The 69,963-nt window shown below is 42.3% G+C and overlaps 6 protein-coding genes across 7 annotated transcripts in view; 3 read left to right on the top strand and 3 right to left on the bottom strand.

The window, feature by feature from the left end:
- LOC310963007 (chloride anion exchanger-like) overlaps positions 1-2,713 on the bottom strand; it is a 35,086-nt gene extending 32,373 nt beyond the window's left edge. The window contains exon 1 of the mRNA XM_083935637.1: positions 2,613-2,713. The gene's annotated coding sequence lies outside the window, so the exon portion shown is untranslated. The remainder of the gene's footprint in view (positions 1-2,612) is intronic.
- A 13,321-nt stretch (positions 2,714-16,034) lies between these two features.
- Positions 16,035-36,653, top strand: slc26a5 (solute carrier family 26 member 5). Of its 2 annotated transcripts, XM_083935596.1 has the most exons (18): positions 16,035-16,170; positions 18,357-18,660; positions 19,653-19,792; positions 20,295-20,405; positions 25,650-25,831; positions 26,137-26,301; positions 26,478-26,713; positions 27,353-27,500; positions 30,393-30,506; positions 30,609-30,686; positions 30,938-31,033; positions 32,837-32,943; positions 33,129-33,198; positions 33,306-33,398; positions 34,174-34,272; positions 35,219-35,419; positions 35,623-35,677; positions 35,846-36,652. In XM_083935596.1, exons 2-18 carry the CDS (start codon positions 18,503-18,505, stop codon positions 35,992-35,994), a joined length of 2,202 nt encoding a protein of 733 aa, XP_083791722.1. In that variant the 5' UTR covers positions 16,035-16,170; positions 18,357-18,502; the 3' UTR covers positions 35,995-36,652. The 2 variants fall into 2 exon arrangements, with proteins under 2 accessions (XP_083791722.1, XP_083791723.1); XM_083935597.1 differs by lacking the exon at positions 16,035-16,170 and having other exon boundaries at positions 18,527-18,660; positions 20,295-20,401; positions 35,846-36,653.
- On the bottom strand, positions 36,651-41,900 carry psmc2 (proteasome 26S subunit, ATPase 2). The gene is made up of 12 exons (XM_083935599.1): positions 41,745-41,900; positions 41,422-41,459; positions 41,222-41,303; positions 40,962-41,061; positions 40,043-40,174; positions 39,866-39,938; positions 39,569-39,664; positions 39,172-39,336; positions 38,973-39,060; positions 38,408-38,610; positions 38,121-38,217; positions 36,651-36,898 (listed from the first exon to the last, which is right to left on the bottom strand). Exons 1-12 carry the CDS (start codon positions 41,812-41,814, stop codon positions 36,741-36,743), a joined length of 1,302 nt encoding a protein of 433 aa, XP_083791725.1. The 5' UTR covers positions 41,815-41,900; the 3' UTR covers positions 36,651-36,740.
- Positions 41,901-42,200: 300 nt separating this feature from the next.
- dnajc2 (DnaJ (Hsp40) homolog, subfamily C, member 2) lies at positions 42,201-51,334 on the top strand. Its single transcript, XM_083935093.1, has 16 exons — positions 42,201-42,363; positions 43,480-43,670; positions 43,775-43,850; positions 43,944-44,042; positions 44,136-44,358; positions 44,492-44,557; positions 44,653-44,744; positions 44,932-45,053; positions 46,625-46,774; positions 46,886-46,974; positions 48,138-48,207; positions 48,749-48,930; positions 49,507-49,607; positions 49,860-49,970; positions 50,876-51,027; positions 51,192-51,334. The coding sequence occupies exons 1-16, from the start codon at positions 42,306-42,308 to the stop codon at positions 51,258-51,260; spliced, it is 1,851 nt and encodes a 616-aa protein (XP_083791219.1). The 5' UTR covers positions 42,201-42,305; the 3' UTR covers positions 51,261-51,334.
- pmpcb (peptidase, mitochondrial processing subunit beta) lies at positions 51,285-59,504 on the bottom strand. Its single transcript, XM_083935094.1, has 13 exons — positions 59,413-59,504; positions 58,921-59,058; positions 58,543-58,629; positions 58,180-58,309; positions 56,764-56,962; positions 56,491-56,570; positions 55,058-55,170; positions 54,599-54,742; positions 53,457-53,617; positions 53,229-53,314; positions 53,053-53,141; positions 52,174-52,249; positions 51,285-51,489 (listed from the first exon to the last, which is right to left on the bottom strand). The coding sequence occupies exons 1-13, from the start codon at positions 59,494-59,496 to the stop codon at positions 51,425-51,427; spliced, it is 1,452 nt and encodes a 483-aa protein (XP_083791220.1). The 5' UTR covers positions 59,497-59,504; the 3' UTR covers positions 51,285-51,424.
- Positions 59,505-60,108: 604 nt separating this feature from the next.
- On the top strand, positions 60,109-62,113 carry phax (phosphorylated adaptor for RNA export). Its single transcript, XM_083934736.1, has one exon. It carries the CDS (start codon positions 60,408-60,410, stop codon positions 61,632-61,634), a length of 1,227 nt encoding a protein of 408 aa, XP_083790862.1. The 5' UTR covers positions 60,109-60,407; the 3' UTR covers positions 61,635-62,113.
- The last annotated feature ends 7,850 nt before the right edge of the window (positions 62,114-69,963 follow it).

Genomic DNA, 69,963 nt, shown 5'->3' with positions numbered 1-69,963 from the left:
ATAATGATAAAAATAAAAAAATAAATGGATTTGGTAAACGGGCCAGGTATCATGCACAAGGTCCCATAGTTTAGTAATTAATGTTAATGTTTTACTGCAAGAATCAAGGACGAAACATGAGATGCTACTTTACTGAGGACTGTATTAAGTTGGAAAAGAGTCTCTGATTAGTGCTGTTAACTGGACATTTCCTCCAGATTATTGACTGATAACCGAGCAGTGGCTGAACTGAACTAAACTGAACTGAAGAAAGAGGTGAAAAGTTACTAAGGGCGCACTCACACTGTCCATCCGCACCGTGCCCAAATAGGTTTCATGACTAAAGTCTAGTTTGTTTGACCAGTGTTAGTGCAACCGTACCACGCCTAGCTGCAGCACACTTGCCGATCACGGACGGTTAGGGAGAGGTGGGCTTTTGTAAAGCACGTTTGCACATGTACGAGCATGAGTGTGCGCCCGTGTACGAGCACGAGGCCTACGGTGGTTCTGACGTCATTTTATGTGCGCCTGTTCGGACATAGAAAAAAGAAGGACGGACCATGCGCAGACATTTAAAACAATGGCGGCGAAAGGTTCACGTTGGTGTGATGCGGAGGTGGAGTGTTTACTGCAGATTTCAGTCGACAAGACGCACAAAAACTCTGAGGTCTACGGAAAGATTTGTAAACAAAGCGACGCATCGGGATGACGTCATCAATGCGTGTGACGTGTTACAGCGTGATGACGTATAGGCAGCAAGAAGCATTTGCGCGAGGCCCAAGTAGTGTGAGTACAAACGGACCTGGCCAGCGGGGAGAGAGGGAGAGGGGGACAAGTTCCCTGAAGCACAGGGCACGGTACGGATGGACAGTGTGAGTGCGCCCTAAAACCACTTAATGTCAACTTTTTCTACTCTACTCGCCTTTTTTCGCTTTACAGGTCCAGATCAATACAAAATATCATCAAATAAATTAAATTAATAATTGATAAATCATCATTTATCATTATGGATAAAGAATATTAAGTAGACACAAAATAATTCAAATGAATTTGCCTGACGTTTGCTGACATAAAGTTTTGAATGAATGCTTTCATTGTTGTGACTCTTACATTCCATTCTGAGGAAACGGATATTTCTCACCAGACATTGTTTCACAGTTTCACTCCCTCTATCATTGTGTCTGTAACCCAACCTTTAACTATCCTCCCTTTGGCTGTTTTCTCTGTCTCATCCGTCTGTTCTCACGTCACAGGGAAAAAAGTAACTACAATTAAGTAAATATGCACTGGAGTACAAGTTCAATATTTTCAGGCGGTTTTCAGCACAGTTGTTTCCTGTTTTATTGTATTTCCGGGTCAAAAACCACTGCCACGAAGTGGGGAGGGGCAGTTAGGACTTAGGGAACATGTACAGACGTTTGACCTGACCATACTCCGGGCACCCTGAATACTCGGATTACTGAAAGAGTTATCTAAGTCTGTTAACGCGGGTATGAGAACTGGAAATGGCGTTTGAGAAACCGGAGTATTGGCTTAAGCCGAATATAATCGATTTCTAATCTGCATGTAAACGCACCGAATGTTGAGCTGCGTATGTTTTGGGCAAAACACACATACAAGTTCTGTGAGGAGGCCGCCAACATTCCTCAGCAAGCGCCATCCGCAGAAGCTGAGTGAAGCTTCAGTGCCCTCAGGGGGCTAAAGACGTGGCTTCAGTCCACGTTAGGACAGGGTCGACTGATCCATGCAGCTTTATGTCTAAACTTGACCTCGTGGATCATACAAAGATCTCTGGAGTACAATGCTTTCAGAGACGCGCAAAAAGGGTCTTATGGATATGGTCATGGGAGCAAGGGATTGAACCACCGATCTTTTGAATGGAAGATGACCCACTCTACTACTGAGCCACATGTAAAGTTCAAATACAGTTACTCCAGTAACTGCCTAACAATACTTTTCAACAGTACTTTGCGATCTCACAGTGTTATATTGAACTACTTTCATCATTGTAATTCATTTTATATTCAAACATTTCAACAGCATATATTGTGGTTACCATATTTGCACGAGTGATACAGATCTGAGAGGAACACACTGACACAACAATCTACTTTCAAAAGCAAAGTATGAGACCTGTAATAGCAGCTTAATCTCTTATGTGAAAAATAAAGATGTGATTTTGACTGGCATGTCTTTTATGTAGATTTAAACTTTTGAGCCAATGGCTTTAACGAGGTCTCATTCTGTAAAAAAAAAAAATCCCGAAATGTTGTGTTTTGAACATGCAGAAAGTTTTGAACAACACAGGAGAATAATTAATAATAAAAATTTATAATAATAACAATAATAATTTCCTTTACATAAACAAAGTAATATTTGCACTATACATTGATACAGTGATGCAAAAATTGTTGCATAAAAATTTACCAGAATGCGGAAAATGAAGTGTTTGGGTGCGGCCAGCCACCCCGGTTATAATATGTGTGGCCCCCAATGTTGAAACAAATCCTAAGCCCTTGAGTAGAAGTACAACACAAGTACCTCTAAAGTACACACATGTGCATTAGAATTAGGCAACATTTTGATTTAACAATGTCTATGAAATGAAAGTTTAAACAATCATCATATCTTACCTTAGCACAGATTCAGAACCCAGTGATGAGATGTTCAGGTGATCCTTTATCTTGGCGGTATGCAGCACTTGTCTCTTGTTCTTATTTATATACTGTATGCAATGTAACACGGATGTGACCTGGATGATTCAAATTATGTTTAAGGTGTGGTCAGATGGCTGGGTTTTCAGCATTTATGGCTTACTATAAATAATAAATGGAACGATTCAGACGTGGAGCAGTGCAACCGGTTCTAATTGTGAGAAGGAAGGTTTATCACTTTTGGCTGCAGTACTGCAATGCTAACTGTGGTCTAATGACTTATTAGACCTGGGTGGGCCTAGACACACTGGGGCGCGGCTGGGCTGAGTAAAGCAGGTGGATCGGCCCATTGTTTTTTTTTTTTGTTTTTTTTTGACACTCAGCTTAAACAGAAGCCCTGAAAGGCAAGGTGATTTTTTTTGGGGGGCATTGTTGGCCAAAACCAAAGTTGTCTCCGTATCTCTCTGGTACATAGGGCGGAAGTTCCACCTCCTGCGGTCATGGTTCGTTTACATTTAGTCTTGAAAGTAGGTGTAACAAAGGTTATCACTCTGTTTAGAAACAGATCCAAAAGAGATCATTGGTATGTTAAAGTGGCTTTGTAGTACATGCCTCAGGCCTGTTTATACAGCCATGGATCAGAAACAAAACTTTATTTACTCCTTCGACCTTGACAAAGGCAGCACAAACAGATCCACTTTCACAATAAAAGTCTGCCACATAGTTAAAGTAGAATTTCTGGGCAAAATCATCCCATGGACTTTTTCGGCACTTACATACATCAAATAAGCCATCGAGACAGTTTTTTTCGTGTGACAACTATTGACAGAGAAATCCAGTAGGGTCGCTAACAGTCGGACGTTGCTAACAGTGATTAGCTCGGGGCAGTACGGTGAAGGCATTAAAACATCTTTTTTAACCACTAATACTGCTCAAAATAACACCAAACCTCTGCAGCAGCACGAGAAGAGTCCCTACACAGAAAACAAAGCGCCAATGGGCTCCTTCCTTTTGGATTGACTTTGGTAATCCACTTGAATGGACTTTACTATGAGAGGAGCTGGTACAGGGGCCAGGAAACAGGGGCCTAGGAAAATCTTTCAAAACACTCTTTTAATAAATTCTGGGTTCACTAACTATGTTGTTGGTGCTTTGTTTTCTGTGTCTGGACTCTTCTCATGCTGCTGCAGAGGTTTGGTGTTATTTTCAGCAGTATTAGTGGTTAAAAAAGATGTTTAAATGCCCAGAGTGAGCGACTCTCCTGGATTTCTCCGTTAATGGTTTATACACGAAAAAAACTGTCTCGATGGCTTATTTGATGTATGTAAGTGCCAAAAAAGACCATGGGAAGATTTTTCCGCCGGAATTACACTTTAACTGTTTACCGAAGGGAAATCAAGTTCACCCTGAGCATTTCACTGAAAGGGAACAGTGTTCGATTTTCCTACTTCGGCTTCCCGACTATTGATGGAAACACAGGGGGAGACACTATTTTGTCCCCTGGCCGAAGTCTATAGTCTCTCCGTCACTCCAATCAGCAGCCGAGGAAACAACACACTGCACTCTTCCACTGGTCTGGAGGAGTTGATGCATTTATTTGTGCTCAAACTTTAGCGCTCCTCTGCTGTGATTGCTCTCTCTCTGTCATCTCCAGTAAAGGCTCATTCATGCTTCCATTTCATGCGTAAATAGAGATGTACGTTAACAACTGCCTTCATGTTTAAATGTGTCCTTTACGTTGGAATGGACGATGAGCAAAACATCCTCTAGAGGGGGCGTTCAGATTCAAAAGTAACTCCAATAAAGTTTAAAAAATAAACTTTATGACAACAAACATAGTGACGATGGAGAAGATAACGATCCTGCGTCTGCTGAGAAGGAGGCAAAATGTCGGGCAGCGTTGTAGATGGTGGTGAACTGTGAGACACTAAAGACATCCCAGAGTGTGGACGGAGAATTCCAGACATTGGTTTTACAGATGAGAGAAACTGACGAAGAAAGTAGCTTTCAGTATTTCAGGATGTCCGTCGCTCGCTCCTGCTATTCACAGCACTCTGTGTGTGCAGTGCCTGACACTGCCTCCGCGGTTTAGTCTGTATCGGTACACATCCGCAACAGGTCCCCAGGACAGGGGCTATCATCGTATGCCACCATGGGCTTAGCATCCAAGCGTGGTACTGCAGCACTCACCTGTTTGTGTGGCGGTCCTGGGCCCAGAAGCACATTCGCCCATTTACTCCCACACATGCGGGGAAGAGGAGATCACCTCGGAAAAATACCGATCAAAAGGCTCATATTATCTTCAGACCCTCTGCTAAAAAAATGTGTGTGGGAATATTATTTTAGACCTGACCAAATCAAGTTATGGGCAGGAGGAGGAGGGTGCGCGGCTAAAAAGAGCCGTAGTGAAACACATTCAGCGGTTTAGGTCCCGTCTCCGAAGAGTCCGGTTCAAGGCTCCGGCAGTGACACAACTCTGCCCAAACTTTTGTGCATTATGAACGATGCTTTTTCAGTTGTTCTTGTTGTTTTTTGTGTTGTTTCGTGCTTGGTGCTTGGGCATGGACTCATGGACTAAAATAACGGCGGCATTAAGGGAACCCGCGCCACTGAGCAGCTTTCCAACAATGAATGGGCGCCATTTTCCCGCCAGCTGTTCATTCTTATCAACAGATGAATTAGAATGACAAACAAAACTAGTTTTAGAGCTGAACACTGTTGTGCACCATCTATGTCACAACACTCCCGTGACTATTGGAGCAGGGTTCTTGTTGTGAAGGGGACATGGCTTTAATACATACAGGTGTGCTCATTGCATATCATGGCCAGGTGAGAAGTGATGGGGAGGGAAACAAGCAAACTGGGGAGAATAAAGTCACACTTGGTGCTGTAATCCATGTTTCTTAGTCGTTTGTCGTGATAGCCGGTCCGACTAAACGTTCATGTGAGTGCATATCACTGCCTTGTGCGTTTGTATCAGATGCTGAGGACTGTGCTGAGGGCCGGAGCAAATCGTGGCCATTGGAGTCAATGCTTGTGATCCCACCAGGCACGCTCAGCACCCACACCCGTTTGTAATTCTGCATTGGTGTCAGTACTTGAGAACGACACGATGAGAGCTCTGTGGAGACAATCCCGCCCCAATACTGCGGGTAAAGCCCATTTTAAACTACAACAATGCATTCTTTAAGATCATCACGTTTGTGGTGTTTCTGTCCTTTTGAGAACAACAACTTTTCATGTTTTCCATGAGACTTTAACCAAATAAGTAGGAGAGTTTTCTCATCCCATAAAGGTTTATTTTATCCTTCAGTTTATCACTAACATTCAAAATGTACTCATCTGGAGATACATGGTTTTCACTGAACCGGAAGGATGAAAACTGGAACATGAAAAGAGCTGTCAGACGACTAAAAGGAACAATATTTAACTCTGAGATGTAGTGGAGTAGAAGTATAAAGTTAGATTAAATGAAAGACTGCCGCCCTGAGTAAAAGTCCTTATATTTCACTGCAAATGTGCACATTCTTTATCACACAGACATACAGATACAATATATGAAAAAGACAAAAAGTGGCTCAGTGTTGCAGTGGGTTGTCCTCCATTCCAGAGATCGATGGTTTGATCCCCCAGTCCACATGCCGAAGTGTCCTTGGGCATGACACTGAACCCCGAATTGCTACACATCTGAACGTCCCCATAAATGTAAAGAGTATCACTGCATGTAACAAACTACGTAACTGGAATGTTACTGGGTGAGTTTGTAGAAATGGTTTCATATATTTCAGTTGAGCAGGTTGTCCTAGTGATCACTCTGCTCTTTCATCTTGTTTTGCTGTCATAAATCTTTCCTCCTCCACACATTTATTACAGCCTGAAAAATGATCCTCAGATGACACTCCTTCATGACGAGCTTGCTTTTTCATACGGAGGTGTTAATTATACCCTGAAACGATCTGTAATGGTTGCCAAAGACAACTTTACAGGCAAAGCGTACAACGTGCACAGATGTGGTGAGAGAAGTATTTAGTGTGACATATAAACTTGTACTTCAGGTCAGTCTTCAATTAGATGAACAAAAAAATAACTCAACGAGCCTCAGTTGTCCTTAACACAGATGTGACTGTCACACCAAACATGTCATAGTTATGTGCAATCACGCACCTTGGAGGAAACAAGCGAGAGCCCGTGCAGTTATGTCCAATATGGAATCCTGTCTGTTTTTAATGCCGTGCTGCCGTGAACATCCCCAACATCCAACGTTGGTATTCTTCAGATTCACTGAATCTTTTAATGATACTATGTACTGTGGACGATGAAATCCCCAAATTCTTTGCAATTTCACATTTAGAAACATTATTCGGAAATTGTTGCTGTAGTATACTCACCTGACTCCTCCAGATGGATTGATTCTCATTTGCTCAGCATATCCATCAGGGAACTTTTGGGAAGGGGCGAAAATACTAGTTACTGATTGGATAAACCATCTGTCTATCACCAACATACGGGCCAAATCAACCAATCAGGTCAACGAAGCGTGCTATCAGCGTCGAGGCAAAGCTCAGAAAGTAAACGACATGTCTGTAAAGGATATTTGCCGTTTGTGTAACGTGAAGTTATGGATCAAAGGCACAATTTCAAGAGCCTGTCCATATTCAACAGAAGGATCACAGAGAAGCGGCAAAAAGCGTTGGCGAGTGTCTTGCTCAATAGCTGCGCTCATCTCATCCGAGGAAGTTGCCATGGTGTTTAGACTGAACAGTCGCTTTTTGTTTCGTCACTTAAATCCGCCTAAAAACCAACTGTGATTAGTTAGGTGGCCTGGCAAACTTCTCCAAACCACAACACGTACCAATTCATTGTAGAGAAGTATGGTTGCCAGGTCAGACAGTCACTTCAGCAAACTATGCATGACTCAGGGGGCCCCTGGTGGCTGCAGGGCCCTAAGCAGCAGCGTGGTTGCCTTATAGGAGGGGCTCTGGCTGCATAAAGATCTTTTATAATAACTATAACTTGTGCAGGCACAGTGAGGCAGCTGTTGTTACAATACTCACGCTGACTCTTGTGCTGAAAGACATAGAATATTTTTGGTGATGGAGGCACAGTTGTAGTAAAACAACACTGATGTACTGTGGGTTTATCAGTAAGATCACTGACACTATCCAGCAAACAGCCTGCCATTTTTACCTATTGACCAAGATGGAAGCAGGTACAGTAGCAGTTTTTTTTCAGATCAACACTCTTCAGCAGCAGTGCAAAGTAACTTAATATATTTTTTCAAGTTCTCTGTTTTACTACATTGAGGTGCTTACAGTAGTTCCATTTCCTGCTACTGTATACCCTACTAATTACAGAGGAAACTACTTATTTGACAGCTAAATAACTTTACAGATTCAGGTTTTACATATAAAAACAAGCTGAAAAAAAATATAACACATTGTTAAAGATCAGAAAAAAAGCGTAGTTGTTCTCTAAACTTCCCACAGTTTCATTCAAGCGCTCAAGGCCCAAAGACAAATCCAGTGTAGCCAATACATCACAAAAACAGCTAAAGTAAAAATATGTTCCGCAGTGTTACTTTTCTCATCTTTCCTCTCCCATCTGCAAAAAAACACTGTAGATGTTAAGAAGGCACAGTATTGACTACACTACACATCGGACCAGATCTTCAGAGGGACATTGACGCTGTGCAGGAAACCATCGGCTGCTCTCTCTGGAAGACGTCTCCGTGTCCTGTGGCCTCTGGAGAGCCAATAACATGCACCATTAAAGCACTTACCTCTATGAACAGAGTCTGCATGTAGATGTGGTCTGGTTTCCGTTTGTAAACAAAGTATTGATCAATCATTTTGAGCATTCTCAAAAGCTTGTTTACAGGTATACAGTACGTGTGGAGAAGTGTGAAAGTGTAAAAACAGTTTTGGGGCCATAAGCACAATGAGCTGACATGTGACATGACGACTGTCCTTCATAGGCAACCTACTAGTTCTTGTTCAATAATTACATTTATTGAAGTACAATACATTATACATTCATAACAGCAAAATGTTTACATTTACCTACTGTAACAAACTCTTATTCTAGTGCAAAATGTCCTTGTATTCATTTATTTTACTTACTATGTTTGAACCTGCGTTGTCAGCTGTGGATGTTTGATGGCTTACATTGTTTTTGACCTTGTGATGTATTCCTGTGTCTTGATAAGGAGTTGCAATCATTGTATTCTATACAATGACAATAAAGGCTTTCTATGCATCTGTTTTAATAATCATCTCACAATCCTGCAGATGTATCTGGGGACTGGGGACCCTTTGGAGGGGCCCGACCCATAGGTTGAGCACCACTGGACTAAAGTCTGACTTATTTACTTACATTGATGCATCTGTATTAACAATCTAATTATGTCATAATAATTAGTCACTGATCATTTTTCTGCAGGATGAGTACTTTTACTTTTGATACTTTAAAGGTGCTGTTCAAGAAATACTGAACAAAAGTTGGCTGAGATTGCTTCCACACGGCTCTCACAAACCGTTCTCATGTATTTCTCATATATATATACATATATATATATGTATATATATATATATAAATATATTACTACAGCTAAAATCTGCAAAAACATCCATCCATCCATCTCCAACCGCTTGTCCCTTGCAGGGGGGCTGGAGCCGATCCCAGCTGACATCGGGCGTGAGGTGGGGTACACCCTGGACAGGACGCCAGTCTATCGCAGGGCACATAGAGACAAACAGTGACAGACAACCATACACACTCACACTCACACCTACGGGCAATCTAGAGTCATCAATGAACCTAACACCTGCATGTCTTTGGACTGTGGGAGGAAGCCGGAGAACCCGGAGAAAACCAACGCAGACACGGGGAGAACATGCAAACACAGAAGGGCCTCAGCCGGGATTTGAACCAGGAAACCTCTTGCTGTGAGGTGACAGTGCTAACCACATGGCTTGTTGTATTATGATTAAATTCTACAGTCTCTCTTTCAGTAAAGTTTGACTGTAATTGCCCCCAAATGGAAACAAACCTTTAAAACAGAAAGACAGAGCATCAGTGCCTCTATAACAGCCTGTATATTAGCACAAGCCATGAAGCAAATAGGACTTTTCTAAATAATTGTTTGGTGTGGTGTAGGAATTGACAGATATGGATTTTTTTAGGGCAAATTTTTATTTTTTATTTTTTCCATCACCTTGTTTAATCATATTCACTGAAGTTCACTATGCTCCGATAGAACAACATAAATTAATCTGGTTTTAGAAAAAAAAAGCGCTCCTCTACGTGCACGTAGAGCCTGTTTGTTTTGCAAAATCTGCTGACTCTCAGTTCACAGTTCGTGCACACGCCACAGATCCCCCCCTCCCCGCTAGCACATGTTACAATATCACAGGCACACGCTAATTGACGTTAGCAGTTGCTATCTATGAGTAAGTTTGCAAGCCTACCTCCATGTTTACTCCATGCTGTTTAACAATGAGAGAGGAGACAGACTCGCTCACAGGAATCTGGTGCACGCGCACTGACGAGCACTCAATTGGAGAGGGCGGAGGAGCTCGTTGGTAGAGGGGGAGGGGCGTGAGAGTTCAAAATCTGATAAAGTGCCCTCGATCAACTGGACTTACCGACTGCAGCTTTATAAAAGGTGTCTCCAGCAACTCGGAGCTACCTGTGGACGCTTGTTTGTAAATAATGCTGGGAAAAACGATCTGCAAACGCAGCAGCCCGTATCAGCCGATACGATACACCTTAAAAATACAAATATCGGCCGGCTGATGTCGGCCTATCACTAGTGTGGTGACACTTCTGAGTAATTAACTACAGATGGTTTATAACAAAGCACAGCAACCTATCCAAGTGAATATCAAATCTAAAACCCCTACGCAAGTGCATGAGCAACATGTAGGATATAGGGATGGGAAGATTAACCGATACGCATCGATACACGGACACGTGCAGGTGAGATGCGAGTGCATTGGTAGAACAGCTGTGAATAGATGCAATTTTGGAAAAAAAATCGAGATGCATCGATTATTAAAAGTTTGCATCGGTAAAACTCGATATTTTAATCATTGAGTGGTTTCTGCATTTTTTTGTACATGTAACAAACCAAATAAGATGTTATTTTTGGACATTTTTACTCTGACTAAACAGGATCTATGATACGTTAACGTGCACCGCGGATGTATACTATACTATGCGCCTGGGACGTTTTGATGGACGTGCGCATGCAGTTCAAAACAAACATGACGCAGGCGGAGAAAATCTACTCACCTACTACAGATTTTACAAAGAAAAAGGAGAACTTGTCGAGTCAGACGCAATTTGCAAAATGTGCCGTGCTGCTGTACGGTACACAGGGAGCACCACAAACCTCATTAGTCACCTGAAGCGACGGCACGGTGTGACCGTGGCCTCCGCCAGTAACCCGGCATCCCCCGCCGTGGAGTCAGATGTGGCGACTACGTCCAAGAGCGGTGAGCGACACATTGAAAACTTTTTCCATGCTCCGCTGGCTAACAGCTCCGCTCGTGCAAAGACGATAAATGGCGCTATAGCCATCTTTATTTGTAAAGATATCCAGCCTTACAGTGTGTTTAGCATTGCAGGTGACATTGTTACGGCACAAAGCAATTTACTTCACCCTGATCATGTCGATCAGCTCATATTCCTGAAGAAAAATCTGAGAGTAGAACATCTGGCTTAAATGACTGACCGTTGTGCAGTTGTGCACTATTCTGGATGTGTTCTGTTGACACCATTTTCTTTTGATTCAATAAATAATTTGCACATGTTTGTTTATTCTCACAACAGATAAGCTAAGCTACTGATACGACTGTTTCAAAGTGACACTGGTGTTTGTTTACAACAGCATATGACTGCTGAATCTAGTTTACATGTTTCCTTTTGTAAGAAGCTATGGAAGACCTCGTTGTGAGAGGGTAATTTATTTTCTTTCTTTTTTCTTTACTTACTTTACTCACTGGTGAGTTGAAAGAGTGCTAAGCACATCTAAGCTGAGCTTCATCTTGCATTTAATTGTTTTTGTTAATAATGAACATGTTGTAATGTTTATTCAGAACTTGTTTGTGAGAGATCTTTTATTTGATTAATAAATAATCAAACTCATTGAATTGTGCAGTGCATGATGATTGACTTGTGAATCGTGTCGCATCGTATCGTGTCGCATCGAATCGTACTTTGTTGAATCAGATTCTGTTGAATCGCAGTGCATCGTGATTGAGTTGTGAATCGTATCGTATTGCATCGGTAGGTGCTCCATATGTATCTTAAATGCATCAGATTTTGGACAGTGTATCGAGATGCGTATCGTATCGGCCTCATGCCAGAGATGCCCAACCCTAGTAGGATAGTGTCAAATCATCACCATCATCATCATCATCATCATCATCATCACCCATCATGTGGTTGGGAAACTGACATTTCCGTTGGATAAATGTGGATTACAGTCATTACATTAGATGGAGGGCGGAAGAAAGCGTATTTATTGATTGTAAATATTTCTCCATAAATGACAATAATGATAAACAAAGTTTTTCGTTCACTTTGGAGCATGAGGGGGAAATCAGGGCAGAGAGGGGGCCCTGTGACTGCTACACGTCAGGACATGACGCTTGGTGCTGCTTTCATCATCCAGCTCCCTGCCCCCAAACGGCCAGAGATCCTCTACACACAGGAGCTCTCACTCTGACTTAGTTGAGAGTACATTATTGACCTGGCCTACACTGTAGATTTCATGTGATAACAGAATCCCTCTAAATACAGTTTTATTATAACATTCCCATGTAACCAGCCACACTTTTTAAATATAACATTACATTCATTGTTCTGCCGCTTTTATCCAAAGTGTCTTGAAATAAGTGCTTTCAACCATGGAGATACCATCCAAAAAGGGCAAGAATCATGCAACAACATACAAAATGGTCAAACAGGCAAAATGGCTTCAAGTACTCGATTTTACCTATTTAATCAATATTTAATGATTAACGGACCAAGGTGCAGTCTGAACAGGTGAGTTTTCAGTCTGTGATGGAAGGTGTGTAGCAAACAGATTTTGTTGAGCAGTGGCTGGCCCCTATTGTAGTGACGGAGGAGTAGCAAGTCGTTTGGCAGTAGTAGAGCGTAGTGGACCGGCTGAGGTTTAAGGTTTGACCATGTCCTGGTTGTAGGAAGAAGGGGAGCCATTCACAGCACACTAGTTAAGTACCAGTGCAGTCTGCAGAGGAACGGTGTAGTGTGCAAGAACTTGGGTAGGTTGCAGCTCTGCCGCTGCATTCAGGATGAGCTGAAGGGTCGTGGCACACGCAGCCAGATAAGCCAGGGGAGAGACATGTGATAGAGCCTGCACCGAAACCTGCCTTACCTTCTGGGTGAGGAACGGACTTATCCTTGTGATGTTGCACTACATGAATCTGCCGGAGTGGGTCATTGCTGCAATGTTGGCAGAAGAGAACTGCTGGTTATCAGGTGTCACCCCCAGTCCTTACAGTCTGAACTCTCAATGTTGATGGAGGGGTCGTTGATGGGAGAGGCCTTACCTGAGAGGAAGAACATATCAGTCTTGTTCGGATTGAACTTCAGGTGGTGTGCTGATATCAACTGAGAAATATCAGCCAAACACGCAGAGATTCATGCTGCCACATGGGTGTCAGACCGTGGAAAGGACAAAATTAGTTTTGTGTCATCTGCATAGTTGTTTAAGGAAAGCCTGTGAGTGAACAGAGCCCAATGACCCGGTGTAGCGAAAGAAGAGGATTGGGTCTCTTCTGTCTAATCTGTACCAGTGGTTTTCAACCCTGGAGGGCTGTAGCTCTCCTCTGCACTACAGTTCTGTTTATACCTGTTGTAACAGTCTACTGCATGTTTACATTGTTTACATCATATACACCCGTTCACATGTCTGCTTACATCTGATACACGCATATCTTTCTACATCTCACGCCGACGATGTTCTCCGTATCTAACCTGTACTAACACACTTACATCCTGACACTTATTCTACCTGTACTAACACACTAACATCCTGACACTTATTCTACCTGTACTAACACACTAACATCCTGACACTTACTCTTCTCTTACACTTTATTCTTGTGTTAGGTTAAAATGTTTTTGTATAGTTGCACTGTCGTTATTTGCTGCTCTGTGTGCCCTGAATTGCCCCCCGGGGACAAATAAAGTTTTTTGAATTGAATTGAATTGAATTGAATTGAATGAGCAGTAATGTTTTAGGTTTCTCTCTGCTCTAACACACCTGATTCTAATACTCTGCTCGCTATCAAGCAGCTGAAGCTTGTCAGGGGTTTGATAATCGTTAGAGCAGGGCGAAACCTAAAACATGCCGGGAATCTAACCCTAATATATACCATTGTCTCTACACATTTACCATTCTGTCTGCACTCTATACCTCTCTGTCTACTCATTTACCAGTATGTCTGTACTTATTTACCTTTCTGTCTACTAGGGGCCCAGCCACACGAGGACATGTTTTGCTGTAACTGAACAACTTTGTATCGTTTTTGCCTACCATCCACACGGAGCCGGGGTTATCGGAGCCTAAAAACGGTATCTTTTGAAACTGGGTACCAGAGTGGATAAATCTGAAACGACCCCCTTGCGTTGTCAACTGAAGGGCAAAGCTGCATACTTTTTGGTAGCCTCATTGAGGGCCCACCCAAAAGGAGACAGTTTTTCCTGTAACCGCACAACTTTTGTATGGTTTGGCCGACCATCCACATGGAGCCGACGTTATTGGAGCCTGAAAATGGTAACTTTTGAGACCGGATCCCTGAGTGGGTAGATCTGAAAATGGCCCCCATTGCGTTGTTGTCTGACAAAGCTGCATACCTTTTTATGAAAATGTGTCTAGTACACTACATTAAAGGATGAATATGTAAATTGAGCAGAACACCGCCATCTAGTGTCTCAAGATTGTAGTTGCAACAACAAAAAATAATTCCAACACTTGGGTTGCCAGGTTGGTCAGACCCGGTCCAGTAGCCTAGAGGCGACCTGAGGCAGTTTTAGCCTGTTTGAACCCACCCCCTCCGGCAAATCACACCATAAAAACATGGTGTTTGGCAGAGGTGTTTGACTGACAGTTAGCGTTAGCCGTTACAGCTAAGTAAACATGAAAGTTAGCTTACCGATCGAGGAGAAACATAGCCATTTTGGTGTGCGTTTGAACTCCTTTCTCTCAGTCCATGGAGTGAATGCTTGGCCTATATTGACTCTGGTTTTTGCCCGTCTCTGGTCACTCAGCTGCTGGGACAAATAAGCAGCTGCAGGATTAGCAAACTCATTTTCACCCAGTGCCAGCCTACAGTAGCTGCACCCAACAACAGAAACCCTGGCAACCCGCAACGCCCAATGCTATTGGCTGCAACATTTTAATCGGATTGGGACAGAAGTCATTGTCAAACCCGTCAAAATAGATGTTAAACATTAATTCAGAATACATTTTTTTTTTTTTTTACAAGTAAAACAACACTATCATTATGTACCCGTCAAAGTGCCCCATGGGTGTATTATTTTGTTTATTTTTTTTAGATACAGCATTTAATGATTCTACATAACCTTTAACCTTAACCATTACATCTGATGTTACGTTATACATTAAAAACGTTTCCCAAATCACGTTGAGAAATGTCATAATAAGTGAACAAGAATAAGTGAACAAGTAAAAAAGAATTAAATATGCATTTGATACTTAGTCACACTTTGACACTCTGTATTGTGCAGTATTTAGACTTCATTGGGGGAGGGGATTTTTTTCTCACAGCACTGTGCAAATTAGACAACAATGGCACATACAACAGAACACAGTCACGCATGAAAATTAAAAGTCTCAGATGAACTGAAACTTTGGACCAACCTCATCCTCATGACTTGAAGTTATTACACTCAGGCCACCGCAATTGTATTTTCAACTTCGACAGCACCGAAACCTTATATATTTGACCAGACAGCCCAAATAAACAAAAAAAGAAAAACAAATATCTCAAGGACATTTTGCAAATAGTTAAAAAAAAAAAAAAAAACTTTATGTAGACATATGCAGCCTAACAAGCACAACAGCACTTTTTTAACCCAAATTTAAACACACACCTATAAATATATTACTACATTAACATAAACATCTGCCAAATTAATAATGATACAATACGCCTTGATAAATAAATAAATAAATATATGCTACATTTTAACTTAAGCGCGTGGGGACAAAGCATTGGCGCTTAAGGACTACAAAGAGGAGAGCGCATGCGTGAAGCTCAACGCTCATCTTTTCAGACCGGAAGGTGAAAAGGAATTCACTACAGAGTAATTACTCTGTTCGGCATAGACCATCTGTGGTGTCACTGACCGCAGGTCCCGTCCGTCTGCCGTGTGTTCTCAGAGGACGGCGTCCTGGTTAATGTTCAATACAAGACGCCGCTTTAGCTTCAACCTGATATAACCCTTCAGCCGGCAGCATCCCTCCAGGAGCTGGAGGGCGGAGGTAACGTTCACGGTCCTCTTTCTTTACTAACATCTCTATGTTAGCTTACATGTTGAAGTGTGGAGAGCGCCTCAGCGAGGATAGTAGCTGGACCATAGACTGTACCGGTTAATACATGTGAGCCAAACATTGCTGTTCATGTCTTTTACTTTTTTGCATCTCTTTCCATGTTTATCAAGTCACAAGTTTGTCCTTTACCATTATCGTGTTAGCTAGCTAACGCCAAGGGAAGGAAAGGAATCAGCTCGCGGCTCTCGGCTGTCTGTGCGTCAGAGACTTTATTAAGTGGAGACAGTGAACGTCCAATCAATGAAGCTGCTTCATCACATAATAATGACAGAAAACTAAAAACACCGCACCGTTTTGACGAAAAGAGAGCTGAGCCGGAAGGCAGAGCTCTCGATCTACCGGTCAATCTTCGTTCCTACCCTCACCTATGGTCATGAAAGCTGGGTCATGACCGAAAGAACGAGGTCGTGGGTACAAGCGGCCGAAATGTGTTTCCTCAGGAGGGGGGCTGGAGTCTCCCTTAGAGAGAGGGGGAGAAGTTCTGCCATCCGTGAGGAACTCGGAGTAGAGCCGCTGCTCCTTTGCGTTGAAAGGAGCCAGTTGAGGTGGTTCAGGATCCTCTAGTAAGGATGAACCCTGGGTGCCTCCCTAGGGTCCAGCTGGGAGGAGGCCTCGGGGAAGACCCAGGACCAGGTGCAGAGATTAGATCTCCACACTGGCCTGGGAACACCTCGGGATCCCCCAGTTAGAGCTGGTTAATGTGGCCCGGGAAAGGGAAGTTTGGGGTCCTCTGCTAAAGCTGCTGCCCCCGCGACCCGACCCCGGATAAGCGGATGAAGATGAGATGAGATGAACTAAAACCACACCGGAGCATGCTTGGTTAAGTGCGTCTGTGTCACTTACAGAATATTGTAGCAGGTAACGTTATAAAGTGTCTGTTCTGGCGTCATTTATAGCATTTTATTAACTGCAATTACATTTTTAACATGTAAATATGATATTTGTTACGTTAAATATTACACCCCACACTTGGGTTAAACGTGTTGGTTAAAAATAAAGGGTAGCATCACTCTTATCTTGTTGCTAATGCAGCTGAATTAATTAATTCAGGGATAAAGAAACGTGTAGGCCCTTAATGTGTATAGGTTCGTATTGAATAAAGCCTTTTTTCCAATTACAGGAGCTGTACATTCACTGTGAAGCCATAGTGTGTATTCCTATAGCAACTCAGTGACTTACAATTTTAGTGATTTTTTGGTATTTAAGTTATATACCACCTCCTTTGTCAGTGTCCAATTTTTGTCTTTAAAGGCAACATGTTGCAGTGGAGTCCAACTGACAAACTGTTTTGTTTTACATTTACTGTACAAAACAAATCTGCACTCCACAGATGTCAACATGAAGGCATGTGCTTGTACCCTTCTAATCAATCCAGCTTTATTTATAAAGTGCTTTACGAACAACATACAGTTGACAAAAGTACAGAGAAAGTAAAAAACGGGACATGTAAGAAACAAGATAAAACTGATAAAAAAAGACACTCGCACTGTGCAATAAAAGCAAAAAACAGTCAAACTCTCCTGCTGTGTCAAAAGAGCCAAAGAAAAGAGGTCGATTTACGGAGACATTTCAAATGAGGGAGTGAAGGAGCCTGCCTGATGTTCAAAGGTAACTTCTGAGAGAAATGTTCCCCACCAACAAAAATTGTTCAAAAGTCCAATACTAAAAACCTGTTTAAACGTTAACTCAAAGGTGGTAGCCTTGCAAATCCAAGTCTCGTTTTCATTATCATCACTGCCACTTTACTTCTCATTTACTACCTGCACTACCTGCTACTTGCAGCCGTAAATAATCTGCAGGAACTGCTTTTACTTATGTTTCTTGTCACTTTACATTTATTTACATTTATTTACACAGCCTGCATTCATATTTATACTACTTGTGTTTACATTTTTTTACATTTTTGTCAGTTTGTACCTTGAATCTTGTTCTGTATCAGCTGATCCCTTCATTTTCCTTTGAGATATTCCGCAAACACAATTTTGTTCCCCTATGTACTGTACTACGTTGTAGAAGGATGACCGTAAGGTATCTGTTATCCCTCTCGTATTTAAAAGTAGGCAAATGAGTTAGAGTTGAAATAATAACTGTTTTGTCTCCTCTTGCCCTCTGAACAGAAAGAGGAAGTGCAGACGCTCAGATTAAAGTTGGAGCGGTTACAGGAATGAAGAAGTACCAGCTGGAACAATGATGGAGGCGATAAAGTGAGAGAGATAAACAACAGCGGACACACACTCTGACTCAGTACGATCCTGTCTCTGTTATGGAGCAAGAAGAAGCTGCCGTTCGGGAGGATGCAGACCCACAGCTGATGTACAGGATAGAGCGCCCGGTGTATGACGAAGCCCTCATCCGGTCGCAGCTTCTCAACCGCAAAGAAAACTCCACCAACCTCCGACAGAGGCTGGCACGCAAGTTTCGGTAAGTTAATACCCAGAAATGTACCTCTGGATTTGTCATGCTGAGGTGCTATATATATAATTATAAAAATCTATACAATGCAAGCTTCTAAAGTAAGAATATTGTCTTTTCTTTGATTAATGTGTCTTGTAATCAGATATCTTTTGGACTCTAAATCAGACAAAACAAGTAATTTTGCAAATTGGGAGACTAATTGGTGAAGGACATTTTCTGAACTAAGGGATTAAGCAATTCATACAAATAAAATGCACATTCATTGATAATGAAAACATGTTATAAGGCACATAGTATGGTTGCAGCAATTTAGTGTGAAATTTCTCAACACGTTCATGTAGTATAATCCAAGTGTCAGATCTTGAATGTCTAGCTTCTCTGGACTGCAATTAAGGAATACTTACATTGAATGTAATGAAATCATTTTTGGCACTGAATTATGGTTTATGGAAAGATTTATTTACACATAAAATGATGTCAGAGCCACCGTAGGCCTCGTGCTCGTGCTCGTACACGTGCGCACACTCGTGCTCGTACATGTGCTTTACAAAAGCCCACCTCTCCCAAACGGTCTATGGACGGCAAGCGTGCTGCAGCTAGGCGCGGTACGGTTGCACTCACACTGGTCAAATAACCAGACTTTACCCGTAAAACCTGGGTAAAGTCTAGTTATTGGTTAGTTAGTTTTGGGCACGGTACGGATGGACAGTGTGAGTGTGCCCTAAGAATGTCTTTAATCTAGGACAGCCCTATCACTCATGGTGATGTCTGTTTTTTGCAGGATGTGATGATTAGTCAGGAAAAGATTGTTATATCATACTTTATCTATCCAAGTCTGGCCTTTTCAGGCTATAGGCCAGAAACTTGAGCCTGAAAAACAACATGGATTTCTTACTGTGGTGAAATATGCCTTTTCCTATAATGGGGAAGGACCAGTCTGTATTCTCATTTTTTCAAATTATAAACTGAGAAGTTATTCCTCTTGTCTTTGTTCATAGGTGTTCATCACAGAAGGCAAAGGCAGCTGCTTTGAGCTTCCTGCCTATTCTAAGATGGCTGCCATCCTATCCAGTCAAGCAGTACCTGTTTTCGGATGTGGTCTCGGGTCTCAGCACAGGAGTTGTGCAGCTCCCCCAAGGTCAGTGCCCCGCAGTCCCAGCAGCACCACTGTCTTAAATCCTTTTCAGACATGCACTTCATTAAAAACATCACATGAGGGAATACTGTTTGAAAGAACGGCGTTAATCTCTCCAGTAGAGTCCTACAGACTTGAGGAATCTATGACAGAGAGCAGGGAAGCTGTTCTCGAGGGTTGTTTTGAAAAAACAAACAACTTACTAAGACGCTTCGTTTATCAGTCATCTGTATGTTTGAAAGCCTAAACAACATCACAGTTACAGATATGCATGTATTCCAAGACTTTGTACTGTAGCCACTTGTTTGTCCAGGCTAGTCATCTGGCACCACATACTATTAGTGGTTAAATGTGTGAAGGGCCAGCTGCCAGTTCCTGAGGGGCTGCTTTCAGCTTCACACTGTCTTTGTTTTGGTATCCCTGTAGCTCTGAGCTTGTGATGCATTGACTTGGCTTCTGGGACTGTTGAGTTTATTAACATCTCTCCCTCTCCTCTGCTCCACAGGTCTAGCCTACGCTATGCTTGCTGCTGTGCCTCCAGTTTATGGTCTGTACTCCTCATTCTACCCTGTGCTGCTCTACACCTTCTTTGGCACATCCAGACACATATCCGTAGGTGAGAAATAAACGTAAATACTCTTGTAGAGGCTTTGCTTTTAGGTGATAAATGTCCTTCCAGCTGGCGCCGCTTGTCACCTTATCTGTGTGTGTATTGTTCCACATGATTACCAGGGTTCTAAATTTTTTGATCACCAGCCAATCAGAATTTCCACCAGCCAAATTTTTTAATCTGAATTTTTGACTTTACTTTACTAACATTAGCTAACTCCCTTCTCTTTAGTCATTTAGTTTAATCTGAACTTTTGACTTTACTTTACTAACGTTAGCTAACTCCCTCCTCTTTAGTCATTTAATTTAATCTGAACTTTTGACTTTACTTTACTAACGTTAGCTAACTCCCTCGTCTTTAGTCATTTAGTTCAATCTGAAATTTTGACTTTACTAACGTTAGCTAACTCCCTCCACTTTAGTCATTTAATCTGAACTTTGACTTTACTTTACTAACCTTAGCTAACTCCCTCCTCTTTAGTAATTTAATCTGAACTTTTAAATTTACTTTACTAACGTTAGCTAACTCCCTCCTCTTTAGTCATTTAGTTTAATCTGAACTTTTGACTTCACTAACGTTAGCTAACTCCCTCCTCTTTAGTCATTTAGTTTAATCTGAATTTTTGACTTCACTAACGTTAGCTAACTCCCTCCTCTTTAGTCATTTAGTTTAATCTGAATTTTTGACTTTACTAACGTTAGCTAACTCCCTCCTCTTTAGTCATTTAGTTTAATCTGAACTTTTGACTTTACTAACGTTAGCTGACTCCCTCCTCTTTAGTCATTTAGTTTAATCTGAACTTTTGACTTTACTTTACTAACGTTAGCTAACTCCCTCCTCTTTAGTCATTTAGTTTAATCTGAACTTTTGACTTTACTTTACTAACGTTAGCTAACTCCCTCCTCTTTAGTCATTTAGTTTAATCTGAATTTTTGACTTTACTTTACGAACGTTAGCTAACTCCCTCCTCTTTAGTCATTTAGTTTAATCTGAATTTTTGACTTTACTTTACTAACATTAGCTAACTCCCTTCTCTTTAGTCATTTAGTTTAATCTGAACTTTTGACTTTACTTTATTAACGTTAGCTAACTCCCTCCTCTTTAGTCATTTAATTTAATCTGAACTTTTGACTTTACTTAACTAACGTTAGCTAACTCCCTCGTCTTTAGTCATTTAGTTTAATCTGAATTTTTGACTTTACTTTACGAACGTTAGCTAACTCCCTCCTCTTTAGTCATTTAGTTTAATCTGAATTTTTGACTTTACTTTACTAACATTAGCTAACTCCCTTCTCTTTAGTCATTTAGTTTAATCTGAACTTTTGACTTTACTTTATTAACGTTAGCTAACTCCCTCCTCTTTAGTCATTTAATTTAATCTGAACTTTTGACTTTACTTAACTAACGTTAGCTAACTCCCTCGTCTTTAGTCATTTAGTTTAATCTGAATTTTTGACTTCACTAACGTTAGCTAACTCCCTCCTCTTTAGTAATTTAATCTGAACTTTTAAATTTACTTTACTAACGTTAGCTAACTCCCTCCTCTTTAGTCATTTAGTTTAATCTGAACTTTTGACTTCACTAACGTTAGCTAACTCCCTCCTCTTGTTTAATCTGAATTTTTGACTTCACTAACGTTAGCTAACTCCCTCCTCTTTAGTCATTTAGTTTAATCTGAACTTTAGACTTTACTTTACTAACGTTAGCTAACTCCCTCCTCTTTAGTCATTTAGTTTAATCTGAACTTTTGACTTTACTAACGTTAGCTGACTCCCTCCTCTTTAGTCATTTAGTTTAATCGGAACTTTTGACTTTACTTTACTAACGTTAGCTAACTCCCTCCTCTTTAGTCATTTAGTTTAATCTGAACTTTTGACTTTACTTTATATATTTGATATAAAGAGGACTGTAATGTCTTCTCCGCTTCTTGTTTGTAGGGTATAAAAGTACCATACAAATAAATGTAAGCATAGATCTTGGGATTACACAACATTGTGTTCTAAATGAATAGTAGATGGGCTCTTTAGAGGTAGTCAGCCATTGGCCTTTTCACAAAGCCAGATTGCTTTCCACAGTCAGCAGCAAAAACACTATCATCAGCAAAAACTGTCACTGTGGGACAGTGTGTACATGTTTGAGATGGCATATGGAGGAAATGTTTTCGGTGGGATGTGCTAATTGTGTCCTCAGCTGATGTGACCAACAGGATTGTGAAATTTCACTGACCCCATCTCTGACATCTCACCCATCCGGCTACTTCCTTTCCTTGACAGGGCTCCGAGTCATCTCAAATGTTAGCTTAAAGCCATTTGACAAATGGGGGCTAAAAACTAAACCAATTTCAACTAATTTTTCAATTAAAGATTTGTAAACAAAAGCAAGCTGTCGACTTCACTGTGAAATTGGCTTGCTCAGAATTGAACCTGATGGCAAACTGCTGTGGAAATGAGATCCTTTAACTTCTGGCAGAGTGAGAGGGAATATCTGAGCTACTGTTCAACTGCAGTACAAGAACACACACACAAGCACGCACGCACGCACGCACGCACGCACGCACGCACGCACGCACGCACGCACGCACGCACGCACGCACGCACGCACGCACGCACGCACGCACGCACGCACGCACGCACGCACGCACGCACGCACAGGGACTGTTGTGTTTGGTTTGGTGTGGCTCTGCACATTTTCCTGCGGTGAAGGTCAACACTGATAGGAGACTGTGTGACTGACTGGAAGGATTAGACATTTGGCATAATGTTCCAATACTAGGCTCGATTGACTTATATATCGTATAGGCATAAGTGCCCACAATCTAGGATCCTGTCACTCCCGGATTTCCCTGTCACTCTTCAGTTGTACTACCTAAAAGGAAAGCCCAAAATAATCTTAAAAAACTAAGCTTTTTGGGTAGTGTTCATGTAATTTAAAATCATATTTACATAAGGAAAAGAAATGTTAAAAAATATTATTGCAATTTAAATCATTTACTATTATGCAGTTGTATGATTGAAGAAAATGCAATAGCCATCAGTTTTGCACAAACATGTCCACATTCAAATGTGTGTAAGGCTGCCCTTGAGTGTTGTAGATTACCTGAGAACAAACCCCAAACAATACAACATTGGTGAAGGTCACAATCTTCATGAAAACTGGGTTAGTTGTTTTTAAGAAGACACTTCTTTCTTTAGAACGGTTGGTGAATGAGGCCCTGAGACTGTTTGATTAAAGGTCTTGTGTTATTGCTGTGCATGCACTTTTGTCCCCTTCTGCTTCTTACCCTCTCATGTAGCAGTATATAAAGGGCCGGGGTTGGAAACTGTTGCCAACGTCAGTAGGGCTTTATAATTAAACTGTCAAACTTTGGCACAATATTTTGAGGGAACTTATTTTGTAGTGTTCTAATCTCATGTCCATGTTGTTATGGTTGTTAATATTTATCCTGGTTTAAAGTGGTGGTGGTCTTTTAATGCCGTCAGTGGCCTTTTCACACAGCAAGGTTGCTTTCCACAGTCTGTGCCAAGAACAGCATGATGAGATCAAACTGCCAACCGTCTCTGTCCCATCCACGGGGGGTCTTCTCAATTAACTATCCAGAGATTCACAGGTTTACCATGATTAGGCAATGTTCGATGTGCTCGCTGAAGCCAATTTCAGTAGCCCCACTCCCCTCATCTCACCCATTAGACTACTTTCTTTCTTGAAAGGGTTCAAAGTCATCTCAAATGTCAGCTGTAACCTTTAAGTCCACGTGACAAATAGGTTTGATAAACAGAACCTCAACATTCAAACAAAAGAGATGAAGTGAACAACAGGAAGCCTGTAAAATGGTCTCACCCAAAATTTGGCCTGGTAGCAAGCTGCTGTGAAACGATGATCCTTTTAACTTCTGGCAGAGTGAGAGGGAATAACTGGGCTGCCGTTCAAGTGCTGGGCAAGATGGCCTTTCCAGTAAGAGATACTGCATGATCCCACAGTTAAAGTGGACATGGGTGGGGTATTTTTCAATGATACAAGAACCAATAGCAGTTAGTAAGTTCCCTTAAAATGATACTGATACCAGTACAATACTTCATTTAATATGTCTTTATGTTTTTGGGTTGGCTGTTTATCCCATTCTTGTCATCGTGATATCTCAGGAATTCCTGGAGATAATTTCTTCATAATTGGCTCAAATGTCATAGCATGGGTGTCAAACTGATCCAGTAAAGGGCTGTGTGGCTGCAGGTTTTCATTCCAACCAATCAAAAACACACCTGGTCCAACAAATCAACTGTGTGAAGACGATTCAGGTGATTGAGTAAGTCGAGTCAGGTGTGTTCTTGCTTGGTTGGAATGAAAACCTGCAGCCACAGGGCCCTTTACTGGATCACTTTGACACCCATGGTGTATAGGAACTCAAGGGTGAACTGGTTAGAATTTGGAGGTCAAAGGTCAAGGTTGTTGTTTTTGTCCATAACTCAAGAATTCCTACGCTTGTTATGACAACATTTCACACAAAAATGTCTAATAGGGTAAAAATAATTGAGTGATAACATATTATATATCCAAAAGGTCAACTTCATTATGTCTATGTCCATTATTCAACATCATTACTCAGGAACAGCAGGGGAGACATTTGCTCTAATGGTGAATTAGTGACACTAAACTGAAAGTGCTGATTGTATAATATATATATCGTATATCCTGCGGGGTTGTGAAGCATCAAAAAAACATACTTAACACCACTTATTCAATTCTTTCAAAGTCTTCTCTACACATATTATGTAAGTCTGGACAGTTTGGATGAAAACTGCAGCTTGACTGGTTTGAGGAGTTGGAGGAGACAACCTGTAATTCAAGTTTTTCTAATTCTTCCGATAACCATCGTGTGAGTGGAGGCTTCTCAGCATGCTGAACTGCCAACCCTGTCCATTTGAATATTACTGTGCTTGACTTCACCACACGACAGACTGTACAGGTTGTAGCTGCAGCGGTTGGCTGTGAGAACAATCATACAAATCATGTCAAGTCATCTTCTTCTACATATGGGTATGATAAAGGATCAAATTCAGGCATTGTTGGACTGGAAAAGCTTAGATACTACTTGGTGTGGCGTTTAGATGAGTACCTATTAAAGGTATCAATACCCAGATCTACAGTGGACATCATAATACCGTACAGAACCAAGCCTGGAAAGATGAAGTACTTCCATGATTCAGCCACAATTAATTTTGACAGGTGACTGTTCTGTTTGTATGTGATCTGCAGGCACCTTTGCAGTGATAAGTCTGATGATCGGGGGGGTTGCAGTAAGGGAGGCCCCAGACTCCATGTTTTACGTCCTTCCTGCCAATGGATCCAACACGTCTGCCGTCCTGGACATTGAGGCTCGTGATGCCAGGAGGGTGCAGGTGGCTGTCGTGCTCACAACCCTGGTGGGAATCATCCAGGTCAGCCTTGAAACAACCGCCACACTCAGCCAGCAACTGAATGCTGGTGATTCACTCAATCTGCCTTCAACCCCCACACACAGTGTCTGTTATTCGGTTCAAACTTCACAGTAAAGTAATACAGCTTGATGAAATATTCTCACGCTCAAAAATCAATGTTTAAAGCAGCAGGATGTCTGAATCACTGTTGGTCAAACACCTTAATTTAATATTTCTATTAGAAACAAGACTATTTATTTTACTGCTTATCTCCTTACCTCCTTCTTTCTCCTCGCTTTCCTCATTTATGTTTTCCTTTCTTTCAGTTTGTTCTAGGTCTTCTCAGGTTTGGCTTTGTGGCGATCTACCTCACAGAGCCCCTGGTGCGAGGCTTCACTACAGCAGCAGCGGTGCACGTCGTTGTCTCTCAGCTAAAGTACCTGCTGGGGGTGAAAACGCAGCGCTTCAGTGGACCCCTCGCTGCTATTTATGTGAGTTTTGAGCTTCTGAATGGTGTGTATGTTGAAAGAGTGCAAGAGGGGCTTTCTTGATTTGGGAGTTGAGTTAATTTGCTTTTTTCCCCCTTCTTTCTTTGTCTGGCTTTGTTGTGTCATTGCAAAAAATCTATTATTAAAATGCATATTTTATGTTCCCCCTCTTTCCCCAGAGCGTCAAGGCAGTACTCAGTGACATTACCAGCACCAATGTGTCCACTCTCATCCTGGGCCTTGCGTGCCTCGTCTTCCTCTACGTGATCAAAGACCTCAACGAGCGCTTCAAGAAGAAATTGCCCATTCCCATTCCTGGAGAGATTATCGTGGTCATCGTGTCAACCAGCGTCTCGTACGGCCTGTCCCTGTCCGACGATTACAAAGTGGACGTGGTTGGGAAGATACCAACCGGGTAGGTTGTTTTATTCCTATTTTGCCAGGGGAATTTAGGCCTACTCTACACGAAAGTGGGTATTTTTGAATCTGTGTGTTTCTCTGCACGGTTAGGCCTTTCATTCACATCTAACGCAGTTGTTGGCTCCTGAAACCGGGGGGTTTTTGTAACCGGAGTCCTGGGTGAAATTTTTCTAAAAGTCCGGCTTCAGGAGTCATGTTTGGACAGGAAAACAGAGGAAAACCGCAATTTCTTGTTGACGCTTTTTGATGTCAGATTGTGGGACGGTAAACAGTAAGTTGTATCCATGGAGACTTGTGGAGCACTCTTGACCTGACCAGCTGACGGAGGCGGATTTTGCGACTTCATGTAGATGGAGATATTTTTTATCGGTGTTGTGCACAGCAATCTTCTTTGAACTATGGGCCATAAAAGTTCCGTGTCAAAAAAACCTGCGTTAATGTGGACCAGACCTTAGTGTATTTCAGTTATGGAATTTTACAACTGGGAGATCTGGACCTGCCAAAGAACTTGTGTCATTTTTGTAGTTTTAGTCTCTTGTTCCCTACATCACGCTGTAAAAGGAACCATCATAACAACCCAGTAGGACACGCACTGGTATGGATGTACTACAAGTGTTATTTTATGTGTTCTCAGGCTTCTCCCTCCTGCCGCCCCGGAGTTCTCTCTGTTACCCAGTCTGGTCACAGACTCCTTTGCTGTAGCAATTGTTGGATTCTCAATGGGCATTTCTCTTGCAAAGATCTTTGCCCTGAAGCATGGATACAGCGTGGATGGCAACCAGGTGAGTCTGCACATCTGAGGAATTGCTGACAAGCTACACACCCTGGCACAATGAACTCAAATTAAATCCGTGAGCTTGCAGCATAGTGGGTTGTTGTCGGCCTCCTATCATAAGATGAGTTGAGAGAAACCCGGTTTATTTTCTGTAATTGAGGTAGGGGATTAAAGAAGCCTTACTTCTCTAGTTGAATTTGTCCTGGAGAATGCCGATTTCTTCTCAAATATAAAGGTGGATGGGTTTGTAATCTGCTTTTTATATGTATGCAAGTACAGTATTTATTTATGTAGCTTATCTTAAAACACTCTGTTACAAAGTACCTCACACACAAAAAAACTAAATATAATTGCAAAAGAAAAAAAGAAGGCGCGGCCGGTGGAACAGTGGTTAGAGCAGTCGCCCCATGTAAAGAGGCTGAAGGTCGTCAAGGCAGCGGCCGCGGGTTCAACTCCGACCTGCGGCCCATTGCTGCATGTCTCCCCCTCTCTCTCACCCCCTTTCCTGTCTGATGCAATATAAGGCATGAAAAACGGCCCAAAAAATAATCTTTAAAAAAAAGAAAAAAGAAAAGGCAAGTTTCAATATACAGCACAATGAGAGGCAGACGAAATTCAAACAAACCAAAACACAAGACAGAGATGTTCTATTGCCTATATAGATGCATATGCAGAACAAAGACCTGAGGCAGGGAAAATATTGCTGACAGTAAAGAGTGGGATGAAAGGTGAGATCAATCTTTTGATGATTCCAATCAAAGTCTGATTTAAACTGACAATAAGACGCGTTTATATACAAACCGGATTCCAAAAAAGTTGGGACACTACACAAATTGTGAATAAAAACTGAATGCAATGATGTGGAGATGGCAAATGTCAATATTTTATTCAGAATAGAACGTAGATGACAGATCAAAAGTTTAATCCGAGTAAATGTATCATTTTAAAGGAAAAATATGTTGATTCAAAATTTCACGGTGTCAACAAATCCCAAAAAAGTTGGGACAAGTAGCAATAAGAGGCTGGAAAAAGTCAATTTGAGCATAACGAAGAGCTGGAAGACCAATTAACACCAATTAGGTCAATTGGCAACATGATTGGGTATAAAAAGAGCTTCTCAGAGTGGCAGTGTCTCTCAGAAGCCAAGATGGGTAGAGGATCACCAATTCCCACAATGTTGCGCAGAAAGATAGTGGAGCAATATCAGAAAGGTGTTACCCAGCGAAAAATTGCAAAGACTTTGCAGTTATCATCATCAACTGTGCATAATATCATCCGAAGATTCAGAGAATCTGGAACAATCTCTGTGCGTAAGGGTCAAGGCCGTAAACCAATACTGGATGCCCGTGATCTCCGGGCCCTTAAACGACACTGCACCACAAACAGGAATGCTACTGTAAAGGAAATCACAGAATGGGCTCAGGAATACTTCCAGAAACCATCGTCAGTGAACACAATCCACCGTGCCATCCGCCGTTGCCAGCTGAAACTCTACAGTGCAAAGAAGAAGCCATTTCTAAGCAAGATCCACAAGCTCAGGCGTTTTAAATGGGCCAGGGATCATTTAAAATGGAGTGTGGCAAAATGGAAGACTGTTCTGTGGTCAGACGAGTCACGATTTGAAGTTCTTTTTGGAAATGTGGGACGCCATGTCATCCGGACCAAAGAGGACAAGGACAACCCAAGTTGTTATCAACGCTCAGTTCAGAAGCCTGCATCTCTGATGGTATGGGGTTGCATGAGTGCGTGTGGCATGGGCAGCTTGCATGTCTGGAAAGGCACCATCAATGCAGAAAAATATATTCAGGTTCTAGAACAACATATGCTCCCATCCAGACGTAATCTCTTTCAGGGAAGACCCTGCATTTTTCAACAAGATAATGCCAGACCACATTCTGCATCAATCACAACATCATGGCTGCGTAGGAGAAGGATCCGGGTACTGAAATGGCCAGTCTGCAGTCCAGATCTTTCACCTATAGAGAACATTTGGCGCATCATAAAGAGGGAGGTGCGACAAAGGAGGCCCAAGACGATTGATCAGTTAGAGGCCTGTATTAGACAAGAATGGGAGAGCATTCCTATTTCTAAACTTGAGAAACTGGTCTCCTCAGTCCCCAGACGTCTGTTGAGTGTTGTAAGAAGAAGGGGAGATGCCACACAGTGGTGAAAATGGCCTTGTCCCAACTTTTTTGGGATTTGTTGACACAATGAAATTTTGAATCAACATATTTTTCCCTTAAAATTATACATTTTCTCAGTTTAAACTTTTGTTCAGTGATTTATGTTCTATTCTGAATAAAATATTAGAAGTTGGCACATCCACATCATTGCATTCAGTTTTTATTCACGATTTGTAATAAGAAACAAATAATTGAGACACATTTGTGCTGTGAGGAAAAGCTGAGCTCTGTCCCTCACTGAGCCGTCAGTCTGCTTCCACACACCAAAATAAAAACAGGGTAAATCTGATGCTTGAGCTGATGTAGGCATGCAGGTACACATTTACAGTAACAGGTTACTACAGTGCATGTAAAGTAGTGAGTTGTCGGTCTGAGCCACAGTGGTTTGTTTGGTTTGTTTTGGTTCACACTACCCAATGATAAGGCTACTGGAACATGTAAACACAAGTCAGATTCACAAGCAGGGCTGGGTTGTGTAAAACTAAACATTTCAACCACGAGAAGACCTTTTTTCTGTGAAAACGCCGTATGTTATGATATCTGATTAGGTGTATAGAAATGTGCTTGTCAGACAGGAAAGCCTGGACATGAGAAACCACTAGAACTTAAGCATGACTGACCGTAAAAAATTCGAATGACTTTATTTTCCATGAGGAATGTATGCAGCGAGCAAATAAGACAAATACAACTGTGACATGTTGTTGCTGTGCTTCCAGGAGCTGATTGCCCTCGGCCTGTGCAACTTCATCAGCTCTTTCTTCCAAACCTTCGCCATCACTTGCTCCATGTCAAGGAGCCTGGTGCAGGAGAGCACTGGTGGAAAAACACAGGTAACACATGTGCCACCACACGAGGGATTACACAATCTCACTTGACTGAATTGGAAATGAGAAGATGCTGACATAGTTATTTCTGTGTCTTTGTGTGTTCAGATCGCAGGGCTGCTGGCGTCTCTCATGGTGCTTTTGGTAGTGGTGGCCATTGGTTTCGTCTTCCAGCCGCTCCCTCAGGTGGGTGAAGCTGTGGAGCCGACGATGCAGAGGCGCTTCATGTCCGCATCAGAAGTGGAGCTGCAGACGCTTTTATATCCTCCCGCGTCTGTTAAGCAAACAATGTCTGACGGTTCAACTGATACAGAATTTAAGTCACAAAAACGAGCTCATGCTTCACGTTTCATGGAATGAGATCCAAAGCATTTTCTAAAGTCTTCCTGTGTTGTTTTGTTCCCGTGTTGTGTTATCGTCTGTTTCGGTTTTTCCAGACTGCGCTGGCTGCCATCATCATGGTGAACCTGTTGGGGATGTTCAAACAGTTCAGAGACATTCCTGCTCTGTGGAGGACCAGCAAGATTGAACTGGTCAGTCCTTTTTAAAACTCAACATAACAAAAAAAGGTCCTCAGAAAATGTGAGCATGCAAAATGAGCTGATAAGCGGCTCATTCTGTGCTTTTTAGTCTACAGTGGTTATTGGTAGGGAGCTCTACTCTCAAAATCACGTGTTACCATTAGCAACATGGGCTGGGTGAGAACGTGCGAACACAACAAATGACTGACTTGAATGTGTTTCATGATGTTTGTGACTGTGCCCGTTAATTTGAAGGCATTTCGGCCTGTTCCCGTGGATTTTACAAGCTGCTTTCAAACACATTTCTGTGCCTCTTTAGGTGCATTGCTGCCACAGCTGCACCGGATGCCGTTCCAAGAGAGAACTGTAAACCCATCTCGTTCAGAGCTAGATAAGGAGGCAGTCAAGTGTTAACCTTTACCTTTAGGCACATCTAATTCCCTTATGGTCTGTGCGAGCTGAGGTCCAGCTGCACATAGAGTTGTTTGTGTATTTTGTGTTTGTTTTTAAAAAACTTTTTATTTAAAGAAAAACAAGTTATACACGTTGCTCTTATGTATGTATACATGTCATTAATCGAGAAAGAAAAATTCACATCGTTGCATAAGCACCCACACTCTGCCCCATCACACTTCTTCCACACTGGTTCCGGACTGGTAGGGAACTTAAGAATCCAAAAAATCAGAAGTGGTAGTGATAATTACAAAAATAGAGTAAATGGACAGCAGTAAATAAGACAGACAATAACGGCTGTAAAAGGAATGCATTTCTCTGGTCCATATGTACCTTTCTTCATTCATAACTCTTCTTGCAAATAATATCTTCTAGTGAGGCGACAAACTGTGATCGCAAAATCAACAACACAAATTACAATAACTATAGATTAAGTAAAATAGTTTGCTGTTTACATGTATTCAGTAACTCTCAATTTGCTGAACCAAAGAAAGAGAACTGAACCAGATGAGTGGAGTCAAACACTAGGGGGATTTATCATGTTACCCAGTATCTTGGCTTAAAGTTGCTCTTAAGTTTCTCCAGGTTGTCCAGTCACTCTCAAACTTCTCTTGTTCAAGCCTGTGAGCCAATGTTAGCTTCTCCGTTATAAAAATATCCTGAACAGCTTTGATCCAGTCCTGTAGGAGAATCGTCTACCAACTATTTCCTTGGGATTGCTTTCTTACTCGCTAGTAATGGGATATTTTGTGTATTTTGTGCTGGGTGAAGAAGTAAAAGTTGACCTCTGCTGTACAAGACAACAGTGTAACCTGCTCTCTTCTTCCGTTTCCCAGATAACACCTTAAACTTTGATCTGCCGTCATTGTGTTGTATTTGAATACTTGTTTTTGTGTATGTGAAACAGAGTTGTCCTGTGACAAAAGACACATTTCAGAAGACCATAAAGGGCAATCTGATCGAATCAGTGCTCAGTTTAGTGTCACGGTCCAGGACCATGAAGCGTTGACTGTGTTGGGATTATAGAACTTTCCTTCCCATTTTTTAGCATTTTGATAATGTTTAAGAAAGTAAGAGGGATATAAAACTGGACTTTTTAAGGTGCTTATTGTGTGATTTTAAAATCACAAGTGACAAACTGACTCAAAGTGTGTGAGGGAGGCATATGAAGTGTTGCAGGCTGCGAAACAATTAAACAAAGCTAAAACCTGGACGGCGTGGATTCTAGGAAAGAGAGAGAAGAGAACGATGATAAAAAGAATAGAATAGAAATACTTTATTGATCCAAGGCTGGGAAATTGCAGCTGGCATTTGTAGCGCTTCATGTTTATATATGTCTGTTTCTTCCCCTTTCTCTCTCAGGCCATCTGGCTGGTGGCCTTTGTAGCGTCTGTGCTGTTGGGACTGGATTACGGCCTCTTGGTGGCCCTCGCGTTCGCCATACTAACAGTCATCTACAGAACGCAGAGGTACTGATAGTAGACAGCTGCTTGTCTTGTTTATTTCCGTTACTATACCATAATTCCCTACATTCTCTTAATAAACTTAATGCCTCATGTCATAGCATGTAAAAACATGTATGAACTGGTTTGAGCGCTGCTCCAAGCGGCTAACAAGAAGAATTTGTGTTTCTGATTTTTCTCCTTGTCTTCAGCCCTAAAAGTGCTATCCTGGGCCATGTTCCTGGCACAGGGCTGTACTGTGATGTGGATGAATACGAAGAGGTGAGTGTGTCGGTAGAAGAAACACACCAAAGTCTGAACCCTGGCTAAAAATGTCACATTCTTTCAGAATCTGTTGGTGTGAACTCTGATTTGTGTTTTGTTACCAGGCGGCTGAATATGAAGGGATTAAGATTTTCCACTCCAACTCTTCAATCTACTTTGCCAACAGTGAGCTTTATGTGAACACTCTCAAAGAGAAGGTAATCTGTGTGTGTGCGTGTGTGTGTGCGTGTGCGTGTGTGTGTGTGTGTAAAATAAACGTATTTGCATCTATATAAGAAACACTTATATCCACGGAATTGAAGTGGTTTTAACCAGACTGTTTTATGGCACTATGTTGTTCATCACTACTGTTACCAAGTTATATGTAGTCAGGTGAAAACAAATGGTGGCAGATTTGAAGATGTGAGCAAACAGTCGTAATGTGACATCAACAGGAAGAGAGGTGAAGAGAGGAAGACAACAGGCTGTAGATATCCTCTGACGACAGGGCCCTGTTCTTCGTTCTTGCAAGTTAGAATGTTGACAATTTGGCATTTGAGTCTAATCTGGAACTGTTGTCAGGGCAACAAGTGCTGAAGCTCAAACCTGCAAAAGTGCAGTTTATTGACAGTTAGCTTGGCCATGATGTCTTAGGGCAGTGGTTCTAAACCTAGACCCCCTGGGATCCTCGAGGGAGTTCCATGGGATCCCCAGAAAAATTGGAAAGAGTTTATTTTCACTATTTACAGGGCTCAAAACTGAAAATATGATTGCCATTCTAGGCAATTAAGATACTTTGCTGTTATACATTAGTGTAGTAGTGAAAATGTGACATAAAATACCCCAAATTTCCTTTTTGTTTTCCATTTAGGTTCATCTGGTTCATTGCAGCATTGTAATGGTCCGGTTCTCAATTTAACAGCAAGTGTAATGGCGTTTTTTCCGTTTGTTTCAATGATGTGTTTTCTACTTTTGATGATGTTTTTTTTACAGACAGGAGTAAATCCTGAGCACCTTCAAGCTGCACGGAAAGCCCAAAAAAAGCAGAAGGCAACCAGCAACCACGGCTCTCCGCTGAAGGCATGTGTCACAGTGAGTTCTCCTTTCATTTCTTTTCTCCCTGGTTGCTTGATGCATATGTACACAGTCAGCTCTGTTGAGTCAACATGCTGCATGTAAGTGTTCCGCATGTAGGGCCTTGTGAAATCCTGCATGGACTGAAAAAACTCGTTTTCCCAGGCTGCTGTACACGAGCAGGGAGTGACTCCTCGGGAGGCTTTAACAGACGGTGCTTCTCAGGTCTTGTTGGCTCTAAAAGGCCAAATTATGTGAAGACATGGCAGAAGACTGTCATCTATTCTGTCAACCCAGTGAATATCATACTTCACATTTAGTAACAGTTAGAGGTCACGGGTACAAGGGGCCCGAAATGTGTTTTCTCAGGAGGGTGGCTGGAGTCTCCCTTAGAGATAGGGTGAGAAGTTCAGCCATCCGTGAGGAACTCGGAGTAGAGCCGCTGCTCCTTTGCGTTGAAAGGAGCCAGTTGAGGTGGTTCAGGATCATCTGGTAAGGATGAACCCTGGGCGCCTCCCTAGGGAGGTGTTCCAGGCACGTCCAGCTGGGAGGAGGCCTCGGGGAAGACCCAGGACCAGGTGGAGAGATTAGATCTCCACACTGGCCTGGGAACGCCTCAGGATCCCCCAGTTAGAGCGGGTTAATGTGGCCCGGGAAAGGGAAGTTTGGGGTCCCCTGATAGAGCTGCTGCCCCCGCGACCCGACCCCGGATAAGCGGTTGAAGATGAGTGATGAGTGACATTTAGTAACAGTGAAATAAATACAATACATTTTTGTCTTGTTAGCTAGATAGACGGTATGCAACTTTTACCAGTTGCAAGCCTCTATGTGTGGAGTTTGTACATTTATGACTGTGGCTCCACACAGTGGCAGAACCAAAAAATACACCAAAACGAAAACCAGTACTTGTGTCGTGGTTCAATTCCTGTCATAAAAAAACTCTGATTTCTCTGATTGGTTCCAGCATAGGAAGGCGGGAGTGACCCATGAGGTTTTGTCCTATAACAATGCAGCGGAGGAGCGGAGGAACGGCCAGTTGGAGACCAGCGATTCACTCTCAGAAGAGCGAGGCTTCTTAGAACCTCTCAGCGCGGTCCACTCCATCATTCTGGACTGGACGCCTGCCAGCTTCATCGACTCTGTGGGAGCCAAAGCCATCAAACAGGTCCTTCCTTTTTCTTTTCAGTGAGGGTATTTTTAATATCAGGTTCACTGCAAAAAAAGGGTTTCTAAGAGTTGGGTGTCAGGGCGACTTGTACAGCACATCGAGGGGAGGCAAGTGCCTTCATTCCTGTGCTGCTGCTGCTGCAGTGTCAGTGCAGGAGTGCAGAAAGAACCCTCTGAGTAAGTCAGTATTTGTCTCTGCAGATTATCAAGGAATACGCAGCTGTGGACGTTCAAGTGGTCATAGGCGGCTGCAGCAGTAAGTAATCACAGAGACTCTTTTTTTTATGCGTTTAACGCAGAAGTGAAGTCAAGGGTAATACAGCGATTACATGAGAAAATATATCAACAGTCTCCGGCCATATTTACACGCAGTTCCCTCACGGTTTGCATTTTGTCTGACTGTGTCTCTGCTTTGATCTAAAAGGAAGCCTACTGTCTGAGCTGGACACCTTACAGTTCTTCTCTGGGATCATGACTCCAGAGATGGTGTTTCCAAGCGTCCATGACGCTGTACTGCGCTGTCAGCGCTCACATCCCCGCTCATCAGCCGCTGCAGCCAATGGAACAGCCTGACGCCCGTAACCGAGGACAGAACGCAGCAGTACGGCCCCGACTCGGACTTTCTCCAGCATCACAGTCAGGATGAACTGAACAGTCATTCATATTGAATAGAGGAGTGTTTGTAGCAGGTTGATGCTTTTCTCAGACAACTCAGAGGCGCCCACAGCAGTGAGTGCGAGGCAGTTTTACAAGGCTTTTATCAGAAATTCAGGATTGAGTTTCCAGCTGACATTCCTACAGCCTTACTCCTCTTTGTTTAGAGTTGCACTTTGTCTTTTTGTAGTTGTGTTTTAAAATAAGCTGCTGCTGTCAATGATCTTGTTAGAAATGAGTTCCAGTTTGTGATGGGGCGTGAAAGTGAGCCTTGTTATCCTGCTGGTATCAAATGTTACTGAGAAGTTGTGTCCTGATGGATTTATGGGTATTTGTTTGTTATTTTAGCTGTTATCTGTCACTGTGTATTTAAAGCAGCAAAAGCACTACCTTCAGGCAACTTGCAGTTGTTGCAATAGTGTTTCTGAGTGCGACACTAACGTAGTATTGTACATTTCAGCATAACAAGTGTTTTTAAAGCTGTAGTTGTGCTGTTATCATGTCACAGGATGCCTTTAAAGTTACTATGGTTATTCTACAATATATATAAAAAAAATAAATCACTGAGACTCGAATCAGGAATAAACTTTATTTTTAAGTGAAGAATGACAACAAAATGACAATGTTTTTTGACTCCGTTCTCTCACACAAACACACACACACTCTTAGTTGTAGGTCATGTATCTGGGGGTGGCGCTGAACTTGGCGTAGGACTTGATGACCTTGTTAACTGCTTCCAGGAAGTCTTTCTCCGTGGCGATCTTCCTGCGAGCTCTGATGGCGAACATGCCGGCCTCTGTGCACACACTGCGGATCTCCGCACCTGGGAGGAACACACATCAAATTCTGCTTACGGAAGAAATTTCAGGACGGACAGGAAATGATGTGTAAAACTTCAGTCATTCGTGTAAAAATACATCCTAGGTTTTGGGTCTTCAGTCTTCAGACCTAGACAACCATACAGGTTCAACTGCATTTGGACCATTGTGCCACGTTTACAAGACATTTCTAGAGATGTCCTTGTCTTTATATAGCCTGGGAACCAGACAATTCTGCTGAACTTATGTTTCATTTGCTCCCTGTCCCAGTCAGACAGATTTCCAGCAGCTTGAGACGGACCAATCAACCATTTCTCATGTGGGGCGGGATTGAGGCGATGAATGACACGAGCATCCAGCACAACTTACTAGGCTCATGAAATATTTTCAGAAACACATTTGAACGTACTGTTTAACGGTTACTGGAGAAAGCGTGTGACCAGACAGCTAATTTTATTTTTGCCTCAAAACAGAAGCATGCATAAAGGTTGAGAAGAAAAAAAACATTTTACACAGCTATATAGTGGTACGCTGGTTGCAGGTATTGCATCCAGAGGCATTCGGGTCTGACCGTTGAGAATGCCTCTTGGTAATAGAAAATAGGATCCAGACCATTACGCATTTGTGAATGAGTCTTGTGATGCCTCCTGGCTAGTCTATATATCTATATGACATGTAATCTGTTGGATGAGGTAAAGCAACTCCAAGATTTCCCAACTCATCATTGTCTCAGCCGGGTGGAAACAACGACAAACATCAACTTTTCATGACTTAATAAAAAAGATTTAGCTTTCTGACATGTTCATTTAAATGGTTTGAATGGCTCAAGAAGAATGTTCGTCTCGCACGCTCAAAGTAACCTTTAACCCTCTGGTTTATCTGGAAAAAAACAATATCACTACATTTGGAGACGCATGGTTTCCATTGGACAGTGATAAAATGTTTGAGTGCACCCCTGTGGCCACACACCAGTACTACACCTGTTAATAACTAATTTGCAACTCATCTACAGTAACTAGTGGTCAATATCCCACACCAGCAATATAAGGAACAGGAGATTAACAAGTGGCATTGTTGGTGACCCTGAAACGATGCTTCCAAAACAGCAACCAAGGGGAAACTAATGTCAGAGAGCTGCAGGTAGTTGTGGGGGACAGACGATTCAGTGAAAATGTGGTTGTTTAGAAGACAAATGACAGAACTGAGATGCGGCTGTGTCAGTCTTACCGGTGCTGTTGGGACAGAGGCGAGCCAGCAGCTCAAAGCGAATGTCTCTCTCTACACTCATAGAGCGTGCATGGATTTTGAAGATGTGTGTGCGGCCCTGAAACGCAAAACAAACACGGGGGGTGAGGCTAGAGGGCTCACAAAAGAAAAAACAGCTACGCAAAAAGGAAGAATACATAAATGCCAATAGAGAAGAGCAGATATCATCAAATGTCATAACCAAGCATGTTAGTTTTATTGCTGATTTATGAGAACGTATCTGCACGTCTTGGGAAGACCTGACTCACCTCCAAGTCGGGCAGGCTGAACTCGATCTTCCTGTCCAGACGTCCGGGCCTCATCAGGGCCGGGTCCAGGGTGTCCGGTCGGTTGGTAGCCATCAGCACTTTGATGTTGCCCCGAGGGTCGAAGCCATCCAGCTGGTTGATGAGCTCCAGCATAGTCCTCTGGACCTCATTGTCTCCACCGGCACCGTCATCAAAACGAGCCCCTGGCAGGTTCAGACACAAAAGGGCACGTTCCCATGTCAATGTGGAAGATTGAATCCTGCTCAAGCGTTAGGGGGAATATTCACTTTCTTTTAGAAGTTTAGAAAATAACATTAAGTATTTCATGATCGGCCAAAAGAGAGAAGGAATGTTTTCTCATACACATTTTTATGAGTTATACTAGATGGATTTCTAATTTACAGATATGGCACTATTAGAGATTAGAATCTCCAATAATGTCTACAAATATCTCTCGATGTTGCCCTGATGTGAGCAGTTATTTTGTAAGCATCATAACAGACATGAGAAAACATATTGCAAATATTCTAACGTATAAAAGGATGGACAGTGGCACGAGCCTTACCTCCAATGGCATCAATTTCATCAAAGAAGATCAGACAAGCCTTCTTAGTCCTGGCCATCTCAAACAGTTCACGCACCATCCTGGCTCCCTACAAACACAGAATGGGATCCAAAATTAATGTTTACATTTATCAGGATTCCTGGTCGAACAGCTGTTATTCTTTGCCTTGGTGCGTTTCTCTAACTCCTTTCACACTCACCTCTCCCACATACTTCTGCACCAGCTCAGAGCCGATGACTCTGATGAAGCAGGCGTCTGTCCTGTTAGCCACAGCGCGGGCGCACAGGGTCTTTCCTGTGCCGGGCGGCCCGAACAGCAGCACACCTTTCGGAGGCTCGATACCAAGATTGACAAATCTTTCAGGCTGGTGAGCAGGGGAGAAAAACAAAACAAAACAGAATGCTCAGGATGCAAGCATGTGCAAGTCTCTTTCACATGGCGGAGAACAGAAGTTTTATTCAGTCGTGTTAAACTGGAAACGGCAGGTTTGTTTATTACTAAAATGACTCCAAAACTGATGAAGGGACACTTCATCTGAGTCTGGGTGGTTGGGTAGTGATTTGGCTGAAGGATTGTATTCATTTGTGAGCACTCACATGGAGCAGGGGGGTCTCGACCACTTCTCTCAGCTTCTCAATCTGCTCCTTACATCCACCAACATCACTGTAGGTCACATCAGGCTTCTCCTCCACCTACACCGAGAAAAAGTTGTTAAATGCAGCTTATCCTGGGAATTGCAGACACACACTTTCATTATTCATGGGATTTTAGTAAAGGACAAAGTCTGTTGTCACATTTAAAAAGTAAATTGCAAAGCTTTAACATTAAACCCTTTCCCAGATTTCTCTACAACAGTGTTGCTCTCATAAACTGGGCCACTAGTGGATTCATACCTGCATCATGGTGACAGTTGGGTCAATCTTAGGAGGCAGAGGAATGTGGATCTGATACTTGTTTCGGTCAACACTGGAACAATAGAAGGAACGCTTAATTTAACAGATTGTTTTCACTAGGCATAAATGGGCCTTCTAAATAATATTTTAGACGTTTAAATAACACTGCTGCCTCACCCGACTCTCATGCCCTCCTCGATATCAGTTGGGGCCACCTGGTCGCTCAGGTCCACCACAAACTTGGCAAACTGTTTGACGTTGATAATGTATTTGGGGTCCTCTGAGTCTGCGTTGATGATCTTTGTGCATCTGTGTGAATAATACACAGACAAAATGAGAAACATGAAAGCACAGATGTATTTTTGTACTAGACGGGAACATGATAAAACTCGTTGTCATTGCCATATCCACAAAGAAATTTGCCATATTGTCTTGTTTTTGTTGTTCCTCACCTCAGATCTTGGTGCCCAGTCATGTCTCCTCAGCAACAGCTACTGTATATATGTGTGTGGGTGTGTGTATGTGCAGGGTTTGTACACTTTTTCCACGGTCAAATTCAAGCACTTTCAAGGTCCATTTTCAAGCTTTTCCAGCACATTAGTTACATAATTCAACAAATACATAGATATTGAAAAGCTATCATTGCATTTTTTTTTTAAATCTAAAGTTAAAGGAGATTGTATTATGTTATAAACATCTTGAATTGTTTTGTTATACCAGAAGGATAAGAAATTACATTTCTATAGCTATTTGTTGGTAAAGAAATGCAGATATAATTTCAAGCATTTTCAGGCACTTCATATAAAAATTCAAGCACTTTCCAAACCTTGAAAACACACCATAAAAATTCAAGCACCTGTACGAACCCTGCATATGGATGGCTATGTATGTGCGTGAGTGTGTTTATTTGTGGGGGTGGGGGGTTTGGGTTTTCATGGCGTTTCTTTGTTGTTCATGTTTTGTTTTTTCTGTGAGGCACTGTGCTACACCAAGTATGAAGTGCTATACAAATAAAGTTGATTTGATTGGTTTTAAGCCACAATACTAATACTGACTCAAAACCCCTGTGACGGACTTTTCAGTCAATTCGATTTACCTTGCAACCTGCAGCGGCTGTTCACTCTGCAGAGTCTGTTTGTCTGCAGCCAGATCCCAGAGTGCTGGTGGAGCCAGGCCTGTGTCAGACTCCTTAATGCCTGTCAAAGCAAAAAACACAACAGAAACTTCAAATCCATACAGTCACAACATCTGAAGCCTTGAGAGTGCAGTTGAGTAATAGCAACACATTTTCCACTCTCGACCGAACCCACAGCCTTAGTGTCATTTAAGCATATATAAGGTTTTATTATGCCCCACCTGTCAGCTCGTTGATCTTTTTGAGCAGCTGCTGGATGTCATCTTCCACTTGTTTGATCTGTCTGGAGTAGGTGCTTTGACCCTGACAATGAACAGCACACCAGAACAACTTAAAATTAATACTAGCGCAAACGTGACCAATTTCACTTCTTTAACATGTAGATCTCAACTGGTGCGCGCTCCGCATGGGCAGTACTTACATATGTTTTCAGCAGAGCAATGTCCCCTTCATCCAGAGCTGTGGAGATGAAACAACATCAATGAGTTTGCACAATCACCGTCACTGGGCCGCTGAGTTAGCACCGTTTAGAAACTTACACCATGGTTACACAGTTTATAATTACAGCGTTCACTTCTAGCATTTTAAATTGCTAAACATATAATGAACCACAACAGTTATTATGGCCAGTAGAAAAAAAAAGGCAGTTTATTTAAGAAGCAAAGCTAGCGTTAGCCACGGAGCTAATGTCGACGCTGTTTCCGAGCATTGTTTATGAGAATAACTTTTAATTTTTAGACATACCTCTGATAGGTGCGTCGTCCTTCTCCTCTTCTTTAGTCTTCCTTTGGTCGTCTCCAAGGTAGTCCGGCATTTTAAATGTGTGAATAAACTGTTTGTCACAGAGAAACGGAGCCGCTTCAGCAGCTAAATCGGACAATTACACAGCAGCTTTGGACTTCCGCTGATGTCCGCCTGGCACCGGAATTGCAGGTCGGAATGTTATTGAGGATGCACCACTTCACGCATACAAAATAAAAATTAAAAAACGTTATTGTCACATAGACAATACTCATATAATTGCATCCCTCCATCATACGTTTTAATGAAATATTGCAAATTTCCAATTAATATGAGTAGGTTTGCGCGCTGCTTTATACAACGCTTATTGCGGAACTGTAACAGTGAGGAACCATAGTCGCAACACGGACTCGTTAACGGCGTGACATCGCAGCTCGTTTTTCGGCACTTGGACAGGGAGGCCCATGTGGTGTGTTAATGAGCGGGCCACACACTTCAGCACATCAGAAAGCTTTCACCTGACCATTTGGGCACCTGAATGTTCGTATAGTCCGCTGTTCTAAGATGTTGTTAGAAGCGTTGGACGGAGATGAGACGGTTGTGTTTCCCGCCGCCGCTGCCGGTAAGAACTGATGGAGGCCAGAGGAGTGGAGCTAGTTAGGCTACCACCGGTACCCACGAACACTAACCCAGTACTTTAACGTTAGCGCGCAGCTAAACAGATAACAGCAAGGTCTCAGCTCATATTCTCGGCTAATTCGGAGCTCGAAAGAGTCTCTTAATAATTCGCGTTGTCTTTTGGTTTATTCCAACACTTGTTCTCCTGTGTTTCATAATGGAACCGAGCTGCTGCTGCTGCTGCTGCTGCCCACTCATGCTGGCACCTCCGGCAGTGATTTATCAGAGCTCTTGGTATTAGCTGAACACTTGCTAGTTGGCAGCTCTTGATATTTGAATGTCACTTGATTCACATTTCATAGACCCTTGTATGTCCACGTTAGACATATGACTGTCTGTAAGGAGAGTCTGACCTGTCACCATTTTGGGCGAAGACAAAATACTTTTACTTTCACAGTAAAACCTAAGAATGTATTCAGCAAACAGGTGTTTTTAGCAGGAAACCAGGACTACTAACACATCCCATGTGATACATAACAGGGATGGGACAATAGGCTTTTTTATATAATTTGATGCTTGGATGCTTATTATGATTTATAGCGTTTTTTGTTTGCATTTTCATCATCATCAACACTAGACCATTGGGAAAAGTTGAATCATACGTTTCTACAGACTTCTCTAGTGTGATACTGTAAAAATGTTAGATTTTCAGCATCTATGTAGTTAAGAGATGTCCTGAAGTCACATACATTAGTCATTGACAGGAATTATGGATCAATGTGTTTTTATTGCACCTCACATATTCAGAAATGTAGCTATTTAAAGGCACAAATGTGGGACTTGGGCTTTGGAATGTCTCTAAATTGATTGAGTAAAATGCTTGATTTGTGTCTGTAGCCAGAAATGTCCTCAACTCAAATGTATCAGTCATTATCGAGAATAATTTTTTTCCCCCCTGGCAAAACAAGACACCTCAGCAGGGAAATGTCTTAGATTTGTTTGAGGTCATTAATAAACACTTTAGCCTTTAGTTTGCTTACCAAATTCAAATTTCACACTGTAAAAGATCTAGTGTCCAGCGGGTCTTCCTGTTGTCTCTCACCTTTCTGCCCCCTCTCAGCCTCTGTGCAGATCCAAGTGGAGCCTGTGGGTCGATGGTTCGAGGCCTACGTGAAGAGGAGGGACAGGACTACATCTGCCTCCTTCCAGGAGCTGGAGGAGGAAGAGGTGTCCTCGGAGGAGTCAGAGGATGAGGAGTTTCAGCTAGAGGAGTACCCTATGCTCCGAACACTTGACCCCAAAGACTGGAAGGTATCGGTCGAGATCAGAATATAATGTCACTACTCAATGTATAATCAATCACTGCATTATATCATCTCGTCATTTGAACTCTTTACTTATTTTGTACTTGTCAGAATCAAGATCACTATGCTGTCCTCGGGGTCCCACACTTGAGGTACAAAGCCACACAGAAACAGATCAAAGCTGCCCGTAAGTATATTTCGTCGTCCTCCTCGCATGGCTCATTTCTCTAGTTGGTGGAAATAACTGATTGCAATCTCGTTCTCTGCTGTCTGTCAACAGACAAAGCGATTGTGTTGAAGCACCACCCTGACAAGAGGAAAGCTGCAGGAGAGCAGATTGTAGAAGGAGACAATGACTACTTCACCTGTATAACTAAAGGTAGACAACACTGCCTCCAGCTGTTACCAGCACTACTACTATAACTGGAGGGCCCTGAACTCCCAGTCACTCTTTTCTCCGTTTGAACCTCAGCTATAGAAATCCTGTCTGACCCCGTGAAGAGGAGAGCCTTCGACAGTGTTGACCCTACCTTCGACAATGCTGTTCCGTCAAAGAGTGAAGGCAAAGAAAACTTTTTTGAGGGGTATTCTCCCGTTTTCGAGAGAAACGCCAGATGGTCTTCCAAAAAACATGTGCCCAGACTTGGAACCATGGAGTCCTCTTTCGAAGAAGTCGACAATTTTTACTCTTTTTGGTGAGTTTTTTTTTGCTGCTTCCTATTAATAAATGTTGATTTGATCCGAGGAATTAGACGAATCATTTGGTGTTAGAGCAGAAACACAGTGTTGATTATAGTGTTTCAACTTGTGCGTCAATTTCCATTAAAGGTACAACTTTGATTCATGGAGGGAATTTTCATACCTGGATGAAGAGGAAAAAGAAAAGGCTGAGTGGTGAGTGATTGTGTGTGACAGCACTCCAGCCACATTTCAGACCCTGTGGTAAAAACTCAAGTTTCTGACGGCCACGTTTTCCTTTTTTCCCGCAGTCGAGATGAGAGAAGATGGATTGAAAAGCAGAACCGAGCTTCCAGAGCTCAGAGGAAGAAGGAGGAGATGAACAGAATACGAACACTAGTTGGTACAGTCTCTGAGCCAGCACACACTGCAATAGGAATAGCATAACGCTACATTAGGCTATTGAATATTTTGGAGAATGAAAATCCAAATGTCTGTACAAAGAAACAGCCCATAATATGTTGCAGGAATCCCAGGATCCAGCTGCTGAGTATGAGTGAGACTGACTGAGTTGTGTTGCTTTACTGCAGATACTGCGTACAGCTGTGACCCTAGAATAAAGAAATTCAAAGAAGAAGAAAAGGCCAGGAAGGAGTCTGAGAAGAAGGCTAAAGTGGAGGCCAAGAAGAGAGAGCAGGAGGAGAAGGAGCGAGTAAGTCTCATTCACATTCATTCTCAATCTGCCAAATTCACATTCATTTTCTGGAGGGTCAATCAAAAAGTTTCATACTTACCTTTTATAATTTGATGTTATGAAGAAAAAACAAAAAGAAAGTCTGCTATCTCAAAGGCTCTGGATGTTTTCTGTCTTCTGCATGGATGTTGGTGTTATTAGTATCTGTCAGCTAAGACACGTGATCAACACATTGACTTCCCTACCCTGTCTGTGAGTCTCACCCCCAGCCTATTGGTTCCTACCAGTGATGCCCAAATGAAGATTCCTGAAGCATTAGTTGTATTTGTTGACCCCACTAGATGGCGCTCTTCAGTCGGTTTTCAACCATTTGTTGAACAGAAAGCTCCATCTAATGGACTCAGAACAAATAAGGACAATGCTTCATGAAGCTCCATTTGAACATCACTAGTTCCTACCCTGGATGTATAAAGAGAACTGATAGAGGGTTCCAGGCGGGGCTCCATTCATTCCCATGAGGGTTCCTCTGTGGCACATGAAGCCTAAATAGTCCAACTGCCGCCTCTATAAATACCCATATGGTCGCACCGTGTGGCCCATAGAGCAGGTGCACTAGAGACTTTCCCCGGTTGAGTTGGCTACTTCCATTTGAGCGCTTCTTTAACTTAAATGGGGATTCAATGACTTAAAGGTGCCGTTCTTCTGGACTTTCCGAATGGATCGAATTCTGACACGTCAATGGGAAAAGAATTTATCAGTTCCACTGTTTGGTCACTATGTCAAACTGACTCCCATTGACTTCTTACTCAAGGTGGAAATCAGATCACAATATAAATATCTTGATTTTCTCACACCTGAGTAACGATGTTAATTGATTTTTTTTGGTACTTTTTTTCGTACAAATCAACTGAAAAAGTCAAAGGAATTCTTCAAATTGTTTTCATTTTTCAGATTAACGAAGCAAACAAACAAAGATGAAGCTCATTACCAGCCCATCTGCATGGGTTGCCTTGGTAATGGCGTAGCTGATAACGTTGCTTTCCAACGCTGAAACATGATCGAGCTAGCAAACTACTAGCCGGGCGCTAAATAACTTAAATTTAACAACGTAATGCTTCATCCTCACACTCATCTCATCAGATGAGTGACAACTGTTTGGCCCGGTGGAAGAAGATACATCAGGCTTTAATCCAAGCTCAATACTTGGTAGTAGATACATTCACTATTGGTTTCAGTCTGGGCTGTAAATAATATGGAAGTTTCGAGCGTACAAACTGATCTATCACTCTGCCTATAATATTTACCCCGTGTGATCTTTTTTTCAATTGGTAGCACACCTTTTCGCCATTTTAAGAGGTAGGAAAAACTAGCCAGTTGATTTACGGCAACACTTAAATGGAACAAAGTTATTATTAATGTTGCTGCAATGTCTGCAGTAAAAAAAAATCAGCATATGAACTGTATATGAGAGACCCATCATCTCACCAGCAGAGTCCAGGTCACGGTTTATGTTTTGACGACTTAAGTTTGATTTTGAAACGATGTCACTCTGACAAATACTCATGAGTCAGTTCCTGTGCGTTTTACAGGCCCGGCAGGCGGAGCTGGACGCAGCCCGTTTGGCAAAGGAGAAGGAGGAAGAGGAGGCCAAGCAGGTAGCTCAGCAGGCCAAGAAAGAGAAGGAGATCCAGAAGAAGGCCATCAAGAAGGAGAGGCAGAAACTCAGGACTACCTGCAAGGTTCATCCTCATAGAAATACTTCACAGTTGAGACTAACAAAGAGTTCTCCTGACAGCCGAGACCTGCCTTGGTCACAGTGCTAAGACGGTTGTTGCTTTCTCACACCACAGAACTGGAACTACTTTGCTGAAGATGAAGCCGACAGTGTGAAGATGATGGAGGAGGTGGAGAAGCTCTGCGACCGCCTGGAGCTGACAAGGTACAGTCAGATAAAAGGTCGTCACTGGGATGAATTGTCTTGCTTAAAGATAGTTGCTCACACATTTCTGTAGATCAGGAGCCCAAAGGCATCTTGAATCAGCTAAGATGATCACAGGCCTACTGTCATCCTACAGGGCCCTCAGGAGATGTGTGACAGTCTTTATGCAGGGTTCCTAGGCAGTATGGAAAAGTATGGACTTCAATTTGAGTCATTTCCAGACTATTCTCTCACTTTCTAAAATAAAACACCCTAATAAATACAACTCAAAACAAGTTTATTAACGCAACATAGTCGACCTGTAGATGATATGAAACTAATCAAGCTGGCTGTAGAATGGTGTCGGGTTACCATGGTTACCCTTCGCTGCACGACTGATTCTCATTTATTAAATTTTTTTCATACGTGTCTACATTTGATTTATTTTTAATTATTATTAAAAATAGTATGTCTACTTCATTTAATAGCAACATAGTTCCTGGTTATAATTCTCCATCTCTACTGTTCCTGTCTGTAGAGTTACAGGTTCACAGTTATTCATTTAATGATCCATCTCTACTGTTCCTGTCTGTAGAGTTACAGGTTCACAGTTATTCATTTAATGATCCATCTCTGCTGTTCCTGTCTGTAGAGTTACAGGTTCACAGTTATTCATTCAATGATCCATCTCTACTGTTCCTGTCTGTAGAGTTACAGGTTCACAGTTATTCATTTAATGATCCATCTCTACTGTTCCTGTCTGTAGAGTTACAGGTTCACAGTTATTCATTTAATGATCCATCTCTACTGTTCCTGTCTGTAGAGTTACAGGTTCACAGTTATTCATTTAATGATCCATCTCTGCTGTTCCTGTCTGTAGAGTTACAGGTTCACAGTTATTCATTTAATGATCCATCTCTACTGTTCCTGTCTGTAGAGTTACAGGTTCACAGTTATTCATTTAATGATCCATCTCTGCTGTTCCTGTCTGTAGAGTTACAGGTTCACAGTTATTCATTTAATTATCCATCTCTACTGTTCTTGTCTGTAGAGTTACAGGTTCACTTATTCATTTCACTCTTTTAGCATTTAGCTTGAATGCTGTGCTTTGAACATGTCTGGAGAGTTGAGTCTGAAAAAGTTTTGAAATGGGCACCCTGTTTATGGTGCGTGTCTGTCTCCAGCCTGCAGTCCCTGAATGAAGTCCTGGCCGCAGGCTCAAAAGAGGACAGCAAGGTCGCTGTGGAGAAGCAGGTGAACAGGCTCTTTTTGATTTTCTAAGGCATTTCCCATTCATTTGATATCTGATAGGGACACCAGGAGACCCTACCATTAACCACCCTTTAAGCGGACACCCCAGGCGAAACCTTTTTTCGATATTTAGACAATGCTTATTTGCATATTTAAACATGATACTTCTGAAAACTTGTAATAAAAAAAAAGTCAGTAATCACCTGGGGAAGTTTCATGGTGATATCATTCAAGCACTTTTGAAACTGTTCAGCTGTAGTTTCTAGCAAAATGTATGAATTTTAAAGTCAAAGTTGTCATTTTTTAAGTCTCAAAATGAGCCTTTTCTCACTCTGAGCCAGAAATCTGCAAGTATTTTCTGATTTATGGAGTGATAAATCCAATGTTCACATTTCTGCTCTGGAACTGTATCACAATTAGTACATATTTATTAAAATAATGCCTAATTTGTAGTGTGTAGTGTCTCCCCTTAAGGGAATGAGTGTCACTTGATGTTGGTAAAGTCCTCCCAAGGGTACAGACATGTCGCTATTCCTCCCCTCAGGTGCAGGAGGTGAACGCTCAGCTGCAGAGGGAGAAGGAGGCAGAGGTCCAGATGAGGCAGGCGGCCCGCAGTGCTGATCAGGCCAGTGGAGGAGGAGGAGCAGGGGGGAAGGGCTGGAACGAGGAGGACCTCCAGCTGCTCATCAAAGCTGTCAACCTGTTCCCTGCTGGGACCAACGCCAGGTAGTTGTTCTCACACTTAAAGCTTGTCCATACTCATGGGCTGGCTCGGCTCGGCCTGTCAGCCCAGCTTGGCAGGGGTTTGCTTTTCCATTACAGCAGAGCTACCTGCTTGAAGGTGTGCCCTTCAGTGGAGTGGCTTTTTAAGACAGAACCATGGTCGCTTGGTGTATTTTGTATTGTATAGGATGGATGGATGGATGGATGTGTCTGTCTGTCTGTCTGTCTGTCTATCTATCCATCCATCCAGAAGTGTATGTTCAGTATAAGTCAATTGTTGACCAATCAAATAAATAGCTATATGACACATTTTCAAGCATCATTTTCTGCATTAAATATTCTGTAAAAATGATTTTCATAGCGGTGTTTGTAACCTGATGCCCACATGTCTGTAATAGGCCAATATCGGCCGGCCGATGTATCGGTCGAGCTCTGGTTTGGTTCAATGGATCTCTGCTAATTTGAACATAGCTGAATTGTTGAAATAACGAAAAACAATTGATTTTTAATACAAAACAATGCAGTGTATTTGGAAGTTGGCTTTTAAAAAACGTCAAATTTGATTGTTTTTCCTTCCAGATGGGAAGTTATCGCCAACTACATGAACCTCCACTCTACCAGCGGCATGAAGAGGACAGCCAAAGACGTCATCAACAAAGCCAAGAATCTGCAGCGGCTAGGTGAGCTCACATGTGAAAGAAAACCGGATTTACACAACCTGCTGCAAACCATTTAGCATTTCTGCTTCCTGTCAGTTTACATGAGGATTTTAAGACAGGTGGAGTTCATTTGAATCCACTACTGCTCATTAATGCTAATACATTAGTTTGGTTTGCTGAGAGGTAAAACAGGACCAATATTGGTTCAAAAATGACTCAATGAAAAGGTTTTCAATACCTGGAAAACGAATTAAACGTATGTTCTGTCCACAGATCCTGTGCAGAAAGATGAGATAAACAGAAAAGCCTTTGAGAAGTTCAAGAAGGAACACGGTTCAGTAGCACCCACCATAGACAACGCTGTGCCCTCTGAGAGGTTTGAAGGTGAGTATCTCTGTACAACTGCTTTGTGACTGTCACTGCATGAAAAAAAATCCAAAATATCCTCAGTCAGACCTAGAAAAAGTAGCCCACGCCCTCATTCTCCTTTTTATCGTTACTGCAACTCCCTCCTAACGGGCATCAACCATAAATCCCTCTCCCGCCTCCAGCGTGTTCAGAACTCAGCAGCCGGGCCTCTCGCTGGTTTTAACAGATGACATCACATTACTCCAAACCTGGCTTCAATCCACTGGCTCCCTGTACATTTTAGAATTTAATTTAAGATTTTACTGAGGCTTGTCAAAGTCTAGCCCCAGAATACATCACAGACATGCTGACCCCCCCACACGAGCCTGTTCACAGCCTTAGATCTGCGGGCAGGTCTCTTACTGTTCCAAGGCCGAGGCTCAAAACCATAGGTAACCGTGCCGACTGTCAGAGCGCCTCGGCTTTGGAACGTCCTGCCTGCGGAGATGAGGCTCGCTGTAACAGTTTCCTCTTTTCAATCACTTCTTAAAACTCCTTTTTATAGACTTGCCTTCCTATGATGTCGTCTTTTTATCTTTCTTTGAGAGCACCTTAAGCTAATAATCATTTCCTTTGTCTATTAATGATGCCACTTTATTTCTATACAGTGATGTGTAAATATGGTTATGTTGTACCTGACTGGATTTCCCTACTCTTATTTCTTTTGATTTGCGCTGTCAAATCACTTTGTAAACTGCTGTTTTTAAAGGTGCTATACAAAAAGTTTTTCTTATAAAATATGATACACCAAAACCACACTAGGTTCAGTGTTAGCAGAGACAGGTCAGAGTTACAGGTGTTGTGCCACAGATTGTATCCCGACTGTAAAATGACTCCTGTAGTGGTGTGCCCACAATGACCCATTGTGTCTCGACCCTCAGCCTCTGGTAGTGCTGCCTCCTGGACCACCGAGGAACAGAAGCTTCTGGAACAAGCCCTGAAGACTTACCCAGTCAGCACACCTGAGCGGTGGGAGAAGATCGCTGCTGCCGTCCCAGGACGAAGCAAGAAAGACTGTATGAAGAGGTACAAGGTAAGATGTGCTGCTCCGTCATGTTTGAGTTTCCTGCCCAAACTGAAACTGACCCTCAGCTGCCAGTTTATTAAAGGAGGCTGTCACTATTATTTATACATTGATATATTAGGAATGTCTGCAATGCAGTGCCTTTCTAATACATTTCTCCGTTTCTCCGAAAGGAACTGGTGGAGATGGTTAAAGCCAAGAAAGCCGCACAGGAACAAGTTGCAGGCAAGAGTAAAAAATGACAAGAACCACAAAGAATAGTATCTGTGTTATTTTAACATTATTGTGTTGGTCTTTATTTTATAATAAAATTAAAGGGAGAAAAATTACTACAGACGATACTTAAATACTGTGTGTGTGTTTTGTCTGCTGTACAGTTGATGGGTAATGTGTCCTCAGAGTCTGTTCAGGTTCTCATCCAGAACATTCCACTGCGGATCTGGTTGTAGTCCGGCAGCTGTTCGATTGGACCTGAGACAAAAAAAACAGGTTGTGTTTAATGTCATTGAAACTGCAGTTTATTACACTGTGGTTTGTAGTTCTTAACATTGTTTCTACATCTTTCTTAGTTACAATATTACAGTTTAGATTATCTGGCAAAAGTGCCATCTTGTTTACAACCGGTCTGATCAGGTTTCTGCATCTCAAAATCAAGTAAAGCAACCCTCTCTGCTTGTTGTATGGTGGAAAGGCAACATAAAAAGAATGCATGGTACATAAATAGCTCAATTAAGATGACTTACTCCATTAGGTATATCTAGAAGATAAAAAAACTAATTGGGTAGTAATGGAATAACCTTTGATTTGAGGCCTGTGGCACCATACACAGTATATACACAGTAAATGCTGCACTGGTTAATAGTATACAACATGTAATAACAACATGTACACACTATGTACAATTCCGGTCCTGTAGAGCCACTGTCCTGCATGTTTTAGGTTTCTCTCTGCTCTAACACACCTGGTTCTAATTATTTGCTCGTTATCAAGCAGCTGATGCTTGTCACAGTTTGATTATTGTTAGACTCAGGTGTGTTAGGGTAGGGAGAAACCTAAAACATGCAGGACAGTGGCCCTCCAGGACTGGAATTGCCCAACCTTGCACTATGCTTATACACAGTACTCTAAATATAATAATATGAAAACAAAACCTACCAACTGCTGCGATGGCAGGAGCCTTGTTAAAGATATACTTAGTACACACGTCCTTAATGGTTGTAGCATCAATGGCCTGTTGAAGGACAGGAAAACACACAATTTCAAGTTGTACTCCATAAGAATTGAGTTGTGTTGTTTCTAGCGCCCTCTGTGGCGCATGGATGTAATTATAGGTGAGCATGTTCTTTCAGAGCCTCCATCTTGTCACGTTCACAGTCACTGTGTGTTGACTATCTCTACTTCCAGTCCGTGCCCTATACAGTATGTTACCCTCTCAAATCCCCATGTTCCTATTACAGTTCTGCCCCTTACTACAAGCCAGACTCAGATGAGGTTTCCGATAACAAGTGAACGCACCATGACTGTTAGTGACGATCAGGGCCGACAGACCAAACGCTGTCAGCAGCGTCACTAACATGGCGGCTTATTTACATCTAACCTTGAATGACGCCACAGAAATGAATATTTTAATACTCTGCAAAAAAGGCAACAAGTGCTTTCTTTGTGGGTCATATGATCAATCACCATTGCTTTAACTCACTCTTTGATATATCGTAACAACTTTAAAGTACTGCAATAGTTTCCCATCACAGTTCACCCAGTGTGTTTATATTTTATAGCTCTAATCCCCAAGTTCTTATTAGCCTTAAAACTCTATCAACTGGAACAAATGCCCCATACTAGCTCACATGTCCTGCTTTCCTGACATGGAACAGGATGGTATGGGGCATAAAACAGTGACCATCAGTCTAAACTCTTACCCAATGGGATATCAGCCAAGGAGAGAAAGGCAGGGTGATTGTAACGACAGATGTGTAACCACAGCCATGCCAAGGTGGAACATTCAGAGCGGGTGAGAGTTGACTATCCACTTACATCAATTCTGGCCTCCAGCTCATGCAGAGGGATCCTGCGACTGTAGCACAGCATCTGTCTGCCGATGTCCTCACAGATCGGGGTGGATCCTGGACAAAGCGAATAAACGTGGATAAAAGTTTGTACATCATGCTTCTTAGATCATAACTGCAGTCTTACGTAAGGGGCAGCCTTACCATCAAGATGCAGGAGCATGTTGGTCTTGAGCAGATTTTTGGCCCGTGCCACCTCGCCCTCTGTCACACTCGTGCAAAGAGACATCCTGACGGGGAGCAACAAGATGCATCGTCACACATGGAGTTATGATCTCAGGTTTTACATTTACACCTCGAAGTAGGCAGCAGCTGCACAAAAAAAGCATGCAATTTCACAGAACGTCTGATGTGTCCTTTGTGTGTACTCACCATTCCATCTGAGTGAAGTGCATCATGTCGTTGATGGTGCCGGGTTCACACACCATGTAGAGCCCCCACAGGCCAGTGTCTGTGTAGCAGGTGTTGAAGGACTGGAAGCTGTGGCACAGGTTTCCCTGGCAGGCCATCTGGGCCAGTTTACTGGACAGGTTCTGGGTTCACAAAGGACACAATCCGACAGGGAGGGTTAGAAGATCGAAGCCCAACCTGTGCTGTGTGTGTCACACTTCATATTTTTATATCACATATGGACATGTTTTGTGTCTCTTTACAAACTCTTAGAAATATTATTCACTTTCCCATTAAAAAAAACAAAACAGAATATATTGGTAGGACTGTGTAATAGTTGATGTGCTAAATACTGTAGAAGTAAGGTAACCAACTTAGAATGATGAAATTAATTTTGTGTTCAGATGAAAACTTATTTCATGACCTCAGAACTATTATACCATGATCCGGACATATGGTTATTTTGTTTATAAAATAAAATGATACAAACCTATAATCTCTTATCTATATTACAATAGGAACAGATACCTTGTATTTTTAAATTAAGTACAGTCGGTCTGACTAAAGTATTTGGATAATTGTGTGTGTGGCTGACATTTACATACATTTTAATATATTTAATATAATCTGGTAAGTTTTACGCGGATATAGTTGCTGTAAAAACAAGAGCAACATACCCTAAGACATTAGCACAAGGCAATTCATCACCCAGTGAAATGCACACAAAACTTTCAACATATTATCCCATGACTTTTTTGACACACTAGATTGGTATGATATGAGGGTTTGACCAATGCGGAGAACAATCATGAACATCCCATAAGGTTCTTAGGCAATACTCCATTAAATAGGACGGACCTTATATACGACCTGGGAACAGGAATTAACTAGTCTGCTCAGCTACAAGTCAGTGCTAACACTATGCTAACAAGATTCAAAGTCGATAACACTGTTGTTGACAAACTGTAAATATAAACATCACTGTCCCCAAATCAGTACAACAGTGAACCGAGGTGTTCATAAAACTTTTTATTGGACGACCTACAGCCACTCAGAATCCAGTATCCACCCAGAACATGGCATAATCTAAAGTACATTGGAGTCAAGGTTTCATCAGTACTCACCACACCTCCACCAAACGAGCGGTCCCAGTTCCCAATGAGTGTGTTGGCCACCATGAGGGGGATGGTGTCGGGGTGAGACCATCCAACCGCCTCCACCGCAATGGCGATATGAGCCAGGGGCATCTTGTCGTCGCGCACACGGATCTGAAGCGTCAGCAGGACACATTCACTGTTACCAAATTTCCACCGTTAGGAAGAATGGGCTACTCTAACATGCATTTGAAATAAACTGTTGTCTATTAATGTTCTTGGATTTCATTCTTTGCTTTTCTTTACATGCAGCAATGATAAACATTATGTTAAGAGCGCTCTCTTTCCTGTAGTTCATGTCATCTCTTTACTAGCGTTATGATATAGGAATACTCAAAGGCAATTTGCATGACAAAATGAAATACGTTATAAAAAAAACTCCATGCACAACAATAATGCTTGATAGTACCCTTAACAATGGGACCTTACCTCACTTCCTGTGAAGTGGCATGGAGGAAGGGCCGGGGGTTCCCCTTTGTATGTGCCAGGAAGTTTTCCAAAATGATACTTGGCCAAATCTATGAGCTCATCGTGTGAAACTCCTGATCAAAACACAAAATCACAGAATGTCCTGAAGGTCATTTTTGACTCGGGTGTGAATTCCTAACTTTGGTGTGGGGTAAGGGGTGAGCGATATGGCAAAAATATATCACAATTTATTTTACAGTAAAATGACGATCACGATTTTATCACAGTTATTTTAACATTTAATTATTCTGCAAGTTAGTGAACAGTGCAACCAAAGTAATTCCCTGTGTAAAAATATAGCCTTAAAAGAGAAAATAAATGACAAAGCCTTTAGGCCAAAGAGCCTAAATGAGCATATTTGAATCCGTTTTTGCAATTTTGCCAACTTGTGCCAGGTACAGTGGACATTAAACAAAAAGCTTCCTAAAGCACCTTTTGCCTCTGCTGGCTACGGTGTGACTGGTCTCCTCACTGTTTCACTCTCAGCAGACTGTTTAGGTTTCTGTCTCTTTAGGTAGTTGAAAAGGTTTGTTGTGTTACAGTCCAATGTGGGAACCGAGTGTGAGAGAGTGTGTGTGTGTGTGTGTGTGTGTGTGTGTGTGTGTGTGTGTGTGTGTGTGTGTGTGTGTGTGTGTGTGTGTGTGTGTGTGTGTGTGTGTGTGTGTGTGTGTGTGTGTGTGTGTGTGTGTGTGTGTGTGTGTGTGTGTGTGTGTGTGTGTGTGTGTGTGTGTGAGTGTGGCAGGTGTGGCCAAAAGGGGCCTCTGATGTGACGGTGCTCGCTCCTCATTAAAAGCATTAGTAGTCCACTGGTGCACTCGTTTACCAGTTTTTTTTAAGCTCATATTTAACAGCCTGTGCCACACCTCCTATGAATAAGTGTGGACAGACAGCGTTGATGCGACGCGACACTGGCACTCGCGTGCTGTTAGAACACAGTAGTTTCGTTTTCATTTTTTCAGCCATGACTTCCTGCTACTCTCTGAATCATCAGAATGGGGATGAGAGTCCTCGTCACTGCCTGTAGTTCACTAGGCTTGGTTGATCTGCGTGTCTTTAAGGCGGTGCATGAGACAGACTAGACAATAGTGGGATTTGGCTGAGGAATAAAAAAAAAATCTGATGCATCTGTGCAGAGCAGAGAACAGCAATAGACAGAATGTGCCCTACACACGATACTATATACAATATATCGCCCACCCCTACGTGAGGTCATGAAGTATCAACAGTAATGTCAACTTACTTCAATTAGTCTAATTCTTATTGTTTCAACATTCTCAATAAACACTGTGTAAACCATTTAAATGCCAATGAACAAGAAGGGGGGGGGGGTTGCTGTTTCATGGGTTCATGTCAAACTAACATGTCAACCTATAGAAAAGATAAAAGGCTCTTACCTCCAGCAGCAGACAGCACTATTCTGGGGCCTTTGTAGTGAGTAGTAATATACTCCACCAGGTCTCCTCTGTTGATCGTCCTGGAATCAATACAAGGATGGAACAAACGTGTACAGGACAACATCGCTAAGGCAAGTTTGATTAAAGCAGAACCATGTGAGACCAGCACATAAACCACATTAAGATCAGGTGCTTTCAACAGAGATCTAGAGGTCATAAGAACATTTTCTGTTGACCATAAGATGTACACTTGACATGAATGTGTGGTCTTACTTGATGTTCTCTGTGGGGCCCAGGATGGTCCTGCCCAGAGCTGTGGACTGGTATGCAGTAGCATGCAGGTAATCGAAGACCACTTCCTGCAGATTGGTTTCTACTTCCTGCATCTCTCTTAGGATCACCCCTCGCTCCCTCTCGATCTCTGCCTCACCCAGAGTGCTGTTCTGGATGATGTCAGCCAGGATCTCCACAGCTGAGGGAGAAGGAAAACAGGGAAGATTTGATTTACATATATGGAACCAACTATATTTTCAGTCTGTGATGTTCACTGCTTTCAAGATGTTATTTGATTTATTTTTCTGTCTAACTAACTTTATCAACCTCAGTATATGATTTCCTACATTTCCAGGAAAGCATTTTGGCAACACTCTGAATTTGCTGTACTTAGCTGTGACTTTATCTAAATACTTAGTTATATAGGAAAACAGACTATGGTGTGCAGAGATGAACTGTGATGGTGTAGCATCACTTTCTGTTGCCATCAGTATTTGAAGATGAAATGTGTTTTCCTTTGCCTGGGACCCAGATACGCCTGCAAGCTCATTTTTCTATTTATTTTATATTACATGCAAAGTCAATCTACAGACGCGATTTGAAGGTGTGCGTTCCTCGCGTTACCCGCGATGCGATATACGGGAGAATCGATCGTTACTTTTCAGCTGAATTGCGTGACGCTGTGGTGCGTCAGCCAATCAGCGTTGAGATTAGGCAGTTAGCTGCCGACTGCTACCTAACTGCTCTGACGCTCCAAACGCGATGGTCCAAATATGATCAAGCAGCAAGCCTGTGAATGTTCTCATTTGTCCAGGTCATCGTTATCCCCAAAGCAGTTTCAGTCAAAAGCAACTGGACTTGGTTATTTGTCTCGGAAGACGTTTCACCTCTCATCCAAGAGGCTTCATCAGTTCTTGTACGTATCTGACCAGGCTGGGACTGGTCCGACTATCTGGTGTCGTTAGAGTGACAGTCGTTGGTGGGAAGTTGATTTCGGCTTTGTTAGTGCCCTATTGAGTCTTAACGACAGTCGGAGTCTCAGGAGGCCATTTGTGAACAGTTGTTCTTTGAGGTTAGATTGTTGAATCTATCTCCCTCTTTTGGTGTCCTGGCAAAGTTCAAGGGTGTCAGTTTTTTGCATCCAAGTGAGTATTTCTGTGTTTTTGTCAATATTCGGGGATTGTAAATTGTGAAATTACTTTGTTTGTCTTTCTTTGCTCTTGTTGTGCTGAGATAGTTGGGCTTTCTGGGTGAACTCCACAACTTCTCCATGATAGAAACAGGCAAGATTAATGCCATTTTCTTTTTTAGCCCTTCAATAGTGAATTTGTCTTATTCGCTCACTGAGGAGTTGGTTTTGAGCCTTTTCTATGATTTTCTCCACCCTATGCGCTCTGATAGTGGAACCTGCTTTACCTCGTGGGAGATCTTTAGAGAACGCTTTGGCGTAATACACAGTTTGCTCTCGGGATGTGTAGGCGTTCAGGTGGGCCCCCATGTTCTCGATCTCCAACTCCAGATCCAGCTGGGAGCGTTTCCTGGTGCCCTGTCACACACACACACACACAAATTACATTTATGCAATTCTTTTTGCATTACGTCACCCTGAAGAATTACACTGTGGCATTTTTGCTGACATGTCTTTTGAAAGTTCTAAAGTAAACTGTTGTAAGCAAAGTAAACCAATAGTTGCACATGTCCAAATAAGAGAGACTAGAAGACAAACCAGTAGATCCACTTAGCAGAGGTAAACACTTTGCTGCACTGTTACCATCTTACCTTAAATGCCATATGTTCCAGGAAATGTGCTGTGCCATTATTTCTCTGGTTCTCGTAGCGACTGCCAGCATCTATCCAGAGACCCACCTGGATGAAGTCATGAAGTGGAATATCCACAGATTAATATCCACACTCTGCTGCTTCAGACAAATACTTGAGGTGAGGCTGCCTTTGAATCCAACTGAGCTCTTTTCTTTTTTTACCCGATTGAGTGATTCCATATTGCCTACACTTGCAACACAGGACTTTAAGTCAATTGAGGAACTATCACCTGGGCATCCAATTATTTCCTACAACGTCTAAAAGGGGCTAACAATATTGTTGTCTGTATGGCTGTATGACAAGGTAAACTAAATACATATCTCTCTCTCGACGTACCGTGCAGGTGGTAAGCCCAGCATCCTCTGAAGCCACACGAAGTCCGTTTTCCAAAGTGGTCACCTTGGTTTCTGGAACATTGAGAGCCACCTGGTGAGCAGCTTGAGTAGCCAAAAGTCTGTGTGGTCCAGCTGAGAGCTGCAGGTGGAGGTGGAAGACAGACAGGCAGGCAGACAGACAGAGAGGAAGTCAGTCATGATGATACTGCATATTCAGGAGAGTGGCGTCTGCTGTTACCAGCAAACTATTTGATAATACGCTTAACTAAACTACATCATTGTTTTATTGTATTCCTCAGGCCATTTCTCAGATATCACTTTGAGAATTCATCTAGCACCAGCCGGGCATGTCGCAGGCAGCCGTTAGCTCACTTTCACCGTTAAAACACTGAGCCCGGCCGGTCATGTTGAGAGGTCTTCCTGTTCGACCATACAGAGATGACTGTCGAAAACGTTTCGATCCAAAACACAGCTGTAAACACGCCATTCTTACCCTGCTGAAAGACTTCGTTTTCAGTAAATGTCTTTGAAGGAGATATCTCCCAGCAGACGTGAGGCGCTGTAAGGACGCCGCCATATTGTTTATCTGTTTATTGCGCAAGTGCCGTTTTCATCGACGCCATCCTACGCAACATCCGCCGAGGATGACGACATGGTTTTATTAAAAGAATTAAAAACAAAAACAGATGACTTTTTAAGACTATTAATACAATAGCACAGATGAAAGTAGTCCCACTAAAGTCTTAATACAAGCGAATAATGTTAAGTAAAACGTGAAATAATGGTGGGGAAAAAGAGGGTCTATTACATTGGATGGATCATTCTATTGTCACAATTAATATACAATTCATGTCTAAATAACTTTATTTGATATTTAAATCTTAAAGGAAACACACGCGTGCAGTATTATGTTCTGCGTTTTAGATATAATTATTAAATCAATTGTTATTCCTACAAATAGTTGAAATGTGTGTGAACCTTTTGATTATATCTAATATATATACTTTGTTTGCGTTGTTGGTGTTAGTTTATGTATGCTCAGTATTACATTAGGAACATTTTTCAACGAATCCTAGTTAACGTTGACGCGTTGGTCACGTTTATTTTGAAAGGGTCTGACAGTTGATGGCGGAAGTGTGTCTTTAGCCTCGCGCGAATTTTCTTCAGAGGTTCTCAAGCTGGTCTCAAGTATTTCTGTGGATTGGCAGCCTCTGGGTCCACAGCCCGTCACAGGGAGTGGAAGAGCCGAGCACGACTGAAATACTGTTTCGGTCAGAACAGTCAGCTTCCGTGTCAGATATTTAAAGCTATCTCTATTTTAAATACAAAGTTGTTTTATTCTCTGCCGGGTTTAGGTCCAACTTCTCTAGTGTCGCCAGATGCTAACGGTTGTTAGCTATTGTTGCTAAGTGGTAGCCTTTCACTTCAGCCGATGCATTAAAGCAGCAGCCGACAGACATTATCTTTGCCGTGGCTTCCAGACAGGACATGGCGCATGGTGGAGATCTAATGGACGGTTATCTGGAAGATGGAGAACTCTCCGGGTCCAACTCGGATACTGAGATGGGAACCGCCGCAGCACAAGCCCGACCCCAGGTTCCTCCAGCTTTTAGCGGCCAGTCCTTCCGCAACAGAGCCGTCGCGCAGGAGTCTGCCTCCGCCTACCGCAGCACTAGTAGGGCGGTGGAGTCCAGCGACAGTGACCACGACTCGTCTGACGAGGAGGCGGCTGTTTGGCGCCGGAAACGCCAGAAAGTAATCAACGCTCCCCAGCCGCCTGCCTGCGCCACCCGGGCAGAGCCGACCCGCGCGCCCGTCCCCGGCGCGCAGGGAGGCCGCAAGGTGAACAACATTTGGGGCTCTGTGGTCCAAGAGCAATGCCAGGACGCTATAGCTACAGAGCTGGGCATATTTGGCATGGAAGGTGAAGTTAACATGTCCAGCAGAAATGTGGAGACTTATAATTTTGTCCTGGCCCGTAAGATAATGGAGAGGGAGAGGGAGATGGAGAGACAGCTGGAAGACCAGGGAGAAGTGAGCATGCTGGACGCCCAGCTGGAGGACTACATGAAGGACCGGGGCTCGGAGGAGAGGGCAGGAGGTGAAGCAAAGAGGAAGAGGTCAGTTAAAGAGAGGATAGGCCCCAGGGCTGAAATGGATACCAAGGGCCGGTATGAGATCACAGAGGACGACCCTGAGGACAAAGTGATAGACGAGATCGCACACAGGCTGCAAGAGCCTAAAAAAGACCTGATAGAGCGGGTTGTTAAAGTCGTCGGGATTAAAAAAGCCATAGATCTGCTTGGGGAGACTGCCACACTGGAGGAAAGCGGAGGTGTGTACACCATGGACGGCAGCAGGCGACGGACGCCTGGAGGGGTGTACCTCAACCTGCTGAAGAACACACCCAGCATCAGCAAGGGCCAGATCAAGAAGATATTCTTTGAGGAACAACAGAAAGATTGCAAGAGCAAGAAGGCCGCCCAGAAGAGGAGGCGGCACGTGGTGGCCAAGAAGATGAAGCAGGCCATCGGCACACTGAACCTGCAGGAGCACGACGACGTCTCCAGGGAGACTTTTGCCAGTGATACCAACGAGGCCTTGGAGTCTTTGGAGGACGCTGCAGAAGAGGAAGAGGAGGGTCAGGAGGAAGCTGCTGTGGGCACTGAAGAGGCAGCGGTGGTCTACAACTCTGCAGACCTGGAGGTCTTCTGAAGGATGTGTGCTGCCTGAACTCTGGGAGGTTTGAACGAGGACATTCTGGATTGAAATCAAAACGTAACGCTGAAAGCACTACTGTACAGAACCTCACCAGAGTGTCCTTTCTCCCTCTCTCTCTCTCTTTCTTTCTTTCTTTATTTCTTTTACCTTAGCAATGAAAGGATGTTATGTTAACAGAAATGTTGGTTTTGTTTGGTAACAGAAAATACACCATGGTATTCTACTGAGTGGCTGGTAAAATATGAACATTCACTAACAGAAAAGGTTCATTTTTGCACCCTGTTGGGTACAGCATGGCTGTGTAGGATTGTAAGCACAGTAAGAAGTTCCTCAAGTGTGTTATGTGATACAAATGTTGCCTTTGAATCAAATTCTATTAGCAAATTGTTGAGGCATATTGGAGTAACAGTGAAGCAGTCATTGATTTTGCAAATAAAAGTAAATTTTTTTGTTTGAATTTTCATGAAGCTATACCGAGGTCTTGATAAATTACATTCATTTGTGACTGCTCAATTGAAATAAAGGTGACTGGTAAAATGACTTGAATAGTACTTTGATTGCTTACCTTTTTTCTCTTCAGTGTCGCTGCTCACTACAAGAAGAATAATGTTTAAAGCTCATTTTCAGCATTGTGATACAGATCCAGTGCCTCATATGGAGACATTTTTGGGGGGTTTTGTACAAAAGAGTCATTAAAGTATGGAATGCCACTTTAATTCAATATTAAATAAATAAATATGGGTATGAAATACATCCTGAAGTAAATAAATTAGGCAATTATGATACGACTTATACAACATAGTTCATAAATGATTAGGTTTTTGATTTGTAAGATTGTCTTTCAAGGACTTTTATTTTATAACCCCACTTTGACCTTTGACCTTCTGATGATATGCTGGTGTTACCAGCTTGTTGCTTTGGTCTGAATCTTAGATAATTACAGCCCATTCATTTGAATATAAGTAATGGAAATAAAAAGCTGTGAAATAAGAGGCAGCATGAAATATATACAAGTAAAATTATGAAATGAAAGTCACCTGAAATATATAAAAAGCAGGCCATTGAAAAGTGTAATTTATGAAATAAAAACCTATTTATTTATTAATTGAAGTATGTTGACTCATTTAAATATTAATTGCCTAATTTATTCATTTAATAGACATCGTATATTGATTAAAAAAAACTAATAATAATAATAATTTAACTACTCAATGAAGGGCCGGTCCATTGAAAAGCAGAAAACCAAGCCACAGAAGCAGTGGCTTGCAGAGCTTGTGGTGCATGTTTGTCCACTAGATGGCTGACACGCACCATTGCCCACAAGGGCTACAAGTTTTGATCCCATGCGAGGAAATATAAGGATACAAAACCAGAAGAGTTTGAATAATACAAGTGAGAAAAAATACTGTAGAAGGATGTAAGGGAAGGTGCTATACACAAACAAACAAACGGTACATACAAAAGTGTACTGGAATATCAGAAACTACACTGACTCAGGAATAGAAAAAAAAAATTGCACAATACTGGGATTGTTGGGGGAATTAATTAAAGTGTCAAAAGATGTTTGATGAGAAAGCTATCCTCTGACTGACCCTCAAATAAGAATTACTTAATTTATCCCGCAACGGGGAAATTTAATTTTTTTCACTCTTATTATTATTATACACACACAATTAAGGAGAGATGTTAGAGCGAGGGGACTGCTGGTGACTGGCGCCTCAAGCAGTTGGGGGTTTTGTGCCTTGCTCAACAGCACCTTGGCTGTGCCCAGGAGATGAACTGGCACCTCTCCAGCCACCAGTCCACACTCCATGCGTGGTCCACACAGGGGCTTGAACCAGTGACCCTACGGTTCCCAGCTGAGTCACCTATGGACTGAGCTACTGCCGCCTCAATAAATAAAAGGCATGATACAGCTTTAGTGGCAGCAGGTAGAGTACTGAGGTCCCGGTCTGGGTTCGGTGGATTATTAAGAGTAACTGGTACATGGGTTCTGAAAGAGAAGTTGTCATTTTATTTCATTTTCAATGCTGTGATCACCAAAAATACAATTCCAACCAACTTTACTATATTAGGGTGGAGGCAAAACTCAGGGCTAGAGAGACACACCACTCGAGGCTAGTGAGGAAAAGTGCTTTGGTTTTGTAGTTTGTGTGAATCAACCCTTTAATACTGAACAGAAATCACTCTTATTTTGAAGATAAACTTGCAGCGGGGTACGGATCAAAATGTACTAACTTCTCATGGAGGTTTTGATACAATTCCAGTCACTTCTCTGTTGCGTTCAACCTCCACCAGTGGTGTTGTTTTTGAGAAATATGCTTTTCCAGAGGGAGGCAGAGAATAGCACATCTGCAGTGCTTTCATGTTGTATTGCATTTACCAGACTCGACAAGTGGGTGGCAGCAAAGGTTTGAGTATAGTCGTGTCAACAGTATGAATGAGTACATGGTTGTGGTGTTCTTGGAGCTTTTGTCCTTTATGGCATTCTGAAACATTTAATATTCCAATGTTTAGGTCTGAAGTCTAAAAACCTGAAAACACAAACGACACATAAACCATTGTACTGTATACATCAGGAAGACTTATACATGACAAACATACTGTACTATATGGGCCATTATTTTCCCAACAATTTCCGTAATTCACTACTTATAGTAGGACAAATGAAGACACAGTTCTTGAATGTTCTTTTAGTTAGTTGTGCTTTCATGAGTTCATGAGCAGTTGTGGATTTGAGTCGAAGTAAATATGGATTTATTCATCATTCATTTGTTACTATTAACACATTTTGAACTGTATGCTTTCCTGCACACATTGTATCCCTTTCTGCAGTGCACTGACCAAAAGATTCTGTAAAAACACTTCATTGGAATAGAATAAAGTGGTAAGTACTGTCGCCTCACAGCGAGAAGGTTCCAGGTTCGCATCCCTGCTGGGGCCCTTCTGTGGGGAGTTTGCATGTTCTCCCTGTGTTTGTGTGGGTTTTCTCCGGGTTCTCCGGTTTCCTCCCACAATCCAAAGGTGTTAGGTTCATTGATGACTCTAAAATTGCCCGTAGGTGTGAATGGTTGTCTGTCTCTGATTGTCTCCATGTGCCCTGAGATAGCCTGGCGTCCTGCCCAGGGTGGACCCCGCCTCACGCCAATGTCAGCTGGGATCGGCTCCAGCCCCCCACGACCCCGACAGGGATAAGCGGTGCAAGATGAATGAATGAATGAATGAATGACCAATTTACTTTCTTTTTTTTTTTTTTAAAGGTCTTATTTCTATTACTTATTATTATAGATGCATAAAATGATTTTTGGGCCACACGGGCAGAGTAACAAACTGTAAACACAACATCTGACATATCACCTCGACTTATGTGTTAGCAAACAGTTAATGGTTAACACCCTACACAATCAGAAGAACTGGAGTAACATTGGCATTCATTTGGAGTCATCTTCTGACGGACATGATGAATGTAAGTCCAATATTTACTCTTTTCAGCTCAGTTTTGGTCTCAACCGAACTAGTCCTAGTATCAGACCTTCACAGTCCGGCTGCAACGCTTATCATTTTGACATAGAGTAAAAAACACTCTGGCTTGTTTGTATTTAAACCAACCACAATTGTCACACTCGTTTCAGCGACAGGGCCGTTGCGAAAGAGATAGAGGAAGGAGAGGAGAATCTCAATCAAATCTATTAGTTTATGATGCCTGTGAATATCATTCATTCATCCATCTACAACCGCTTGTCCCTGTTGGGGTCGCTGTGGGGCTGGAGCCGATCCCAGCTGACATTGGGCGTGAGGCGGGGTCCACCCTGGACAGGACGCCAGTCTATCACAGGACACATAAAGACAAACAGACATTCACACTCATACTCACACCTACGGGCAATTTAGAGTCATCCATTAACCTAACACCTGCATGTCTTTGGACTGTGGGAGAAAGAACCGGGGAGAACCAGGAACCCTCTTGCTGAGAGGCGACAGCTAACCACCAGTTCACCGTGCCACCACGCCTGTGAATATGTGCAGCCCTATTTGTCATGTTGCCTGAGGTGGTGTATGGTACCTGTGTGAAGCAAGGTCTGTTTATTCCCCACATGACCCAAGGGGAAGGCAAAATGATGCCACACTGGTGACTTCTGTTGTTTCGCCATCATCTTGGGTTTTTCTTCAAAGTGACGCCCATTGGGGAGAAGAGGTTGAAATACTTGATAATCTGAATCAAGACAACCCTACGGTGTAGTTATGTGATCCTTTGTCAGTAGAAAAAGTATTGATGAGTGGTGCTTTAATGTTCACTGAACACCAATAACAGTAAACAAACACACAGTTTACAATCCAATATGTGCTTTACAAATCGGAGTTTTGACTTGAGCTAAACAGAGCTCATTAAAGAAATGCGCCCCCACTGAAGCCGCTGCTCCTAAATCAAAGTGAAAGTATACGGTCGGTCGCCCCACACAGCTCTGGGGGAGAATAAAAGCTTTGCATGGTGGGGGGGATTTGTCAGCTGAAGCGCCTTAGAAATGATCATTATCTTTGCCCATGGCTGCCACATGAAAGGCCCGGCGTTCTTGCAGGAACACGTTTAATAATCCCACCACTTATGGCTGTTTTCATATTTGCTGGCCGATATGTCTTCTCTGATAAGCCGCCAGTGTGTACATCATGATTCCGTGCGGCAATTAGGCAAGTGCATGAAGGTCTGCAACATCAGCTTCCTGCAATTAAGTTTTACTGTCAGTCAATGGCCTCACGTGCAGGGCTTATTGCATTTGTCACCACTGAAGGAGAAGTCACATTGTCTGTTCATGTGATGGCAAACGGATGCGTATTGTTTGCTTTATGGTAATCAAAGCAGGATTATCAAAGAAATGTGTGAGTTGCAGGAGGTGACTGATGTTCCGCCTTGTCTTATTCATGTGGAATTGTTGCATGCAGTCTGGTCTCAGGACCTCTGTATCTGTCACCTGGCAACGAACTTGTTGCCTGGATACGACACATCGTTTCTTATTTCCACTGGATCAAACAGGACCAGGGTTGAAAGACTTGTATCTTTTGGTCGAGGAGGGAGGCGCTGCATGATGTCAGCATTCAGAGAGGCTGTCAACCAAATAAAAGGCCGTGCGTTTCTTTGTGTGCAGGAGACTAGCATTATTTTGACAGACACCCCGTCTCTTTGAACATCCGCTCTTTGAGATCCGTCCATCATCATTGAGCTGTGTCATGCCTGTTATGTGGCAAATCAGGAAATCAGAGGAAGCTCTTCAAAGACTTTCTTTCCTTTAATGATCACACAAGCTGGAGGGAAATGCAGTCGGTGCACCCCCGCTGACCCCTCAGAGCTAATATGGGAAACGTTGACAGTGAGGCGAGAGCGCCACCGCAACAATAAGACAACAGATCCATGCTGCCAGAGAGAGGTTGTCATTTTCAATGTGTCTTACTGGCACAGTAACATTTCTTCTCCGAGCTACCGCAAGTGGCCCAAAGAACAGCAGTAAAGGTGAGTTAGATAACATCATCAGAGGACTGTCGAGAACAAGCGGTGACTCATCACTTGGAGCGAAACAAAGGTGACCCAGTTGGGAGGAGAAAAGACACGACGGCTCACGTTCAGAAATGTGTCAGCTCTGGGGATGATGTCACTTTACTCCAAAGACAAAGAGGAGCATTTTGCACATGGCTAATGTCCCACTCAACATCAAACTTTTCCTAATATATATACTTTGAAGTTTGAAGTTTGAAGTTTATTTCGACCAGAAAAAAAAAACATATTAACAAATCATATCACATAAACAAGCTGAAACAGGTGTAGGCTGAAGCTCTTATAATGCCTACGCTTTTTAAGCAAATCATGTATGAAAATGATAATAAGAGAATGCATATAATACATATGAAGAGCTCTTTTCCAAAACGAAATAAAAGCCAAATTTAAAAAAAATTAGTGTGTCATGCCACTTTGCCGTATACAGAACCTTTTCACTGCTTCATCAGTGTTTCATGCCAAATCTCTATATTTCCTTGTTTAAAATGGTCTCAAGATGCAGTTCCTTTCCAAACCGCGACCAGCGCCAAACCTATTTTTAGCCTGAATGCGATACGTCCTCTCGACCAATCAGAATTCAGTGAGCATTCTATGCGATCCTACATGGCGGCACTCTGAAGCGGGACAGTTTTTTGTTTTGTCCGTCCGTTCAACACGTTCAGACTGAGCTATAAACCATTTTGACAAGATAAATTGAATATTAACCAAATGTGTGGGTCTAGGTAAAAAATGTAATTTTCCTGAAAACTATTAAAATGGATTTATAGTGTTTTGGAAAAGAGCTCCTCATATATAAACACATACATATACGTAAATACTTTACATATACATAAACACAGACATACACACACACACACTCTTCTTTTTAAATAACTCTTACATAAGAGTAAGACTACTTGTAAATGAAAATAAACATGTCTTACAAAAAGATGTACTGTATATGTAGTATATATTATATTTCTTGTTTTTTATCCAACTTTTATTTATACAGGTAATCTCATTGAGACACGGGTCTCATTCTCAAGAGAGGCCTGACTGACATACAACAGCAAAACAACACAGTTAAAAAGAACAGGACAATCCCACAAAGACAAAGTAGAAAGCACTCCATAGAAGTGACAAGTGCAAAGTGTCATGGCAGCAGTTTAAAATTATCTAGAAAAACAAGAGCAGACCCCTATAGACCATCTCTCCACATTGTTTAGAATGAGTTTCAAATCCTCCAGAGGAACAACGCTGGAAAGCCTCAGTTCCTGCATTATTATTATTATTATTATTATTATAGCAAAAAGTCCTTATAGAAAGGCTTCTGTCATTGCACAAGTTGTTGGTTATTGTAAATGCAAGACAAAAGGAATCTCTTTTTGAAATATTCCCATTTTGCATTGTAGTGATGCAGCAGTCCAAATGATGTGACACTCTCATCATGAAGCATGAAATTGATCAATGACTGACAAGAATTCCACACGTTCAGTTCAAATTAAGTGCCATCCTTTCAGACCAGGCATGACATTGATCATAGTGGCCAGAAATTAGAGGAAGAGGGAAATATTAATGTAATGTCTTTTCTGACAACAAGGCCTCTTACAGCATTACATGAGCTGAGATAATGATCTCTCAAAAATCTACTGTGTGTAGTCTATTACTTTTCTGTTTCAGGCACGATCACAAAGCTGTCAGTGTGACAGGGTTGTGTGGTGTTTCTGTCACAGAGAAGAAATGCAGTTTTCATTGAAAGTTGGTAATGTTCAATTGACAGTAAAAAAAAAAAAAGTTGACTTAAAGTGAAATTCAAGTGTAAAATCACCCCAGGGCCTTTTTTCGGCAAATTCAGTCATCAAATAAGCCATCGAGACAATTTTTTGTGTATTTACTGTTAACAGAGATAAGAAACCTGACACAGAAAACAAAGCAACAACAATGTAGTTAGTGTTTTAAAGACTTACCTACTGGCCCCTGTACCAGCTCCTCTCATAGTAAAGTCCATTCAAGTCGATTACCAAAGTCAATCCAAAAGGAAGGAGCCCTTTAGTGATTTATTCCAGCAAAACAGATAGACTTTGTGGTTTGTGGCAGTTTGGTGAAATATAAGTTAATAATAGATGTAAAAGGTTTGGGCAAGTCCTAGACAGCGAATTTTCCACCGAAATGTCTCGTGAGGGGTTGGGGGCGGTAGAGGTAGCATCAGACAGAGCATCAGTCTTGGTGTGAGGGCATTTTTTGGTGTGCCTGTGGGTACTGTGAGCCCATGGGCACCGAAGAAGAATGTTTATGTTGCCAACAGAGTGACATTTTTCACAGTGGCCTGGAATCATTGAATACTGCAACACGCTGTGTGACTGTTCTGGAGGATTCTCCATCCCTCATCAACCGCACCGTACTGGACACTTTTTTTCCATGTACCCAGAATCAATTGGAAGAGGCGACCGATTCCTAAATAAAATCATCAGTGCGTTCCTTCCTTTTGGATTTATTTGCTAACTGACTTGAAAGACTTTACTATGAGAGGAGCTGGTTCAGGGGGCCAGTAGGTAAGTCTTTAAAACACTCTTTTTATAAACTCTGGGTTCACTAACTACGTTGTTGGTGCTTTGTTTTCTGTGTAGGGACTCTTCTCATGCTGCTGCAGAGGTTTGCTGTTATTTTGAGCAGTATTAGTGGTTAAAAAAGACGTTTTAATGCCTTCACCGTACTGCCCCGAGCTTATCAGCGTTAGCAACATTTACAGTCGCTGTTAGCGACTCTCCAGGACTTCTCCCATAACATTTGTTACACAAG

Source organism: Echiichthys vipera, assembly GCF_963691815.1.
Source record: "Echiichthys vipera genome assembly, chromosome: 20".
NCBI lineage: Eukaryota > Metazoa > Chordata > Actinopteri > Perciformes > Trachinidae > Echiichthys > Echiichthys vipera.
The sequence above is the reverse complement of the archived record's forward strand: the minus strand, read 5'-3'. Positions and strand labels throughout refer to the sequence as shown.

What these genes read in the sequence shown, in the direction of transcription:
- pmpcb (XM_083935094.1), bottom strand. Translation starts at nt 59,496, where the DNA reads ATGGCGGCGTCCTTACAGCGCCTCACGTCTGCTGGGAGATATCTCCTT. An exon ending in CTGGGCTTACCACCTGCACG is followed by an intron (nt 58,630 to 58,920) that starts GTACGTCGAGAG and finishes GACTTCATCCAG; the next exon opens with GTGGGTCTCTGGATAGATGC. An exon ending in GCCACTTCACAGGAAGTGAG is followed by an intron (nt 54,743 to 55,057) that starts GTAAGGTCCCAT and finishes CTGACGCTTCAG; the next exon opens with ATCCGTGTGCGCGACGACAA.
- slc26a5 (XM_083935596.1), top strand. Translation starts at nt 18,503, where the DNA reads ATGGAGCAAGAAGAAGCTGCCGTTCGGGAGGATGCAGACCCACAGCTG. An exon ending in GGACCAGCAAGATTGAACTG is followed by an intron (nt 31,034 to 32,836) that starts GTCAGTCCTTTT and finishes TTTCTCTCTCAG; the next exon opens with GCCATCTGGCTGGTGGCCTT. An exon ending in TGAACACTCTCAAAGAGAAG is followed by an intron (nt 33,399 to 34,173) that starts GTAATCTGTGTG and finishes TTTTTTTTACAG; the next exon opens with ACAGGAGTAAATCCTGAGCA.
- phax (XM_083934736.1), top strand. Translation starts at nt 60,408, where the DNA reads ATGGCGCATGGTGGAGATCTAATGGACGGTTATCTGGAAGATGGAGAA.
- psmc2 (XM_083935599.1), bottom strand. Translation starts at nt 41,814, where the DNA reads ATGCCGGACTACCTTGGAGACGACCAAAGGAAGACTAAAGAAGAGGAG. An exon ending in CAACTGTCACCATGATGCAG is followed by an intron (nt 39,665 to 39,865) that starts GTATGAATCCAC and finishes TTCTCGGTGTAG; the next exon opens with GTGGAGGAGAAGCCTGATGT. An exon ending in TGAAATTGATGCCATTGGAG is followed by an intron (nt 38,611 to 38,972) that starts GTAAGGCTCGTG and finishes TGAACCTGCCAG; the next exon opens with GGGCTCGTTTTGATGACGGT.
- dnajc2 (XM_083935093.1), top strand. Translation starts at nt 42,306, where the DNA reads ATGTTGTTAGAAGCGTTGGACGGAGATGAGACGGTTGTGTTTCCCGCC. An exon ending in CTTCACCTGTATAACTAAAG is followed by an intron (nt 44,043 to 44,135) that starts GTAGACAACACT and finishes TTTGAACCTCAG; the next exon opens with CTATAGAAATCCTGTCTGAC. An exon ending in CAAGAATCTGCAGCGGCTAG is followed by an intron (nt 49,608 to 49,859) that starts GTGAGCTCACAT and finishes TTCTGTCCACAG; the next exon opens with ATCCTGTGCAGAAAGATGAG.